Below are 68,929 nucleotides of genomic sequence, written 5' to 3' on the forward strand. Positions count from 1 at the left end.
AACACTCCAGATAAAGGTTTTGTCTGCCATTATTATCTAAGGACAGCAGTTCTCAAGGCAGCAGCTATATATGGAGGACAACTTGGAGATACATCTGCCCAAACCTGGTTATATCTTACAGTGAGGCCCAGCAGCCTGAGACTACACCTCTCCTGAAGGGTGACCAGAGAAATATATTGGTGGATTTGCCTGTGGTATTTCCCAATGATATTTGGTCAGGACCAAAGCGAGACACAAAAAGGCATGTTCTCAGTAACTTACCAGTTGCATGTTTTTTCCACATTGACAGAGAGGGATGCTGCCACCGCCTGACTGGCCTATGGGTACAGAAATATCCTGCACAGAGTGGAGTCTTCTGCAAAGTGGTACAATGGATTTTACAGTGATGACAACATGTCATCGATTGACAGTGTATCTCGAATAGGATTGGTCTCAGAACACGACCTTTAAAGACACCGGCCTCTTGAGTTACCTACCGCACGTGGTTAAAATTCTGTCAAAAGCAAGCATCTACTTACAAATAAAATCTGATAGTTTGGGAATCAAGATGGGGTGCTAAACAGAATCAAATGCATGGGAGATATCCAGTGAGATGACTCTCATCACTTATTTAAGAGTGAGGGCATCAATCCATTGCTGACAGAGGCAGCACTATGTCCAAGGTGGAATGACCTGAGTAAAAGCTAAACTGGTTATTGAAGATCAGGGAGTTGCAGAGAAAAGATCTGAAGGTTGCTACAATTATGGTTCGAAAAATTGGTTGGTGTGGAAGAGATGTTGGAATGTAGGTCAGATCATTGTGCCTGATTAAACTCATGATCAAGACAAGCAGAGGTTCGCCACCAGCAGGGAATATATGGGTTGGAAATCCAACAATTTGGGCAACACAAGAAGTGTCACAAAAGGTCTTGGTTGCAATAGCATGAACAGTGATGTGACGAGCAACACCAAGCCAACTGGAATGGGGTGTTGAAATCGCTGCAGATTAGGAAGAAAGAGTTGGAATGCAAGGATAGGAGGTGAAGTTGGCCAAGACAGCCTCATGCATGGAGGGGAAGTAGACCACAGTGTGACCACTCATTTTCATAAATGCCAAGGTGAGCCAATGAAAAAAGCCAAGAATTCACAAGGTTTCGGAAAAGCGATGATGATAGAAAACCTATACGCCAAGAAAACCTATAGAAAACCAAGACGCCAAGGTGAACAACGAATAGCCAAGATCTTGTGAAAAAAGCCAAGGAGTGGTCACACTGGTAGACCATGCACGTAATCAAGACTATCCTACAGAATTGCCAAGCACATAAACAAGACATTGATAGTCGTATGTTTCCCTGGCTTTGTGGTGAAAGTGGTTCCATGAATTTGGTTGTAAATCTGTGTTGCAGAGAAACTGCCTTTCAAGGTGGATGAACAGATCAAAGTTGCCTTCACCCCAAAGTGCTTTGGCCTGGAATGCAATCCTCTGTCCGTGTTGCTCATTATCTACTCTCTGTTCTGGGTCGCTAGTGAGTGTCAGTTCATTTCAGGTGTGCATCAGCCGAATGCATGGCCACACGGTTAGTTTTCTGTTGCTTTCACCAGTCAAGCTGATACTTGAAGATCATGCGGGACACTTTTACAAGTCTTTCGCATGTGGGTGGTGCTTTTTTTTTGGATGTTAACTCTGAAGTCTTGTATGATTAGCTTCCTGCAAAGCCTGATGGTCCAATTTATGAATGTGGCGTGTAAGATAATTGTTATGAATTGCTCCTCTGTTCTTCCTGCTTTCCAAAAGCTATAATATCATGCAGGACTCATTGGGATACTCTTACTACCTTCCAGGTATTGTGTTTGTTCATCGAGTCCTTTGTGTTCTTTTGTGTAGGCGATTCGAAAGCAGCTAACCCATGTTCTCCGTCATGTATAGACCTTACCAAGATTATTGTTCTGTTTCAAAACCTGTTCATATTAGCCGTATTCATTGTAAGAAGATTTATTTTTATTTGCTCATTTTGTTATGATGAATCTTTGGTATTTTTCATGCTTATATTTGATACTCAAGCTTAAAAAACACTTTGTTTTCTCTATTAGATTAATTGCAATAGATTTTAATGCACAGTTTTATTGGGGGGAGGGGAGATTGAGGAATTCAATGGTGCGGGACCTTGAGCATGGTGTTATTGAAAAATAATTTACAAATATGCTTATTTTTTTTTTTTTTAGAGTAACTGCAACAAAAACGATTTTACATTAGTTGTACAGCAGACCCGGTCGGTGCAGTGGACAGATGTGCAGACTGATGTTTTGTCTGTAAATGGCATAGCCATGGGGAAATTTTGCTTATTCATCCTTTGGGATGTAAATGATGAGCACTTTCTGCCTGCCCATTGTGGTCGGGCTGCACGGTACCAGCGTATACTTGATCGCATTGTGCCACAAAGATTACTGGTGGTCTGTGCACATCCAACAATTTGCTTTCATCTAAACAAAAGTTTTAAATTAACATTTTGAAAAGTAGAGGTTAATGTCTTGAAATTCATATTTTCAACCTCAACATCGCTCCATTCACTTTTAGTGATGTGTTGTCATGTCATGGTCACCTCATGCTTTTTGTGTTTGTTTTGCATCAGTTGGGTGAGGAGTCGGGGAAGAGGGTGCGGATGAGGGAGTGTTGACCACACTGGCCTGTAAAATACCCCCCACACTTTCACCTGCAACTAATTTTGTGCTTTCACACCATCAGATTTGTTTCTTCAGGCAAATTACAGTTCCTTTCTAATTGGATTGTATTTTAAAGATTATTTTACATTTTTAAGACACTATATCAGTTGTATTTTGGATAATGCCAAAATCAATGCAACACTAAACCTTGTTCAATTGTAATATTGCTTTACAAGTCATCTCTGGATAATACAAAAGTAAATTATGTGGAAAGCAATTTAATTTTACATCATTTTCAGTTAAAATTTCATCTTGCATGCTTAAAAGGCTAAGTATGGCAATTTGTCATTTTTAGCCTCGTTTGAAATTGAAATTTTGAAGCAAGAATGCTGTTTTGATGCACTTTGCATACGACAGCCAGACAATCACTGTCCGTTGGAATGGCGAACACCTTTTCATTGATTTTGAATGAAAAGTAAAATTCAGAATATATATTTCTTGTGATAGTGTCATTGTAAAACAAGGATGCTAAAAAAACACTTGCAGAGCTTTGTATCTAGTTATATATGTATGTATATATATATATATATATATATATATATATATATATATATATATATATATATATATATATATATATATATATATATATATATATATATATATATATATATATATATATATATATATATATATATATATATATATATATATATATATATATATATATATATATATATATATATATATATATATATATATATATATATGTATATATATATATATATATATATATATATATATATATATATATATATATATATATATATATATATATATATATATATATATATATATATATATATATATATATATATATATATATATATATATATATATATATATATATTGTATATGTATATATATGTATATATATATATATATGTATATATATATATATATATATATATATATATATATATATTGTATATGTATATATATGTATATGTATATGTATGTATATATATATATATATATATATATATATATGTATATGTATATGTATGTATATATATATATATATATACTGTATATATTTATAATTCGTTTTAATGATAATTTGCGATTGATTGAAATCACCCAGTAATTTGACCGCTTGTTACGCACTTAGTGCTAAGTCTGCGGCATTACCACAGTCTATTGACAATTTTTTTTTTTTTTGGTGTGCATCATTTCGGTCAAAGCAATGACTCCACTGTTTAAAGTATCTCCGAGACACTCCCATTTACACAAACATTATTTCCCCCACAAGACCGGCCAGAAGCACCTGGCACATCGTTACATGTGGAAAAAATACTTGATTGGTATTTGCAAAAATATCAGTACATGCAAACATGGGTCTGTTTGTGGTGAATAACTGACAACAATCGGCAGTAATGTAAAAAGAAAATACTCACTATTGTTTTACAGCATTTGCAAAAAGAAAATCGAATTTCTTTCATTCTCAAATGCAGCAATGACTAGTCTGCAATGTCAATCATGTGAGCAAAATATTTTGTTCTTTTGTGGGTAACTCAATCCATCTCCCTGTTTTTGTTATTTTTCAAAGAAGCAAGCACTATTATATTCCAAGTTATGAAGCAGCTGCTTTTCTTTGTTTGTTTGTACTGTACTTGCTTAGGTGAGGTAGAGGTGGAATTGAGGTTATGGGAGGTGGAAGTGATTATCTCACCAAATGTTGTGAATTTTGGCAAAAAAATCTTACTTGAACAGCATGTGGTGATGTTATTAAGGAATTTGAAAGAAACAAACATTTTTACTGACATTCATCACTAAAACATTTTTCTTTTCATTTTTGTATTTTTCCTTTTTGGGGGTTCCCAACAGCCCCAGTTGCTGTTGAAGCAGATTTAAGAAAATCATTTCATGACATTTTTTTCACTTTCATGTCAGTGCATCATCATAAAAACATTTCTTGTAGGACTTGACAGAAAATGTGGTCAAAGAATCTTTACAATGCATTAGAGACGTGAAATAATCCCAAATACAACAAACTTGGCCACACCAGATAAATTGCCGCATTTCAACAAATTTTGTGACTCTTTATTTTTCCACAAATGTTGCTTTGCAGAATCATGAGTTGAGTATCAATTTTATTTTTCCACCATTGATTCTCTGTGTAAAATAAGTGACGACCCCTTTTCTCGACAAAATTGTGCACTTTGTAAATGTCAAGTTGTTCTTCTTTTTAAACTCCTAACGCCTCCATGTGTTGCATTTGCGGTTGTCCAAGGAATTTGCTGTCAAGCTCTTGTTTTGCAGCAGAACTTCTTGGGCAAAAGCTGAGCTCAAACTGGCTGGATGACAAAGTGAGGCTTCCCCGCTGGCTAACCATGGGCCCCACTTATGTGTGCATCATGCGGGTTGCTTTGAGGTGGTGTAGCATGATAAGACATGTAAAAGGTGCTGATTTGTGCTGCTATCATTGGCAAGAACGAACTGGACATAAGCAATCGTAAATTCTTGACGATAACGTTTACGTTTGCTCAACTTCTGAGCCAATGTTTTGATGAAATTGATTTTCTGCTCTCCCATGTTGGTCTTTCAAGTCTTTCATTTCCATGAGTCGAGGCTCATGATCGCTAGGGTGTGAGATTGAGTCACACGTGTAGGGTATGAAAGTGTTGTTTTTTTTATCCTTTTAAAAGTGCTGTAAATGTTGTTTGTTTGTTTTTCTTTCATGGTGTTATTGTTACTTGCAAAGGGCATTTTGACCATGTTTATCTTGGACTGTAACAGGAGAGTTCACAGTCATAAAACTTACGAACAACATTCACCACAATTCCATGTCCACTGCCGCAGACTTGTGGCTAGTTTTCAACTTTGAGGCCAGTTGCGTGCATATTCTATAATCGCGGAACGATGGAGCAATACGCCACTGCACCATTACCAGGGTCATTTTTGTACATAAAACAACATTGTCTGTGTTACAAACACGGCTGTACAGTTCAACAGTTTAATTTATGAGAGGCCTTTTGTACAGTTTTAGGAAGTTTTGAAAAGCATGTGTGATCCGTCTTTGTTGTTGGTACAATTTTTTTTTAATGAATAACTGCCGGTAATTTTTGTTTGGTCTGCTCTTTGGATGTTGAACGATTGGCCGGCCAGTGCTAACGGCAGAATGCCTTTGCCATGAAATTTAATTTGAAATGATGTTTGTGCACAGTTACTTGCTCTGTGCACTTTTTCAATAAAAGTTCTTTTACAACACTTCTTTCAAATGTTTGTTTCTTTTCTTGGCAGTGAAATGTTGGAAGATGAAATGCCCTAAAACAATTGCTACAAAATTGTGATGTGGTTATGACAACCCCACTTGCATGACAAGAGATCTGCAATTTTCAACATGCAGCTCTCCAAATTTGTCCCAGTAATTCTGAAAAATTCAGGGTGAAACCACACAAATGTTCCCCAAGCCTTGGAGATATTAGGGTGTTCACAAATATGTAATTGGTCGCATGGTCTGTCAGCGTAGGTCATGATATAGCAGATGGTTTTTTTTTTTGAAGAATAAACCTTTAAAAATCTCCTCCAAAACGGCTGAACAGATCAAGGGGAAACTTCACACGTTCCACAAACCATGGGAATACCAGGTTGTTCACAAATAAGTCATAGGTCACATAGTCTGGCAGCTATGATTTTTTTGAAGAATCATGAAACCATCAAGAAATATGAAGCAAAACCACACATTTTGTACAAGAAAACGTATTCATGCAAGAAATATCTTATTTGCCTAACAAGTGTTTTTCACACATTAGCTTGTTCTGACACCGCTTTTTGTTCTCTATTACAATTCTAATGAGAAACGTTTTTCATCAAATAGCTTGTATTTTAGCTTGTTCTAAGCAAAACAACAAATCTTAGACAACAAAAATTGTTCATGCAAAAACAGTCTTATTTGCTTAAAATAAGGATTTTTCTCAACACGTTACATTGTTGTGACCCCGTTTTTTGTTTTATATCACCATTCAGAAATGCATCTTTTTCATCAAGGAGTGTGTTTCTTAGCTGTTCCAAGCATAACAACACATTTTACACAAGAAACTTTATTCATGCAAAACAGTCTTATTTATGTAAATAGAGCGTATTTAACAACACATTAGCTTGTTCTGACCCCTTTTTTTTGTTCTAAATCACTATTCTGATACAGAAACGTGTCTTTTTCATCAAATGGTGTGCATTTCAGCTTGTTCAAATCAAATCAAAATATTTTCTATAACAAAAGCTTATTCATGCAAAACGGCCTTATTTACCTAAAAGGGGCGTATTTAACAACATATTAGCTCAGTGTTTCTCAAACGGGGTTCCCCGGAACCCGAGGGTTCCGCAAGAGGTCGCTAGGGTTCCGCGAGAAGCAGTAATAAATTGGCTAATGTATTTTTCAGTAGTTTTTGTTTGATTTAAGATTCGTAATTTTACTATACACGTATGGCATCTTATTGGAAACTCCTTGGTTATTATAATAGAGGCTTCAACCTCTTATATTATTTACAATTATAACAACCATAGGGAATGTATTTTACGATGTCTATATGGCGCCAGTGTGAAACCGCCCTCACTGGTTAGTGGACGTCCTGCACGCGGCGGATTCGTGGATCATTGAGTGACTGACTCAAGTACGGGACGCATGCACGGTGTCCATCTATCTTCTCTGTGCTTCCTAGCGCGAAGTCTCTCTCTCAAGGTTAGTTCTTCTGTTTACCTTTATTGCTTCAGCTTTATTTGTTTAAGTTTTGTTTTTCAAGTTACATGAGGTGTGTTTTTTTTATTTTTTTTTGATTTAAAAAAGATTTTTTTTGTGTGTGTGAATTAAAACCTCGGTGTGAGGTCTCAGTAGACCGAGCAGTATGTTTTTACATAAACATACATAAACGAGCAGCATGTTTTTTTTTTCATTGCCATTAAATTTTACAAAAAGTCTGTCATTTTTTCCTTAAACCAGGTATCCGAAAAAAAATATTATATTTGCCACGTGAACGACAATAAAAATATTAAAGAGCTAGATATTAATAATGGTATATAATAATTTTTATGCAGGGGTTCCCTGAGACATGAAAACTATTTCAAGGGTTCCACAAGGGTAAAAAGGTTGAGAAACGCTGCATTAGCTTGTTACCCTCGCCAAAGGATTTGGAGAGGGTATTGCATTTGGGTCCGTTTGTTTGCTTGTCTGTTTATTAATCTTTGTCCGCACAGAACTTTCATGTTTTTCTCTGCAACCGCTTATTGGAGTGAGAGATTTTCACCATTGGTGCGACTTCGCATGTAGAATGTTTTTTTATGATAATTATGATATCATAGGTCACATGGTGTGGCAGCCATATTGGAAAAACGGAAAAACGTTGGACCTCCATCTCAGAAACTGCACCAAGGAAAAAATTGAAACGGCACATAGCAAGTACTCATCATGGGGAATGAGTGTGATTTTTATGACATCATAGGTCCCTCGTTATGACGTCATAAATGCACATGTAGAACGCCACATCCAATCAGTATGAAAATTTTTGAGGGTCATCTCGGGATAAAATAGTCCACAGAAAAAAAAATTCATGACATTATGGGTCACGTCATTCGGCAGCCATATTGTTAAAAATATATATATATATATCCTTCAAAAATCTTCCACTCTGAAGTGGCTGAACAGATCGAGACAAAACTACATGTATGTATGACTGTCCATGAGGAACAAAAGGTTCACACATATGATGTCATTGGTCACATGGTTTGAAAGCCATGTTGGATTTACCTAGAAACCTGTGAAAATGCACCACTCAAAAGAAGTCCCAGTGAGGGTTTACAATCTCTGATTGCTCTTTTTCTTGTTCTGTATATGTTGTTGTTCTATATCAAAAAAACTAATGCAGAAACGTAAGTTTTTCAAAAAATAGTGTGTATTTTAACTTGTTCAAAGCAAAACAATACATTTTACAGAAGATAACTTAGTCACACAAAAGCAGTCTTATTTGCCGAAAACAAGCATTTTTAAAAACACATGAGGCTGCATTGACCCCAACTTTTGTTCCAAAGAACTATTCTGATGCAGAAACGCATCTTTTTCATCGAAGAGTGTACATTTTAGTTTGTTTGAAGGAAAGCATATGCCTGGTATTGGCTTAATGGCAAGGGTGGTGGGTTTGGGATTCTATGATCCTGAGTTCAAATACCACTCGGCTGTGGAATTAATACCAGGTGGGGTTGACTGCCTATTATCCTTCAGAGGTCGGCAAAATGAGTGCCAGCATGCTGGTATCTATCCTGTGTCGGAGTGGCGACCCGTCCAGCATTGTGTCCAATAGCCAAGAAGACTGTTGAGGCAGCACCAACGCTCTGCACAGAGGGTGGTCCCAATGGATGGTTTTTCACAAAACAAAACCATTGTCTGACTCAATTTTTTGTTCAAAATCACTATTCTGAAGCGGAAACACGTGATTTTCTTGAAATAATGTGTATTTTAGCTTCAACTTCGCAAAACGATATATTTCACAGAGAAAACTTATACATGCAAAAATGGTCAAATTAGCCTAAAACAAGCGTTCTTCACAAAACAAAAGCATTGTCACACTCAATTTTTTGTTCTAAATCATTCTTCTGAAGCGGAAACAGGTGATTATCTTGAAATAATGTGTGTTTTAGCTTCAACTTCGCAACACAATATATTTCACAGATAAAACGTGTAAACGCAAAAATGGTCAAATTAGCCTAAAACAAGTGTCTTTCACAAAACAAAAGCATTGTGTGTCTCAATTTTTTGTTCCAAATCACGATTCTGAAGCGGAAACGCATGAAATTCTTGACATGTCGTGTATTTTCGCTTCAACTTCGCAACACAATATATTTCACAGATAAAACTTATAAACGCAAAAATTGTCAAATTAGCTGAAAACAGGCGTCTTTCACAAAACAAAAGCTTTGTCTGACTCCATTTTTTTTGCTCGAAATCAATATTCTGAAGCGTAAACACGTTATTTTCTTGAAATTGTGTGTTTTTTCGCTTCAAATTTGCAAAACGATACTTTCCTAAATCAATATTCTGAGGCGGAAATGCATGATTTTCTTGAAAGTGTGAATTTTTCCTTCAACTTCGGAACACGATATATTTCATAGATAAAACTTATAAACGCAAAAATGTACAAATTAGCCTCAAACAAGCCTTTTTCTCAAAACAAAAGCATTGTCTGACTCAATTTTTTGTTCTAAATCAATATTCTGCAGCCGAAACGGACGGTTTTCTTGAAAGAGTGTATTTTAGCTTCAACTTCGCAAAACGATACATTTCACAGGAAAAAAAACTTTCAAAACAAAAGTGGTCAAATTCGCCCAGAACAAGCGTCTTTCACAAAACAAAAGCATAGTCTGACTCAATCTTTTGTTCTAAATCACTATTCTGAAGCGGAAATGTGTGATTTTCTTGAAATAGTGTGTATTTTATCTTCAACTTCGCAAAACGATACATTTCACAGAAAAAAACTTATAAATGCAAAAATGGTCAAATTAGCTGAAAACAAGCGTCTTTCGCAAAACAGAAGCATTGTCTGACTCCATTTTTGTTCTAAATCACTACTCTGAAGCAGTAACAGGTGATTTTTTTGAAATAATGTATATTTTTGCTTCAACTTCGCAACACGATACATTTCACAGAAAAAACTTATAAACACAAAAATGGTCAAATTTGCCTAAAACAAGCGTCTTTCAGAAAACAAAAGCATTGTCTGACTCCATTTTTTGTTCTTATTCATAATTCTTCAGCAGAAACGCGTGAAATTCTTGAAATCGTGTGTATTTTATCTTTAATGTCACAACACGATATATTTCACAGACAAAACTTTTAAACGCAAAAATAGTCAAATTAGCCTAAAACGAGCCTTCTTCACAAAACAAAAGCATTGTCTAACTCAATTTTTTGTTCTAAATCACAATTCTGAAGCGGAAACACGTGATTTTCTTGAAATAATGTGTATTTTATCTTAAGATATGCAAAACAATACTTTATTTCAGAAAAAAACCTTATTCACACAAATATGGTCAAATTTGTCTAAAACAAGTGTTTTTCACAAAACAAAAGCTTTGGCTCCAATCTTTGTTCTAAATCACTATTCTGAAACAGAAACGCAGAACTTTCTTGAAATGGTGTGTATTTTCGCTTCAACTTCGCAAAACAATGCATTATTTCAGAAAAATTCTTATTCACACTGAAATGGTCTAACTTTCCTAACACAAGCGTTTTTCACAAAAACAATCACAAAAAAACATTTGCCTGAAATGCGTTTTTCACAAAACAAAAGCTTTGCCCGACTCAAATTTTTGTTCTAAATCACTATTCTGAAGCAGAAACGTGTGATTTTCTTGAAATAGTGTGTATTTTAGCTTCAACTCTGCAAAACAATACATTTTATAGAAGAAAAAAACGTATTCAAGCAAAAATGGTCTAATTTGCCAAAAACAAGCGTTTTTCATGAAACAAAAGCATTGTCTGACTCAAATTTTGATTCTAAATCACTTTTCTGAAGTGGAAACATGTTTTTCTTGAAATCCATCCATCCATCCATTGGGACCATCCTCTGTACAGAGCATTGGTGCTTATTCAGCAGATCTCCTTGGCTATTGGGCACAATCCTGGACAGATCACTCCAACACAGGATAACAGCAACATTTGGCTGACCTCAAAAGTATGACAGGCAGAATCAATCCCACCAGGTATTAATTCAACAGCAAAGCAGGATTTGAACTTAGGATCTCTCGATCCCAGGATCCCAAGCCCACCAACCGAACCATTTAGCCAACACCAAGCATATTTTCACTCACCCTCCCCAACACACTTATTTATGGGAGCAAGTGTTTATAGTACTTACAAGCAGAAGCCTAAATCAGATCTAAAGCCCACCACCCTATCCATTAAGCCAACACCAGGCATTTTTTTTGAAATCGTGTGTATTTTAGCTTGAACTACACAAAACAATACATTTTACAGAAAAACCTTCTTCACACAAAAATGGTCTAATTTGCAGAAAGCGATTTTCAGAAAACAAGAGCTTTTCCTGACTCCAATTTTTGTTCTAAATCACTATTCTGAAGTGGAAACACTTATTTTTCTTGAAATAGTGTGACTTTTAGCTTGAACTATGCAAAATCATACATTTTACACAAGAAACCTAATTCATCCAAAAACGGTCTTGTTTTAAAATACAGACTGTTGCGTAGTTCAAGTTAAATACACACTATTTCAGGAAAAGCACACGTTTCTGCTTTAGATTAGTGATTTAGAACAAAAATTGGGGTCAGAACAAGCTAATGTTTTGTTCTAAAAGGTGCCACTAATATTGTCCGGGCCAGTTTCGGGTTTCTTTGTGGAATAAGCTAAAATTTAGCAATTTTTTCCAGCTTTTTTTTGTTTTGTTACACAGCAAACCAAAGAAATACATATGTGGATACCAAAAGATTTCTTAATTTCAACAATTTTCTGGAAGAAATGATGCGTTATTTTAAAGAAGTGCAAGGGTGGCAATATTTTTGGCCATGACATGCTCTTCCCAGCTCTTACTCCTCATGTTCTGCTCTCAACACTTTCCTGTCAGGCCTGAATTGGTGTTTGTTTGTTTTTCTTCGTCATTTAGTCTTTCCACCTCCATATTAATTTTATACCTTTCCCTTGCAATTCGTTTCCAACGCTGGCTCATTCCCAAAGGTGTGTGACAATATTAAAAGTCACAAGTCTGGAGATGGCGATGGTTCACGAGCAATGTACACGGTTCGCCTTTTTTATTTTTTGACCTTCGAGGGGACGCCACGGGCAAACTTGTGGGAATCGGGAAAAACATAAATGATGAAAGTTGTAGTACTCGAAGAGCACGACTTGCATACCAACTTTCATTCGAAACAGTTTAAAACCCTAGGAACTCGATGCCCAATTTATTGATTTTCTTGACATTTTCTAAGTTCGTGACCTTGTGACCTTGACCTTGGGATGAAAATGAAAATCGAGCTCCGTGGGGCTATGCAGGTGCCATTGGGCTAACCAAATACCGAAATCCCTGCCAGATTCGACAAACCCCCTCGGAGAAGATTTATCTTGAAATCGGCTACCCCCTAAAAACACGTTTTTTGGGCGTGGCTCCGCCCATAATGGGCGCAGCATGCCCATTCTCAGGAAAACACAACTAGATCATAATATAAACCTCCCACCCAAATTTTATCAGGATCGGATCAAAACCCACGGAGCTATGCTCGGAACAGACAGACAGACACACACCCATAACGAATATAGTGGTCACTTACTGACTCGTGAACCAATAATTATGTTGAATTATGCACTATAGAATACTGCACATCATTTGTGCATCACTGTGTGCCTCCAGAGTTCGCAGACTTTCCCTTTCCTTCATCTTTTTCCTTTCACTATTATCTCTAATCTATTTTTCTCATTTATTTCTTTCACTGTAAGACCTCCCTCTTCCCACCTTCCCCATGTGTTTTTACATGTTTAATTAACAGATAATTTCATCGATTTCAGACTCCAACACAGTATTTATGAAACTCCATTTATGCAAAATCACTGGAATTTTATGTAATTTCTAAGTTGTATTACCTGGCAATGAATTGAGTGTTTTGCTTCTCCTGATATGCACCTCCAAGGAGTTTCACAAAGAAAGATAGATAATTGAGAGCCAGAATAACATATATCTACACCAAGTATTTATGACAACTTGGCAGTGATGTGGAATGCTACAAATAAGTCAAAAAAGAAAATAAAAACATTGAAAAGCCTTGGTCAAATTGGCTCCACTCCTGCCAGAGAGCATCCACATCCCCAAGGAGCTCGACCTGACATTATGATTCAATTTGTGGGTTCAATGATATTCGGGTTCGGTACAACCCTGGACAATCCATACTGACAGTGATTTTAAGAAACTCCTGGACTACTCTAAAAACATGAAGTGAAACATCATCATCCATCAGGACGAAGTTCAATCACAAAGGCAAAAGGACAAACAAAACCATCCTTGAACTCGTCAATGGGTAACATGGGTTCCCTCACAAGGAAATGAAACACAGGGAGAGACCATTTGGCCCATCAAAGCCTGCACTCGTATTATCAACATGTGTTTTTTCTCAGTGCTCTGTCCTTTTAAAATTCTGAGCATCAAGCAAGTAAGTAGCAGGGGTGTGACTCGGCCAAGGTTCAAACCTTTGACCTCCCAGAGTAAACACAAAAACCATTACACCACCAAGTCTGGTGTCAATTATTTCTTCTAAATTCCTCATTGTTATGCCATGTACTGAAGTTTAATCTCAGCTATTCACGTTTGTTCTGATGTATATGGACTTGTATTTGATGTCATATTGCTCAATTAAATTTAATTCATGCAGACATCCTCCTACGGTTGGGTTACTTTTTATAAGGAGGTTGGTGGCTGGATTTGCACTCTGGCCACCGTAAAACCCTTCATTCTGCAAAACATTCTAAAAGCATTTTTTAAAATCTGAAAACCCGCTCAGCGGGAGTACGTCCTGTGCAGCTGCCCTTCACAGGGCAGTTCACCAGATGATGGGATTGGGGGCAAAGCCTTCAGGACCCCCAATCTTTGATAGGAGGGAAACCACGGGGTAAACTTCCCGGGTCAGATTGTGTAGTGTGTGTCGGTGTGGTGCTGAGGTGTCGTCCACCAGACAGCGGTCTCCTTTGGTTAACCTGAGGCGGTCCCTTCGGGTAGGTGCCTGGAATGTCCTATCCCTAAGAGTGGATGATCACCTGTCTGTTATCATCTGAGCTCAAGTGTTTGGACATCGCTATTGCAGCACTCTCTGAGGTTCGGAGATCGGATAGTGGTGAGTGGTTACACTTACTATTGGTCTGGTCACTCTGATGGTTACCTTGCCCAAGGAGTATTCGTCACTCCTTGGGTGTCATTTCCCTGGTCTCTGTATATGCTCCGACTGAGGTGAGCGATCTCACTATGAAGGACGCATTCTATGCCACGCTCAAGTCTGTGGATGATCAGTGCCCCAGGCGAGATACTCTTCTCGTCTTGGGGCATTCCAATGCATCGACTGGAATTGATAGGGATGGTTATGAGACATGTGTTTGGCCCCATGTGTCTGGAACTGTGAACCAGAATATCACCAAGTTCCTTGACTTTGAAAGAAGTCAAGGACTTAGCGTGGCTGGTTCATGGTTTCAGCGCCCACAGGCTCATCGCTGGACTTGGTATTCCAATGCTGGCGGTGGGGCAAAGGAGATTGACCATGTGCTCGTTGATGGTCGCTGGAGGACAATCCAGAACTGCAGAGTCTACCGGAGTGCTCAGTTCCTCAAAACTGACCACAGGCTTATTGTAGCAACTCTGAAGTTTCAGATTAAATCCGGGAGAATGGTGCCATCCCAGCTGAAGCTGGATGTTGGCAAGCTCAAGGATGAGAGGGTAGCTGAGGAGTTTGCGAAGAGGCTGAGTGGAGACTTGAGGGCACTGGGTGCTTTGGGGGATCCTGCAGAGTTGTGGAGTGCCTTCAAGACCACCATCCTTGATGTTGCCGGGAGATGTCTTGGAACTTACCGAAGGGCAAAGAAGAATTTTGTCTCTCATGGGACACTGGATACCATTGACCAGAGTTGCAATGCCAGGCTGAATGGCAGAACTAAGGTGTTCAGGGAGCTGAGGCGAAAAACTGTACGTGCACTCAGTGTGGACAAGGAGGCCTATGTGCGAGGAATCTGTGAAGGGGTAGAGCATTACCTGTGGTCAAGTGATTCTTGTCCTGCTTTCAGGGGAATTTGCGCATTGGGTTCCCCCAAGACAATCCCTTGGTGTACTGCAGTTAGAGCAGTGGGTGGTGGGCTCTTGACAGAGCATTCTGAAGTGAAGGCCTGCTGGGCCGGTTACTTTGAGCAGCTGTACCAGGCTGATCCACCAGCTGTTGAGTTGGATGTCAATGGTGTTACAATCCCTATTGCTGACCCTACAATCAACTGTCGTCCACCTTCATTTGTGGAAACACAGGCTGTTCCGAATCGGTTGAAATGGGGTGAAGCTCCTGGGATCTGTGGCATCCATTCTGAACTTATCAAGGCTGGTGAAAATGCTGTACTCATGTCGTTGCATGCTGTTCTGTGTTCTGCCTGGAACACAGACATCATCCAAACTGACTATAAGAGAGGCTTTGTTGTCCCTCTCTGGAAAGGGAAGGGTGATCGCCAAGACTGAAACTACCAAGGAGCGACACTGCTCTCAGTGCAGGGCAATATCTTTGCTCGGATAATTCTTGATCGGGTTCACCACCATCTGCTTGAGCATCAACATCCAGAACAGCCAGGCTTTACACCAAAGAGGTCAACAATTGACCGTATCCTTGCTCTTTCAGTGTTCACCGAACGCAGACGAGAGTTTTGGCAGGGGCTGCTTGCAGCCTATGTTGATCTCTGTGAAGTGTGATTCCATGAATCAGGATGCCCTCTGGAAGATTCTTGGTCTTTGTTGGGTGCCACCAAAACTGATCAATCTGATGTCTGAACAATACTCTTGTAGTGAGAGTGCTGTGAGATGTGGTGAATACCGAAGGGTTTGGGGATTGTGGAAAACCATCTCTGACTTCTTTCCATTTGTTACTGGAATTGTCAGGGGTGTGTACTGGCCCCCACACTTTTCAACACTTGTACAGACTATATTCTGGGGAGGCTGTCAGAGAGATCAAGCTGCAGTGCATCGTTTGGGAATGTCAAGCACTCTGACCTTGATTTCGCAGATGATGCAGTCATCTTTGTGGAGACTCCAGATATCAAAACGAAGATCCAGGCTTTCAATGACATGTTGCATACTGCTGTCCTGTCTGTGTCTGTTTGTGGTGAGGATGTTGAGGTCGTGGAGAGATTCTCTTACCTTGGTAGTGATATTCATGTCTCTGCTGGCTGTGAGCCAGAGGTCAACAGACGTCTGGGTCGGGCCTGGGGAGTCATGGATTCACTGGATAATGGGGTGTGGTGCTGCCGGTACCTGTGCGGGAGGACAGAAGTCTGAGGCTTCAGGTCCTTGGTGCTCCCAGTGTTCCTCTATGGATGTGAGACTTGGACTCTGACCAGGGATCTGAGATGGAGACTTAATTACTTTGGTACCAGATCTCTTCAGAGAATCCTTGGCTATCGCTGGTTTGACTTTGTGTCCAACGAGCGGTTGCTGAGAGAGACTCGGATGAGATTTGTTACCTGCATAGCCCGTGAGCGCCAGCTGCTGCTGTATGGACATGTGGCTCGTTTTCCTGATACTGATCCTGCTCACCAGATTCTCTCAGCAAGGGAGCTTCGTGAGTGGAGGAGGCCAATGGGACGACCACATTCCTAGAGTTTGCAGCAGGTTGATCAGCATCTCAGGGAGATGGGGATGGGCCAGGCCTCTGGCTGGGGGACGGGACAGGTATCTCCCTGGGAGATGGCCAGACAGAGGCCCTTGGAGTACTGGCAGAAAGTGGACGCAGCAACGTGCTCTCTGGCACATGCTCCCCTTCCTGACCTGATCCATTGGGACCATACTCTGTGCAGAGCGTCCGTGCTGCGTCAGCAGTCTCCTTGACTATTTGGCACAATTCTGGACGGGTCGCCACTCTGACACAGGATACCAGCAAGCTGGTGAACCTGGTGTTGGCTCAGTGGTTGGCGTGGTGGTTTGGGATCCTAGGGTCCTGAGTGCAAGCCCCGTTGGCCACTGAATTAATACACCAGGGGTTGATTCAGCCTGTCATCCTTCCGAGGTCGGCAAAATGAGTACCATTTCCAGTGTGTGTACTGGTAAAGGGGCACTGCATCAGCGACATAGTCACGCTTCAAGAAATGATAGCTACCCCGGCAGCTAAGCTGCCATACAACCACACACACAGCAATCTGGCACTCATTTTGCCGACCTAGGAAGGATGACAGGCAGAGTCAATCCCACCAGGTATTAATTCAACAGCGGAGTGGGATTTGAACTCAGGATCTTAGGATCCCAGGATCCCAAGCCCACCAACCGAACCATTTAGCCAACACCAAGCATATTTTCACTCACCCCTCCCCAACACACTTATTTATGGGAACAAGTGTTTGTAGTACTTACTAGCAGAAGCCTGTGGTAAAAAATACCACGATAGAAAAAAAAGAAAAGAGAAAAAGGAATCCTTTTCTTGCACTGGTTGAAAGAGCTCAAAAATGGGAGGTTGAAAGAGCACTTAAACAAAAGGAGAGAGTAAAATGAGTTGAACTTATTAATTTGGCCAAGGCGAGCAGATCAAAGTGAGGCAGTTTTTTTTCCTGCTTTGTGAAACATTGCAACCCATGCCTGCAGAAAATGGATTTTTGGAATGCCGGCAACAGTTTCCATTCCTTCCTCATGTAACTTTGTATGAACTTTTACCATTACACACATTTCTTATTGAGTCAACTTAGTTGTGGAATGGCTTTGAAGACCATAAAATGCAAGTTGTTGAGTCATTCCTCATGTTAGGAAAGGAGGTGCACAGAGAAAATTGCACAAGCGCAAACTATATGCTCGGGTTACTGACTTCCTCTACTCTTGTCATCACTGAGTGGCACTCAACGGAATCCTTCCATCTCCTCACCCTGTCAAGCCTGGAGTACCCAAGGACAGTGTTTTGGGCCCAGTCCTATTCTTGATCTTCCTCATTGATCTCTCTGACTCTCGAGAAAATCCTCTTCATCTCTATGTTGATGACTCCACCCTTTGCTGTGACATCCCTCATCCTTCAGACAGGAAGGCTGCAACCTCTTCCCTCTCTTCAGACCTTGAAAAAAATCTCAATGTGGTCAAACACTTGGAATATGTCTTTCAATCCTGATAAATCTCACACTCTCCAAAAGGACCATCTGGCAAATCCCCCGACCTACTTTCTTAACAATCCTCTTGTGGAAGTTCAGTCATTCAAACACCTGGGTCTCAATATCAGTCTTGATCATTGTTGAACAAACCACCTTTGAAAATTGGCCTCCAAAGCCAGCCGACAATTGGGCATCCTCCGTCATCCAGTCCTTCCTTGGCACGTCTGAACTCCGATCCACCTACAAGGCCTTCATCCACAGTTTGATGGAGAACTGCTATCTCCTCTGGGTTGGCTCCCCTGCTTCACATCTTGCTTAGCTTTAAGATCATTGGATTCTCCTGCGATGAAGATGAGTCTATGGGCCTATCACTTCGCCATCGCCGACAGGTCGGTAGTCTTTCTGCCTTCTGCTGCCTCCTTTCTTGTCTTGCAATCTCTACTCTTTTTGTGCATTGTCTCCCCAGGTTTCTACAGGGTGCACGCAGTCCACAATCAACACCTTCTTGTGAAACTACCTAAACCCACGATCACTGCTCACCTCCACTCATTCTTTATTTATTTCTCCCACATGTGGAACCAACTTCCACATTCTCTTCAATCTCATTCTTCCCTCCAGTTCTTCAATAAAGCAGTTCACCACTATCTCAGATGATCACCCCAATCCAAAACCATGTTCTTTTCAATCTGCTTTAACCCCCACCCCAATGTCTCCTCCTTCCAAATTTCCAGTTTTCCCTCCTGAGAGTTTCCTTCTGTATCCATCTTGTTCACCACACACATTCTTTCCTGCTCACTATTCCTCCCCACACCCATTGTTTGTCCAAACCTCCCTCTATCTTGGCCTTCAACTCTCCTTTCTCTCGACTGCTCCTTTTGTAATGTTGCGTCCTGATCCATTCAGTGTACTCACTCTTACACGAGCCTCAACTATGTATACAAAAAAATAATTTCGAAGAAAACAACCTCTGAATGGAGGGTTCTTTCATTTATATTTGAAAGAAAATTAGAATTGGATTCAATATTTATTTTTGCAAAAAATAATACCTTGTTGGCATGCTCAACTCTTTTCCTTTTGTTTAAAAAAAAACAACAAATAAATCATGAATATCATGCTACATGTCCCTGAACATTTGGGAAGACACCCAGTTTTAATTTCACCCTTCAACTTTTAATTGCTGTTTCCTGATATTTTCTTTATTCGGCTTCCCCAAGCAACTCGACCAAACAATGCCTCAAAATACACTCCAATATGATCCCCCGCTATTTGGGATCCTGGTGTTCAGATAACGAATGTAGGAAAGTGATCTCAGGAATCCAGCAAATTATGGCATGTAAGGTGTAAAGTTACAATTCCTTGGCCAGTGTACTTTTCCACTAGATGGCAACATCACCAAACTCTCATGCACAACGAGCATTTATTCATCTCAACCACTTCGCACATCTTCCCTAGCTTTTGATCAATCCCAAGATTTTACCATGCAGCATATTTTGAAAAGATTCCTCAATATCTATCCTCTCGAGTCCCACATCTAATTTCAACACCAAATGTGTTGGTATCCTATCGATTATCGCATACCTCATGCAGCTATACAAATCTTCATCATTGTGCTTGACTGCTGCCTGTTTGTATGAATAAATTATATCTAATCTGCAACTGTGTACCGGCAGAGTGCATTTCGGGATACATCCAGGAGTGTTTCAGCTGCTGGAGTGAGGATCGGATGAGCGCAAAAAAATGAGGATTTGGATGGTTGTTGCATGCTTGAACGACCAACTACCTCACTAAGGAAGAAAATTACTTTAATCTCCACACAGGTGGCACCAAGTTTTTCCCAGCTCAGCCATAATTAAGGAACATCAAATTGTATATTGGGAAATTACATCCATTCTGTCTTTCATTCAATGCAATTTACTGGATTTGTTGCTCAAATGAATGTAAGGCAACACAGGTCATTACCTTCAGTTATTTCAGTTACTTCAGTCTGGAGCAGTCATGTCAATTCCGTAATGGAGATCGATCATTCTGCAGTGTACCAAAAAGATGGTGAGAATAGCCATGTTTGCTCCAATGAATGACTGACACATGATGAGCTTTTCCCCCTGTGTCTCTGCCTGTGTCTCTGCCTGTCTCTCTGCCTGTCTCTCTGCCTGTCTCTCTGCCTGTCTCTCTGCCTGTCTCTCTCTCTCTCTCTCTCTCTCTCTCTCTCTCTCTCTCTCTCTCTCTCTCTCTCTCTCTCTCTCTCTCTCTCTCTCTCTCTCTCTCTCTCTCTCTCTCTCTCTCTCTCTCTCTCTCTCTCTCTAATAAATGGCAACATTATTTACAAATGGGAATTGCACTTTGCCATCAACGTTCCAGCTAATTAGCGACAGCTTGATCTGCCTACAGCTCAGAAATCCGACTTCATGAAGGAAATGGTGGCTGGTAACCTTTGTGTTCCAAACTATATTCGTCCAGCATGTAATTTGGTAAGGATGCTTGAAACATGAATCATCGTGAAAGATCCGTTTTGTCTATTTGAAATTTGATTTTTTTTTTTTTTATGAACAGTAAATGCGAACCAACATGCTTGTTCATTATGATTGATGCACATTTAAACCAAGGTGGCTAACAGACAGACAAATATAAGTAGTATCAAAAGGGAGGCTTTGACGCGGTAATGTGTACCATTTCTCAAAGTCGCAATATTCGCTCGCTTAAGCTCACTCATATTTCTCCTTTTTAGTCGAGATTCCAAACAGCCATTTCAGGGCAAAACGTACTTTAGCGTCATTATGAAGTTTTTGGTTGATTCATCATCTCTGAGCTATCTTGAATCAGAACCAGCCGGGTGCCAGACTCGCACCCTTGAGGAATTTTTTTTAGAGGCGAAAAACAAAATGGCCACCACCGACTTTTGATAAATTCTGTTTTGGGCTATATCTTCAATTAGAATGCACTTACACACACAGTTTTGGTATCTACTACTATGTTTCATGCGACAGACAAGGTAAACGTTGATGATTCTCTCAAGATTGGACGACAACAGATGGCGGAATTTGAATCTGGATGGCCAACAAGCTTCAACAAGACACGAACCAAGAAAGTGACCCTGATGTCTTCGACCAAAAAGAGCATCAAGCTGGATGGAAGGCCAGTATATGATACCGAATTGATCGACACCTGAGTCATATGTCTCCAACAATACAAGGATATTGATATCAAGGATGTCCTCCCTTACAAACTGTCCACTGTCCCAGCCTCCTTGTTTGATGAGAGCGGTGAGATGCAGGCTCAGTTGAAAGCAATCCTGAAGACGAAACTCCAAGTTGAGCAATCAAGTCGAATCCAAGGTGTTCCAGATGCTGTCATCATCGATGGATGCGCCATGTTATGGACTGTACATTGGCCCACAAATGGTACAATTGAGGATTATGTGATCAACTTCATGGGAACCATCAAATACCACCTGGAGTGCTGACATATACCTGATTTTCGACAGGTACATCAAAATCAGCACGAAACAAATGATGAGATCCAGTCGCCCCAGGTCATGATTCAAGTCGAAAACATCAACTCAACTTACACACAACACTTCCAGTGCAAAACGTGGTCCTAATGTTGCCTACAACAAAGTACAACTGATCGATTTGATATGTCAGTATCTGATGACCCACATTGTAGACAACCAGACCAAACCGGTGATCACCGGAAAAGATCCTACACCAGTACAAGTACTGTATGGAACAATTCCACTCTCCAGAGAGACGATCTGAAAACACACCATGAAGAAGCAGATGTCATCATCATCCATCACTTAGTTAGAATTGTGTCAGATGTCAGTGGTGACTCACATCAAAGTGGTCTGCGACGATACAGATGTCTTTTTCCTGTTGATTCATTTCTACCTCGAGGAAAAGATGACTGTGGATGTCAGCATGGAGAGTCAGTGTGCTGGGAGGGCGAACATAGACATTCGCTAAAAAGCACTGAAACACAAAAGCATTGACAAATATCTGCCTGCTGTACATGCTCTGACCGGATGTGATACTGTGTCGTATTTGTTTGGCATTGGAAAGGCCACAGCGCTGAAGGTACTCATGGGTGGAAATCATCCCATCTTACTTGGTCAGCTGGAAGCAGATGAGGAAAAGATGATATCTGAGGCAACTACCTTCATTGCTGCCTGTTATGGTTCCAAAGTCGAAGCTGATATATCCACACACCGGTATCAGTTGTGGAAGTCGAAGATGGACAACTCCAAGATTGCCTCTGCTCCGAAATTGAAGTCGTTGCCCCCATCGCATGATGCCTTTGTTCAACATGAACATCACGCTCATCATCAAGTCATTATATGGAAATCGGCCACTCAGTCAGACCCTCCGAACTTGGATCCCATCAAGTATGGATGGCAAGAATGTGAGGACGGTGCGATGTTGTTTCCAACCACACTTCCACCTGATGTGTCTGCTGCACCAGTCACCATTCTGCAGCTGATCAAGTGTGGATGCTCCACCAACTGGCCATGTTCCACTGGGAGGTGTGGTTGTGTGGCAGCACAGATGTCGTGTTCGATGTTTTGCAGTTGTAATGCTGGATCAGACTGTTGTAACGAACAGACAAGGGAAGTTGCTGCTAATCACGACGACGATGATGAAGATTGAACATAATGTAGAACATTGCATCCTTAACAAAGTTAATATTTGTTTGCCTAAAAATAAAAGGTAATTTCAAAATCATATACATGTACATACTTACTTTAAGACATGACCCAAAGTCATAGTCAACTATCCACATGTATCCGGATATGTTTGTGTGAAAATCGTATTCCAATATAATCATCAATTCATTGATCATTTCAAGTAAGTTACTTCAGCTGTCATTGACTGTTATTGTACGTAGTGTTAATATTTGAGGGTTCATCAAATTCAATTTCTTACTCGAAGTGATCAGTGGAACTGCAAAATAGCCATTTTTCATGTTGAAATAGTGGCCATCTTGAAAATATGAGACAGGTCTTATATATACACCTTCAATTTTATCATCGGATTCCTTCACCATGAAAACATAGTAGTAGACGCCAAAATTGTGTTTGTAAGTGCATTATAAGTGAAGATATAGCCCAAAACAATTTATCGAAGTCGGTGGCGGATATTTTGTTTATCGCCTCGAAAAAAAATTCCTCAAGGGTGCGAGTCTGGTACCTGGCTGATTCTGATTCAGGATAGCTGAGAGATGATGAATCAACCAAAAAACTTCATAATGATGCCACAACATGCTTTTTCACGTTTCCGCTGGACTATTTCGAACTGGAACACATTACTTCGTCATGGCCCTCCCTTTGGATACCACTCCCCTGCCGAAGGCCGGGCTTCAGTGTGTGTGTACATATGTGTGTGTGTGTGTGTGTATATGTATATGTATGTATATATATATATATATATATATATATATATATATATATATATATATATATATATATATATATATATATTCTTACGGCTGTGGAAATTCGCAGAACACCATAAAGGTTCCTTAGATGAGCTATGCGGTAAGTGAGTGTTCAGATAGCTTTCCCCACCGTTGTTTAGAGGGGTTTCTTCGCATTCACCGGGCTGCGACCCTTTGAAATAGCCGTTTTTCTTTATCTATTGTTATTTTGAGCCACCATTGCAACAAACCTCCACACCAACAACCGTCACCACCAACTACGCCACAACGCCAACCACGCTCACACCACCCCCACAACAACCACCAACATGTTCGCCACTTACGAACGCCCGCTTACGAACGCCATCCTCCACGGACCACGTTACGATGGTTTCCGCGTGGGAAACCGTTGAGAATGCAAGGAAGGAAACAACAAGGAAGTGGCTCGATGAATGCACGGATTTTTCTTCCGCCTGAATCCCCCGCACTTTGTATGAAGGAAAGGGGTGGGGCAGCTCGCTCCCGATTGGTGGATGCACGGCGTGAGGCGGTCAGGAGTGAGGAACGCCCCTTTTCGGGAAGCTTCTCGAAGGGAGGTGGAGCCAGAAGTGGGGTGGGGCGAAGGGCGGAGCCTCGCGTTATTAAGGGCGGACGCGCACGAGGCTTGGGGGGCTCTCGTTCTTGGTCTCGTGGCGCTGGTCACCCCTTGGGGCTTCACTCTGCCTCTCTTCTTGGTTCATGCTCTTGCCCTGTGATCCATTACGCTTCTTCTTGGTTCATGCTCGAGGCTCGCCTTTCTCTCTTCTCTTTTGGTTCCTGCGCTCGTGGCCCTGTGAGCGGCCAGTTGGTGGAGACACGGTCGGAAGGCGCAGCAGAGCCGGCTGTGTGGTGGACCTGCGCGTCCGGACGAGGGGTGCTGGAGAGGGTTCGCCGGCCGAGTGGGAGGCCCGGAATCAGGCGCAACCACGCTGACGGTCGTGGGAAAGGGACTTGCCGACCACTAAACAGGGGACAGGTAACCTGCACGGTCTCGTGGGCCTTTTCGGGCATCCACGGCCCACGACCATAAAGGTCTACGGACCCCGTCTACCCCCCTTGCCCTTGAGGGGGGTTTTCTTTTGTTTTGGTATGCATGCTGTGGTGCCGTGTCCCCTAAGTTAAAACCTGTGTAAGTGACTGTGCTTGTAAATAATAATTGTAGTCGGTCGTATTGCTTTTGCATTCTATTTGTTGCTTGTATATTGCATGACTGCCCTTGCTTGTGTTGTGTGTGTAATACGTGCTTGCGTGAATAAATGTCCTTGTGTGCAATGTACCCCATTCGTCGTGTCCTATTTCCCTTTTGAAAAGCCATCTTGCATCGTTGAATGAGTAGTGGGTTTTGAATGCCCGGTAAAGAGAATCGGATCCATCGAGGTCGGCGATAACACTGCTCGGTTATCACTAGTACGGAACGGACCGCTTAAGCAGTTCGTGTCCTAAGCCGACCTGTGGCGAGGTACAGCCCCTCGGTAGGTTACCCGCGTGAGTACTTAGGTATATCGACATTCGGCGATTCACCCTATCTTGCACGGGTAGAATGTGGACTGGGCTGTAGTGAGGTTAAACCCCCACCCGTGACTGGTTTCTGGCGGTAGTTCCAGGAGGGTCACGACTGAATTGTCCGTCCGGTGGGCGACGCGGTTGCGATTATAGTTATGCGGCATATATGTAATATATATATATATATATATATATATATATATATATATATATATATATATATATATATATATGTATATGTATATATGTATATATATATATATATATATATATATATATATATATATATATCTGTATATATATATATATATATATGTATATATATCTATATGTATATATATACATACATACATATATATATATATATATATATATATATATATATATATATATATATATATATATATATATATGTATATATATCTATATGTATATATGTATATTTGTATATATATGTATATATATGTATATATATCTATATGTATATATGTATATTTGTATATGTATATATGTATACATGTATATATATATATGTATATATGTATATATATATATATATATGTATATATATATATATATATATATATATATATATATATATATATATATATATATATATATTTGCGGAAATGGCCCTTAGTGTGTTATTAAATATAGGATTAGCCCAGATCCCCCATGAAATGCATGTTTAGCCAGGTTGTTCGGTAATTGGACGTTACATGTGTGTCGGGAGGTGTAGGAGGCTGTTGATTTGTTCGTGCAGTGGTGGTATACCGAGAGGTTCTTCTTCTTCCTTCCCTTCTCTGGACGAGTCCCCACGCAGCACTCTGAGAGGGTGAGCGCCGGGAAGGGAAGGTGGGGCTGAGAGCGCCGAGGTGGCACGATCGGCTGGACAAGGGACGGCTGTGTCTGTTTGCGATCGGCTTTCGTGAGGAGCGAGCCGAAAGAAAGGCAGGGAAGAGACTGCATGAGGTCTGTCTGCCATCTGCTGTGGGAGTAACTGAACCTGAGTGTTTGTCGGCCATCTGCTGCGGGAGTAACTCACGGTGCGTGTGGTCGGCGATCTGTAAAGGCCCTGTCAACCTTGACGATTTAGCCAGCGTATGCCTGACGTATGAAAAATTTGGCTAAAATGCTGGCACATGTCAAATACGTTATGGGTAAGTTTGTATACGTTAAGAGCACGCTGGCATACGTCGTAGTACGCCGAGCTGTTAGACAAATTTTCCGTGCTTGAAATTTTTCGACGTATGCCAGCGTATGACTCACACGTTCCGCATAACGCTGGCCATAAGTTCTAGGCACGTTACGCCATCGTTGACACACATCGACACACGTTACTTGTAAGTTACTCATAAGTCGAAACACATCGAGGTAAACGTAGGGTCCAACTGCAACATCATAATATAACGGACACCGTCTCAACCTCACAGCACCAGTTACCCACTTGTGGTACTGATGGTAGTCACGCACAAGAACAGGCTGTCCTACCATAATTTCACACATGTTGCCTTTCCCTCCACCAAGGGCCTGTTAAAAAGTCTATTGTTGACCCTTTTTCTGATATCAGGTTTCACCGCATCAAATATTGCACACAGTGGTCTGCCAAGAAACATCTTTGCAGGACTCTCTCCGATTGTTGCGTGAGGAGCCGGTAGGATATCAGGAAACGGGCTATCTTTGCTTCATTGGTATCCTCCTCTTCCCTCGCAGATTGAAAAGCCTGTTTGAAAGTTTGGACAAAACGTTCAGCCAGTTCATTTGTGGCTGGATGGTAAGGAGCAGATCGAATGTGTTTGTTTCCATTTCATTTCATGAAAAGGTTAAATTCATCCGATGTGAACTGCGGACCATTATCAGATACTAGCTGTTCAAGTACGCCATTCCTAACAAAAATCTCATGCAGTTTGATGTGATGGTCTGTTGTGACGTAGTTGACTTCATGACATAAATTTCTGACCATTTGGAATGTGCATCAACCACCACCAGAAACAGTGTCAAGAAACCACCCAGCATAATCCATGTGTATCCTCTGCCATGGGGCCGAGGGCCACTCCCATTGATGCAAAGGTGACACCTGTGGCATGTTCTGATGTAGCTGACACCCATCACAGCACTTAGCTATATGTTTGATGTCCTTACCAATTGAGGGCCACCATACATAGCTACGTGCTAATGCCTTCATCTTTACTACCCCAATGTGTCCTTCATGGAGCTGTCCCAGCACACGACTGTACAATGATTGGGGTACAATAATGTGTGTGCCCCACAACAGACACCCACAATGGGCTAACAGTTCATCCTTCCGGTTGTAGTGACGTTGAATCTGTTTCACTTCTGTAAGCCAACCCTGAATGACAGACTCTTAACACTCGAGCCAACTCCATGTCACGTTGCGTTTCCCATCTGATCTGATCACTTGTAACTGGAAGTAATTCAATCTGTGACATGTGAAACACATCAACTGCATCAATATCCTCATCTGGAGATGGCTGGATGATCTCAAGTGGAAGCCGTGATGGGCATCTACATTACCGTGATCAGTCGTACTCTTGATATTCAATGTTGTAGTCATGACCAGCTAAAAACAATGCAAATTGTTGCAGACGTATGGCTGTCATCACTGGTATGCTTTTGTGAGGGTGGAGGATGGATAGCAGGGGGTTTGTTGTCCGTGACTATGGTAAATGTCCTGCCAGAAACATAATGGTGAAATTTTTTTACTCCCCAGATAAGAGCCAATGCCTCCTTATCTATCTGCAAGTAATTTTTCTCTGATGAGGTTAATGACCTGGACGCAAAGGCGTCCTTCCATGACATATTGGTCATTCCTCACCATCTTCCATGACATGAGAGGGTTCACTCCCGAGACCATATGGTGACGCATCACTGGCAAGTCATAGAGATCGGTTCGGATCATAATGCAGAAGTATAACATCAGAAGCGATCAACGTACTTACCTTCGTAAATGCCTTCTCACAAGCCTTTGTCCAATTACACGTGTGTCCTTTCTGTAGTAGCTGGTGCAACGGATGGAGATATGTTGGCAAATTTGGAAGGAAATTATGATAATAGTTTACCAACCTGAGAAAGGAGCGAAGTTGTGGGATATCATTAGGCTTTGGTGCTTCGGCCATTGCCTTTACTTTGTCAGATGTCCTACTTAACCGTTCCGCAGTAATTTCTTGTTCACAATAGGTTAGCTTTTCTTTGAAAAACAGACATTTGTCTGTGTTTACCCAAAGGCTGTGCCGTTTTAACCCCTGCAAAACCAGTCCCAAAATTTCTAAATGTTCTCAGTCTGAATTCCCGGTGATGATTATATCATTGATGAGACATTGTACCTTACGTATTCCTGCCAATACCCGATCCATTATATTGTTACGGTTCTCGGAACCATATGCATACAACATACAGGTCTCCCAAGTCAGTTATTCCATTAGTATACGTGCAGAGAGATCCCTTCCTTGTGTGTAGTGGGCAGACACGGGGGTGGGGGGGGTATGCGTTGCGATGGGATTTATGTAGGATTATAAATCATTTCCCCCCTTTTATTTTATCTCCCCTTTTATGTGAACTACAGCACCTTCATCTCGTTTGCCTCGCACCCTCACCTCGCTTACCACAGCGTGACGAGCGCTTACCCAGAGACTCGTTTTCCAAGTCAGAATCCTGACGTTCGCTGTGGCAGTTCCATCTCGGCTTCCACCTTCCCAAACCCAGACACGTGGTGTGGGCGGGCCTTGCCAGCCTCTGGCGAGACCCCGCCCAGGAAGGCGGACTGCATGAAGGCCTGGTCCAATCAGGATGAACGATGACGTCGGCTTCGCCATGGCTTCACCCCCTTGCTCCGTGATCTATAAAATACGAAGCAATCCTCAGAGTAGTGTTGTATGGGATGAAAAGGAGTTCGTTGGAGTGGGAGAAGGATTGGAAGGTTGCAGTTGTTATTGACGGGGTCGTTGTGAAGGTGTTCCGCTGCTTGGCTCTGACCACGTCCCGCCTCGACGGCCCGACTGCTGGTCCACGCACACCCGACCTCGACCGGGTCTCTTGCCTGGTCCTGTCGACTGCTCCATTTCTTGCCTCGGACTCCGTTCTCTCCACTCAAGCTCCTTGACAGACACGATCTCCACACATGTGGCTGTGGACCGAACCGCACGACCTTTGTCAGGTACCGCACCACGGAGCACCCTTTCCCCCGAAACACTCAGGTACCAGAAACTGTGACCTCAACTCTCTCCCTTCCTGGCTGCAAAAGGTCCCCTTTTCTTTTCATTGGGTATATTTTGTCTGAGTGTGTGTCTGAGTGTGTTGGCGCCTGTCCGTTAGATAAGCCTGTTTAAGATTTTTATTGTTGTAATTGTTGCTTTTATTATTCTCGCCTCAGGTCTGCACTGTGTCTGCTTTTGTAAGTTGCTTGTAAATTGTCACACCACACCTCTCTCATCTTCCCCTGTGTAACACACCCAATAAACCTTTTTCCTGTGCCACATGCTTTTCCCCGCTTTAGTGTAAATAAATAATTGTAGAAATGTTCCCAGCTCGTCTTTGTCTTTTCCTCTATTGGTCCAGCATGGTTCGGATCTGAGTTTAGCCGGGTCTTTATTCCCGATAATCCGTTCCTTCCAGCCGGTACATCCTGGGCAGTGCCGCTCGACTGAATCCGATTCGAAAAGGTAGTCGGTAGTTGGTAGAGTGATCCGGTTCAGGCAAGGCGTACTGAGGGCGTGGTTCCCCGGTAGTTGAAACCGCGTGGTTAATTAGGTAACTTGATTCTAGACAGGAGGACCCTACGCCACGCGGGTGAGGTATTGGCGTCCACGGTCGGTTAAATGACCCGCTGCATCACGGAATTATCCATGTGCGACAGCCTACAATTCTGGGGAGTCTGGTGGGAATCGACGTAACTTCCCCCACCTAGTGGTCGTTCTCTCTACCAGACCCCGGCCTGCAACAATATGTTGCCACACTGCAGGGACTGATGCAACCCCAAACATCAGCCTTTTACACTGGAACAGACCCTTGTGTGTATTGATTGTTAGGTACTTCTTGGAGTCTTCTTCCATTTACATCTGAAGATAATCTTGGCGTAATTCAAGCTTGGACAACTTCTTTCCTCCTGCCAATGTTGCCAGTATATCCTCCACAGATGGTAGTGGATATCGATCCATCTGAAGTAAGGAATTTATCAATACCTTGAAATCCCCACAAAGCCAAATATCTCCATTTCGCTTCACAATAGGAACTTTACAGGCAAGGCCCATTCACTCCATTCTACGTTGGAGATAATACCTGCCTGTTCCGATTGTTGAAGCTCACCGTCTATTTTTGGATGTAATGCATATGGAGCTGGCCTAGCCTTGTGAAACACTGGCTTACTGTTCGTCTTTAAGCTCAACCCTGCTTTAGCGCCTCTCAGAGTTCCAATTTCATCCTTGAAGACCTTGGAGTGCTGGTTGAGCAAGTGTTTCAATTAAGCATCAGTTGATCCGGAAAAGGTTGAGTCGATATGTATTGACTTGACATTGTGCCAGTCGAGCTTGATCTTCCACAACAAGGCTGGGCCCTGAGTCTCCACAACATACAAATCCAGCATGTAAGATTGCTGATTGTACTGTACCAGCACACACAGCTTGCCTTTTGGTTTCATTTGCTCACCGGTGAAAGTATGAAGTATAGCTGTAGTGTTCTTTAATCTGAGATGTTTGTACAGTTTAGAGTACTCACACAATGAAATGACGGAGCCAGTGTCCAACTCCATACGTAGATTTCTCCCTACCACCTTCAGGTGAATCCAGATGACATCCAGCTTGTTGACATGGTTGGTTCCATTGTTAACTACAAGCGAGTCTCGCTGGTCACTGTTACTGTTGCTACAACTCACAGTATGGACGTTTGTGTTCGTTTTCGTACCAGGATTCCGGCATCTTCTTGCAGCATGGCCTTTTAAGTGACAGTTATAATGTTATGAATCTGGAAGCCATGAGCACACAACATACAGGTCCTATAACTCAGTTATATCGGTAAGAAGGTGTTTTCAGTTAGGGTCCCTTTCACTTGTTTAATGGGTAATTGAATGTACATGCACTGCGAAGTTATTTTGATAGTCAGGGTTTTCTTTTATTTTTACACCACCAACATCAACTACAACAACGCCAGCATCACCCTCACCTTCACCTCGCTCTGGCCGACGCTATGGTGGGCGGAGTTCAAGGAGGAGCCTCACGGCGGCCCTCGACCACTCAGCGTGCTACGAGTGAGGTGGCCACCGCTCAGCCAATCAGACCCCACGGCGGTGAGAAAGGCGGTCCGCGTGACGTCACCACGCCCCCGGGCCAATCGACGGACTTGCCGCCCGTTTTGGCCAATGACTGGGTGACGAGCGATTCTGCGTGCCAAAACTGTCCAGTGAGGGAGAGCGGGGAGGGCGGAGGCGTCCCCCCCCCCCCCGAAGAAGGGTGAATAAGGGCGCGGCGCGTTGGGACCGGGAAATCAATCCCTCCTCCACAAGAACCGCAAGTCGGTTGCGCGCCATCTCTCTGTCGGTGAACAGGAGAGCTTTTGGATATAGTTGATGACCATCGAGCAGGCAAGGTTGTGATCAATCTGACGGGCAGGTTGAACGAGTGTAGAGTTATCAGCCCTCGCTTGGACGTTCAACTCAAAGACTTGGAGAAGTGGCAGAGAAACCTCCTGCCTTCTCAACAGTTTGGGAAACAGAGGAGAGTTTTGGTTGCCGGGACGAGCGCTGAAGGGAGCTCTGGATTCGACCATCGCATCTCGACGCTGGCCTGGTTCACCCGTGTCAGCCAAACCACACGAGGTGGGCAGGTCCATGTCCGTGTGTGTGTGTGTGTGTGTGTGTGTGTGTGTGTGTGTGTGTGTGTGTGTGTGTGTGTGTGTGTGTGTGTGTGTGTGTCTGTTGGTGGGCCCGTCTGTAAGTAGGAATTGTTTCAGTGCTCTTTGCTGTTTTTTTGCTGCAAGTTATTTCCTTTCTAATGTTTTTATCCACCACAGTATTTTTTAATGATTACAATATACAAATACATATATTGCTTTAAAATTATTTGGATCAGACTTCCCTGCAATGCTTTATATTAAAAAAATATTATTAGACTAGTCTTTTAAAAACGATAAATGTATAAACAGGTGAGCATTGGGTGGCTTTGACACCAACTCTCTGGTTTGTATTGTTGCGGGCCAGGGGTCGGTGGCGAGAACGACCATAAGGTGGGGAAAGCTACGTAATCTCCAACAGACTCCCCGGAATTGTAGGCCGTCGCTCCGGATAATTCCGTGATGCGGCGGGTCGCTGAACCGACCGTGGTCACCAATATTTCAACTGCGTAGCGTAGGGTCTATTTGTCCATAACCAATTTACCCAATTAACTACGCGATTTCGACTTCTGGGGAAACCACGCCCTCGGCATGTCTTGCTCGAACCGGGTCACTCTACCGACTGCGGTAGAGTTCCAACTACCGACTACCAACTCCGGTTCGGGTGCAGTCGAGCGGAAACTGCCAAAGCCGTGCCGGCTGGAATGAACGGATTATCGGGTATAAAAACCCGGATAAACTCAGATCCGAACCATGCTGGACCAATTCAAGAAGGGACGGAAACGGACTGGGAACATTTCTAACAATTTTTATTTACAGTAAAAGACAAAGGCAAGACTTAACGCGAATATGCAAGCAAGGAATATTTACAATGATCCAAAAACACTTATTCAGTTCTTCTTAAAAGACGGGCCCATACGCAGACACACACAAAATGAAAATAAACCCAGAGTTCTTTATTGGACCCTCGCAGCCGAGGAGAGAGACGAGCTGGGGGTCAGAGTCTGGCTGGGTACCTAACCATCGGAGTAAGGGGGTGCTCCGCGATGCGGCACCTGCCAATGGTCGCTGGTTTGGTCCCCAGTCACACGTGTGGGACTCGAGGTTCGTGGCGGAGCTCGGGTGGTGAATGGCCGGGGTCCACGGAGGGGGGTCGGGGTCGCTCTTTCCTTCCTTGTAGAGGGCCAGCAGAGACACGTTTGCCGCCTCGACGACCTTCTGCTCAACCCCCGTGACAGCCCTCGTAACAACCACTGTTACCACCCCTTCGTAACAGCCTCTGTAAACCCTTCGTAACAGCAAAAACCCCTTTCGTGATGGCAAAAACCCACCAAAACTCCGCTCTCAGAGAGTGCTCGAGGATTTTTTTAACCTCCCCCCGTGGGGAGGCACCCTTTGTGAAACACACCTCGCTGTCCGCCTTTGATTAGACAGGGTCCTACGGCCCACCCTTCCGGGGCGGGGCCTCGGCCCCTGCTGTGAAACCCCAGTCACTCTTCCACGCGGGTTCATACTTGACGAGCAACAGTATCAATGTTGCAAAGGTCGTTGTGAAAGAGTTACAAGAGTTGTGTGGCCGAGGAGAGTTGTGGGAGCCGAGAAACCGGAACTGTGAGATCTTGCCTTGGCACGTCACGGTGCGAGAAGGCGGCTGGTTGGTGGTGGATCATGATGGGCCGAGGGGTCATGCAGATGGGATGGTTGTTAGATGGCTTGTTGGATGTAATAACCAAACTGAAAGAAATCGCAACGCACGCCTTTGATTCTCCCACTAGACAAAAGGAAGGGGATCTGACTACACACATACTTAACGACATAACTGACTTTTGGGACATCTGTATGTTGAATGTTTATGGTTTCCAGATCCGTAACAGTGTTTAATGTCAGGTGATGGTGCTTGCATTAACCATAGTGGCTGTTTGTCTGGCTTTTGTCTGTCATGTGCGGTGGAGTGTGGTTGCCGGCATCCTTGCATGCCTGGAAGTAATCCTCATGCTGGTTGTGGGTCGGCTGGTTGTGGCCTTGTTCCACCCTCGGCCTGGCACACCCAGGAGGTACAGTTTTGGCTGGGTCTGTTGAGCCATGGCAATGTCTGAGTGGATTTTGACTGTGGCCACAGTTCATCCTCGAGGAGGATGTTGGCTTCTGGGAACGAATGAGAGAACTTTGGCCTACCAGATCCAGGAGGAGGATGTTGGCATCGATTGAGAGTGGATGAGAGAAATCTGTGTCTACCAGATCCCGGAGGGGGATACAGGTATCGATTATCGATTATCCATCGATTAGGAATGATAAGGAATGGACCTGAGAACTGTAGATCTACCAGATCCCGGAGGAGGATGTAGGCTTCTGCGAATGAATGAGAGAGATTTGGGTCCACCAGATCCTGGAGAGGGGTGCAGGCATCGATCCTGCTGCCTCTTGCAAGAATGTTTGGAGACACTGTTTCTGTGGCTGATCTGATTCTTTGACATCTCCTCATTGAGGGTGTGCTTGAAGTCGACAATTCCACCCAACCTTTAGCCAGGATGCTCCACAAGATTTTGGAATAATTGGCATATTTACAAAAAAAAAAACAAAAAAACTTGGAATCCAGGGAGATTGAAAGCAACGAATCCACAGGGGTGGATTGAAGGGTGTGAAGAAAATTTAGAAGGGGTGGATGACACTTTGAGATCCGACCAACCTGCAACGACTTACACTTAGGCTAAGGTGCGTTGTAAGTTGGACGACTTATTTTTGGACCGCGGACACCACAACCGGTGCCCCCACCATTTTTGTTGTACGGTACCTCTCCGCTGCCGAGTTGAGAATCACACGTGTGTAATAACAGTGAAGCCATGGTCTTGCAGGGTTGGAATGAATGATTGATATTGGATTTATATGTGTGAGTAAGTGAGGAAAGGTTAAATGGATCCACATCACTAACCTGAACCACAGAGATAGAGCTCACAGATTTTTGAAAGAGGTAAATTTGGATGGCTCCGCAGTAACGTTGGGTATTGTGGCATCCACCGGGGATCGCAGTCTTTAGAAGGGGTTTATGTAGACGTTAAGGTTTTATCCAACAGTAGATTTTTGTGTGGTTTCTGACATTTCCTCCCTGCCCCAGGAGTTGGGAGCGAGGAACCAAGAGATTTGCAAATGTTGTAATTGTTGTATTTAAGGGGTGTAGAACGTTAAGGAGAATAGGTAAGTTAGCTACGGCTCGCCTCCAACAGCCCTCCTAATTTATTTCATTGGCTAATTAGGTGTGAGCAGCAGTGGAAAGGCTGGAATGGTAATGCCTGCATTGAACCTTGCAGTAGCTACGGTTCTGGGGGGGGGGGGGTGGGGTGGGCTGTGTTATAGTTGTGGGGGTTGATGCAGGAATAGTAAATCTACCTGTATAAACATCAAGGGTAGTAATTCTACCTGGATGAACATCAAAGGTAGTAAATCTACATGTATGAACATCAAAGGTAGTAAATCTACATGTATGAACATCAAAGGTAGTAAATCTACATGTATGAACCTCAAAGGTAGTAAATCTACATGTATGAACGTCAAAGGTAGTAAATCTACATGTATGAACATCAAAGGTAGTAAATCTACATGTATGAACGTCAAAGGTAGTAAATCTTCCTATATGAACATCAAATGTAGTAAATCTACCCGAATGAACATCAAATGTAGTAAATCTTCCTATATGAACATCAAATGTAGTAAATCTTCCTATATGAATATCAAATGTAGTAAATCTACCCGAATGAACATCAAATGTAGTAAATCTTCCTATATGAACATCAAATGTAGTAAATATACCTGAATGAACATCTTCTTCTTCTTCTTTCGGCTGCTCCCGTGAGGGGTCGCCACAGCAGATCATCCGTATGATCCGCATAGTGATTTGGCACATGTTTTACGCCGGATGCCCTTCCTGACGCAACCCTGGTCGCCTCTTACAACACAGGGATATGGTACACCTATTTTAACCAGGGTATACACCGGCCCAGTACACTGGTACTCATTTCGCCGACCTCGGAAGGATGACAGGCTGAGTCAACCCCCTGGTGTATTAATTCAGTGGCCCAACGGGGCTTGAACTCAGGACCTTTTGGATCCCAAGCCGCTGCCCTAACCACTGCGCCAACACCAGGATAAAAATGACCGTTTTTACAGCCATTTTTCCCTGCTGTGCAGGGGTTTGGCTTTTTCTTGAGGCAATGTTTTACGTCGGATGCCCTTCCTGACGCCAACCCTGGTCGCCTCTTGCGACACACAGGGATATGGTACACCTATTCTAACCGGGGCATACACCGGGACCAGTACACTGGCGCTCATTTCGCCGACCTCGGAAGGATGACAGGCTGAGTCAACCCCCTGGTGTTAATTCAGCAGCCAACGGGGCTTGAACTCAGGACCCTGGGATCCCAAGCCACCACCCTAACCACTAAGCCAACACCAGGCATACCTGAATGAACATCAAATGTAGTAAATCTTCCTATATGAACATCAAATGTAGTAAATATACCTCTCATCATAAATCAATGAACATGAAGGGTTGTAAATCTACCGACATGAGCATCAAAAGCATCAGTAGTAAATTTATAATTAAAATCAGAGAAGTGATTCGATTTACACGTCGGTAAGCCTCATTTCAAATTACAAGCACAAGACGCACAGTGGACAGATATTTATAATTGAAGCCACTTGTAATTAGTGTTTTCTTCTCTCCAGTTGTATCCTGAAATAGTAGTTTGGCTTTGATGCTCAACAGAAGCATGATATCAGGGTGGTGACTACTGATACGACAAGCACCACATGCCGTATTTACACAGACGATATCACACTTCAAGCTTTATTCCCAAACTGTGGAAGCAGATTGTCTGAGCCTGGCTAAGAGGCTTTTTAACGACAAATAAACAACGCATGGATCTAGACGGCATTATCTAGGAATGAAGTCTTTAATATTGTTTGTAGATCCTCGTGGAGGATCTCCAAGTCTTACTCACGTTGTTGTTCTTCATCTTCTTCTTGTGGACTTTTTTGTTTCACAGCCGACAGTTTTCATCGAAACTTCCTGAAACTTGGTGTATATATGTAAAAATACCCCGCGCAGACAGTAACGATCTCCGATTTTGAAAATTCCTCCTGGAAAAAAAGTTATGACGTCAAAATATCTCCGCTAATGGAAATCGCCTAAAAAAATTATCTCCGAAACTCGGCAAGCTTTTTGAATTCTGTTTGCGGGAATCGAACAGGGAATGAGCAGAGATGAATTACCGCACATATGATACATCACTATGACGTCATATCAATTTTTATGACGTCATTCCTATTTTTTGACATTTTTTGTTTCACAACCCAGAGTTTTCATCGGATCTTCGTGAAACTTGCCATGTAAATGCAGAAAGCCCACGTGTAGGTAGTAACCATCTCCGATTTTGGAAATTCTTCCAAGAAAAAAAAAGTTGACGTCATAATATCGCCGCTAATGGAAATCGCCTATACCATTATCTCCGAAACTAGGCAAGTTGTTTGAAGTTTGTTTGCGGGAATCAAGCCGGGCGTTAGCACAGATAATTTATCGCAAACCTGATACATCACGATGACGTTATATTCGTTTTTATGACGTCATCATTAAGAGGACGAGGATCTTTGCTCATTTGAGCTTGTTCCTTAAATATGACAGAAAGCATGATATACCTTTCACACGGTATCCACTTTACTGAAGGGAAATTCTGGGGCACACACCGCCGAACGGAATCAGACACAAAAGTCTAAAGGTCACAGTTCTTTACCCTCACGAGCCTGATAAAAATGGGAGCCAGTCGGGGATTCAGACCTCGAGTCCATCAGACTAAGGTTATCGGCACGACGTGAAACAATGTGGAATACGACGGTCGATTAGAAAGCAATGAAACAAAGTGAAATCTTTTTGAGGAATAACGAGTGAAAACAGCCGGATGAAAGGTCACGTGGCACGGTGTGAAAAAGAAACGGGCGGTTGAAAATGTGGGCGTGGCAGATGCGATTTTGAAATGTGGGCGTGGCAGATGCAATTTTGAAATGTGGGCGTGGCAAATGCGATTCATGACGCTGTGGGCGTGGCAGATGCCATTTTGAAATGTGGGCGTGGCAGATGCGATTCATGACGCTGTGGGCGTGGCAGATGCAATTTTGAAATGTGGGCGTGGCAGATGCGATTCATGACGCTGTGGGCGTGGCAGAAGGCGGGACACCGTTAAAGCCGCGTTCGGAGGATGCGTCGTCGATCTGCGGCCTTGTTTGTGGGAACGTGCGCGCAAAGCCGTGTGGACTTCGGCATGTCACGGCCGTGGGAAGATCGATAAGTGAACCTCAAGGTGAGCCATGTTTACCTGGTTTCACTTTACATTAACCGGTCCCTGATTGTGGGGTTAATTTTGCTTTCCTCATGGTTTTTTATTTCAATCATCATTATTTTTTTTTTAAACCCACTGTCTTTAACACCTCAGTTGGTTGTTCTAATTGATGTGCCAACTGGGATTATTATCTGGATAACCCTTACGGACTGACCACCGATATGTCAATACGTTTAAAATCCATCCATTGTTTGTATGTGGTTTCTTAGATCCATCTAACGTTGAATGGAGGACAAATGTGGGGGGTGGGGGGGGGGGGAATACTTTACAGACTCCGGATCGAAGAGGTCGTTTGGCCCGCCACGTTCGTGCCATATCCACATCGTCGGGGTGGTTCAGGTGTGCGAAAGTACAGATGAGCTTTCCACTTGGCATTCTCTACAGCCTGCTATTATCGAACCAGCATAATGTTTCCATTTGTTTTCTTTTTGTTTTTTTTTAAATCAAAATTGGCTGATTCACCGAGTTTTTAAAATGTCAATCATGGGTAGATACATAGTTATAACTTTTTAAATGCGATAAAGGTCAAACCGTTACGAGGTTGTCTAATCACCATTTTAATTATTATAATTATTTTTCATTTCACCATGAGCAGTGATGCTAAGTAATGTACATAAGGAAGGGATTATCTTAAATCCTTCTATTGTGGGCATAAGTACTATCTGCTGCTTGAATCATCAACCAACCAGTGTGACCACTCATTTTCATAAATGCCAAGGTGAGCTAATGAAAAAAAGCCAAGAATTCACAAGGTTTCTGAAAAGCGATAATAATAGAAAACCAAGACGCCAAGGTGAACAACAAATAGCCAAGATATTGTGAAAAAAGCCAAGGAGTGGTCACACTGCAACCAATTTGCTAACTGTTCCACTCTTCCCCTACCCATATGTAACATGTGCAAGAAAAGGTTTCTCTCCCCCCTCCACCACCCCCCCCCCAACCCCCAACCTCCTTGCCTTAAAAAAAAATCTGGTTAAGTTGCCATTATTCTAAACATTCTTGCACATATTTTATTATTAACTTGTAACATGATCAAGATGATGGCAAGACTAGGGAATGACACCGTCGTTGCCGAACATGGTACCATTGAACGTGTCCAGGTGTGCAGCAAAAGGTGGCTAATGCACCGTGCCAGATTAAGTTGCAGTTTTCGTCCCTCCTCCGTCATTTACTGTTCACACGTTCAGTATGCAATGTGCACCTGTTCTGCACATGTATTCAAATCTGAATCCACAGCCAGACCCGCAATGCGTCTCCGAGTTGCTTCTCTCCAACTTTTTTTTTATTGGTTGGTTGGTTGGGAGACGATGTAAAAATAAATGGAGTATGTCTGGATTTCCAAATGGCGATGCTATAATTGAAGACTGCTGCAGGCTCGCTGTGGTGGAATTGGAGTGCAAAGACTGCAGATCATCAGCCGTTGTACCCAGCGTGAAGTTGTGCAGTCTTGTAATCTTGCAGTTTGCATGGTTACTCTGTCATTTTTCCACTGTCATAAAACACCACCACTGGTGGTGGGAGGGAGAGTATTGTATCACTTGAATAAACATTGCGTGGGTTGAACGTACGTGTGTTTTGATAGGGGGCAATGGCCTTGCCTTGTTTACCTCCGAATCATCCAGTCTCTCCCGTCGGTTTTGTCATCCTATTACGGAGGAAATCTGCCCATGAGCGTTGTCATGGATGCACTGTGACCTATCTTCCTGTACCAAATACATTAGCATTACATTTTTGCAGAGCGGTTAAAGGAGACTTACTAATTTGGCATTAATACAATCCTTTGTGGTGAAAAAAGGGGCATATTGCACAACATGTGCTGCATATTGATGGAATGGCCAAAGAAGATTACCTTTTATTTGGCTTATGTGCTGTCACATTGAATTGACTTGATAAGCCAGTGTGACGGGCCTTGTGTTCACCTGTGATGTAAACTCGACTCGTCTGACCATTACCCGGTGCTTGCCATTCATTACAGAGGGTGAAAACAAAATGAGTGTTGCTGTTGTTGATAAAGATTCCTTGTTATCCTTTAAAGAACAAGTAGTTCTCCCTGGAGACGATGCAGCATTTTGTTTCCATGCTCTTTCTCCATCGACGTCGCCTCCTTTATTTTGCTGTCTTGCGTTTGCATTCGGCGAATGTACATCAGGGAGCTGTTGGGTTCCAAATAAGCCACAAAGGCCTCTTCGGTTGGTGTCAACCTTAATTACACGGCCATTGAAGATTCCCGTCCGCATAGATGGGTTGGGTCGCCGTCTCGTGGCGAGGGAGGAAAAATTCCTCATCACGTGTTGCCTGGTGATGGGCACGTGTGATCGTGAAGGCACAAAATGGCTCTGAGGTTCCTTACCCTTTCCGTCAAATGTATATTTATGAACATTCCATTTAAATACCATGTCGTCACCATTTTCAGCCAAACCCAGTTTGCACGTCACACAAAAATCTCATGAGATTACAGTAAGTAATTTACTTGCAATGCGATTCAACGAGCTCATCTGAGCACTTTCTGCATAAACGCTTTTCGGTCGGCTCGGGCGGCCTGATTACCCATCTGGGATCATGTGGCTCGCACGTTATCGCTGTACGATAAACGGACCTGCTGATGTCTTCCTCATCGAAATCTGTTGCATAATGCTGTACATTCCATCGTTTTTTGTTTTTTTTTTTGCATAGTGTCACCGGGTAAATAGCTTGCGAATAAGTATTTGTACTCAATCACGTGGCCTCCGTCGTTATGGAAATAAGCTCAGCACTTTTCATCCTCAAATGATCAGCCCACGTAAGCTCTTCTCACCATGGTCCCCATTGCCAGCTTTTTGAAGGAGTTTGAGATCAGTGTGAGTTTGATTAATCTCATTTACAATAGTGTGAAAGTTGTAAAGTTTCCATACAGTTTGTTTTAAATATAGTCCTGCATTGTAATTTGCCTTGAAGGCAATTCTGTCTTTCTCTCTCTCCACAAGCTAATCTTACTGACTTTAGCAACCTTTTGAGAAACACGTTCCCCTCTGTTATTGCCAGTGCTGCCACCTTTGTCGTCTAAGAGATTTATAGGAAACTCCTGAAATGAGTGGCTACATTTATTTATTTTAAATAGACATTGAAGCAATAATTTGCGCATTGAATGAGTTTGTTTGGGCCTTTATCTTCAACCCTGCAGCCTCGAACGATGGGAAACTGTTTCACTGCTGAGCTGGGTCCCAACTTGTCCAGCCTACCACGCTTCCACAGACTGCACGTTGCTATATTTGGCTTGGACTTTGCCGGTAAGACCTCGCTGCTCTACCGCCTCAAGCTGGGTGAGAACGTACGCACTTTGCCGACCGTCAGCTTCAACACTGAGCGCCTGCAATTACAACTGACTCGCTCGCGTCCGTGCATCCCCTTCCATTTCTGGGATGTTGCCGGGCAGGATAAACTGCGGCCGCTGTGGCGTTCTTATGCACGGGGAGCAGATGCCCTGATTTTCGTCGTCGATGCGGCAGACCCCGAGCGTTTTGAGGAGGCCCGTGCTGAGCTGCTCCGTGTGGTGCGATTACCTCAGGCTCAGGAAGTGCCCCTACTCGTATTTGCCAATAAGCAAGATTTACCTCAGGCTGTAGGAGCTGTTAAGCTTGAGAAAATTTTGGGACTACCTGAATTTGGTGTGGGAATGGTGTGGCATGTGCAGGCCGTCAGTGCCAACACGGGCCGAGGTCTACATGAGGGCCTAGCAAGGCTACACGAAATGATCATGAAGCGGAGGAAAGGTGCTCGAAGGCAACGCCGAAAAAAGTTTCCCTGCTGACCTGCGCCAATAAATTTGCTTTTATATTTAATTCCATCTTCATGAACTTGAGCTGCGACTCCTGTCATTCGACTTCAACATTTTTATTTAATATTTCTTTGTTCACAAAGACAATCCACTTTCAACCAATGCAGCCATTGTCAATGGTGTGGCAATAACCTCGACCATAAAAATATAATCCTGTACGGGCTGTCAGGTTATCACCCACGGGTTGTGTAAACGACCTCACTGCCTCGGCCCCAATTAACACATTGTGTACCAATAACTCTCGAATCAATTTTTTTTTCTCCCCCCCCCCCCATCCCCATGATTAAATAACAGATGGAAATTTAATATTTGAGGGGGCATGAGATGCAAGTGATACGAATCCAATGTTTTCTTTCACGTCAATACTTGAAACTCGTATCAATTCCCTTTGTTCCATTCTGTATTTTCAAAGCATAAATAAATGAACAAGGCCATTCTTGAGCTCTGATTTAAAATCTCTAATGTATACTTAATGCACTATAGATTTCTTTATGCAGAATGATTGTCAGAAATGGATTTGAAAAGCTTTTCCTGGTTCAGCCAAATGCTGGTACGTAAAAGGTGGCAAATTGGGTTAAACACAACGTGCTATTATGTACCTCATCGTTACCGATTGATCTTGCCTATTTGGATCAGCCAAGTAAGGATTATGGCTTAAGATTTTTTTTTTTTTTTTTTTTTTTTTTTTTAATGAACTGGCTGGCCAGGCCTGATGTTTGACTGGACGTGTTGGGAATCTGTTTCGGGTTCTCGCCACAACTTGCCAACTCTTCACAAAAGACACCGTGGGATCTTTAGCACCCACCAATGACCAGTGCCGGCAGCTGACCTCTGGCTTGATGTCCTGCCTACAAAGCACCAGGATGGTGTTTATGGCTGGGTTGAGATTCCAACCCAAAACCAAAGCTCGATTGCTCAGAAGTGTGTCTACATCTTGGTTATTTTGCCAGCCCTTGGGAGGTGGGGGTTGAAGGTTAAATGGTCCATTTATTATTATTATTTTTTTTTTGAAAGAAATTATGAAATTGACACTCATCACTGAGCACAATGGGAAAGGTTGGGCGGAGGGAGGGGAGTGATCCTTTTAATAAATATATATGCCAGCGCAAGGAACCGTAACTTTTTCAGTCAAAGAAACGAATGAACATTGGTTTATTTATTTTGTTTTTTTGTTCCTCAAACTTTGCTAAACCAACATATTCAGTGAGGCTTTCCCAGCAATGTGAGCCATATCCATGTGTTAACGGATATTTTCTTTGTTTCTGCTTTTGCTGGGACTTTGGAATCCAATCGCCCAGCTTCCTTCAAGGAACATGAATGGGGATACATTGTGCTGTGAAGAATTGCATACACAATGCTGTTGCAGTAGAATAATGAACAAATACATTTAAAGTTGTATTTAACACTTAAAAAATGCATCTTATCGAAACCTTGCTATTGTTGTGCACGCCTGTAAATGGTTGCTATTGCATGTTGGCATTTAGCAAGATTTTCTCGTTTTAAAATCCATTTTGATGGAGACTTGAGATGCATTTAACCAGCACTTATGTTTTGTATAATGTGGTTATTGGTTTGAATATTCTAGATAACCACCCAGCCATGGAAATAAATATATTTAAGATTTGTACCTCAATCTGTGTGACTTGTTCAAAGGAGAACTAATGAGCTTTTTATAGCTTCCTGTTCATTTGTTTTCTCTTCAATAAATGCATTTTCATGAAATATTTGCAGTTTGATCTTTAAATTTTGTTGACATTCCTGGAGACATGAGTCTTGCATTCAGAATTTTTGAAAGTATGAATGGAATGGTGAGAGGCAGGTCAGGTGTTGGGTTGAGGTTTTGAAATGCACATTGCCAGTGAAGCCACTTTTTGCTACTGTTTAAACTTGCTTTGTCAGAGACAAACTTTTGAGTAAGAACATCTCTTTTGGTGAAGAAGCCAAATCGTGGAATTTATGTGGGTGGGGGGTTGTGAAGGAAAAAGGTGGTTTGGGTAAGGGAGGGTGGTGGAGGTGTGAATAGATGATCATTCTCTAATTGATGCACTGATTGAAATTACTGTATTTAGAAATATATTTGAAGAATGCCTTTTGGATATTATAATTATTACCTCTGCCACTGAAGGTGAAGGAGGTTGTTTTCACCCCCTTTCTGTGTTTGTGTGCAAGATGTCTCAAAATTGTGGACCGATCCGGATGGAATTTTGTGGACAGGTTGGGTGTGACAAGGGCGAACTGATGCGATTTTGGTGAAGATCCGGATCCAACTTCTTGAAAAAAAATTTCCAAGTCATTCTTCACCATTGAGATGGGGCCAAAAATTATATTTATATATATATATATATATATATATATATATATATATATATATATATATATATATATATATATATATATATATATATATATATATATATATATATAGCATGATATCTGAAGTTGTGGACTGTTTCGTACAAAACTTGGTGGACATGTTGGATGTGACAAATCGATTCAATTTTTTGGTGAACACCTGGATACGACTCCTACAATTTTGTTATTTTTTAAAATGATTCTTCACTATTGAGAGATTAGGACTGAATACGTGCGTGTATACACAAACATACATATACATATACATACGTATAGTACGATATCTCAAAGTTGTGGATGGATTCAGATGAAACTGTCAACAGGTTGTGTGAAGAAAGGACGAAATGATTAGATTTTGGTAAAAATCTGTATTGGGCCAAAATTCCACAAAAAATGTATTGGACCTGATATGTTCTCGTGTATCAGGCACTGCATGGCGGACGTATGTGCTCTACCGAGTGCCCTAGTTGATTACTGTAATGAGCCGTTTTCTTTTTATGACAAATGCTATGATTGTTGCTACCAGCGAGAAGTGTTGTTTAAAAAAAAAAGTCTTAGTTCCCCCCTTCTGTGTTTTATATACACTGGTACGTGCCCATAAAAAAAAAATTTATAAATAAATATTCAAACTGCGAGCAAGAAACAACCACACAGGCCGTTTCTTCGCTCTCACGTGCCTGTACGTGTGGCCCGAAAGTTCGCCTATTATTTGCAGTTGTGATTATTCGCAATATAGTTTTAATACCCAAATATTCAAGAAGCGCCGACGTATTTTGCCTTTTCGCAATGTCATCGCAAGGAAAAACAAAAGGGAAGAGAAAAAAAATTACTTTCTGGTTCGGAGCATACCAGCTCTCTGTTACCGAAATTTATGCACCGTCTAATATGAAAACGATCATAACTTGGGGCATTGTGTTTATCTATAAATGCGCATACGAAATCGAGAAATTATTAGAATACACGAAGTCATATCACTCCGGAAGCCCGTACATTGTAACCCGTAATGGGGAACGCGGCTGAGCTTCCCTTCCCCCATTGGCCTCGCCCACGCAACAACGTGTCTTGTCATTGGTTTGGTAAATAAATGGCCATAACTTGGGAGGCACTTGTCCGATTAATATCAAACCTTGAAAAGGCACATCCTCAGGTCCCCAGCAATATACCTGGCAAGTTTCAATTAGATCAGAAAAGTGGTTGTTGAGAAACAGCACACGCACACGCACACGCACACACACACGAACACTGCTGGAATTATATATATATATATGTATATGTATATGTATATGTATATGCATATATATATATATATATATATATATATATATATATATATATATATATATATATATATATATATATATATTGTTAGGGTGGAGGGCTTTGGATCTTAAAGTCCTGAGTTCAAATCCCATGTGGATGTTGAATTAATACCAGGTGGGGTTAACTCTGCCTGTCATCCCTCCGAGGTCGGCAAAATGAGTGCCAGCATGCTGGTATACTGTGGCGACGTGCCCAGTAGCCAAGGAGATTGCTTAAGCAGCACCTACGCTCTGCACAGATTGTCCCAATCTCCTCCAATATATACATATACTGGAGGATGTATACAGAGCCTGGTGTTGGCGCAGTGGTTAGGGCAGCGGCTTTGGATCCAAAAGGTCCTGAGTTCAAGCCCCGTTGGGCCACTGAATTAATACACCAGGGGGTTGACTCAGCCTGTCATCCTTCCGAGGTCAGCGAAGTGAGTACCAGTATACTGGGCCGGTGCATACCCCGGTTAAAATAGGTGTACCATATCCCTGTGTCGTAAGAGGCGACCAGGGTTGCGTCAGGAAGGGCATCCGGCGTAAAACATGTGCCAAATCACCATGCGGATCATACGGATGATCCGCTGTGGCGACCCTGAACGGGAGCAGCCGAAAGAAGAAGACTGGAGGATGTATACACAGAGACATGACAGAAGTGAATGGACACCTTAAATTTCTTCATGTCATCTGTATAATGCAGTTATTTTCAGTGATTAGTGCTAATATTTGATTATATCTTTGCAGAAAAGAGTTCCCGGGTCTTGTGTGACAATTAACTATGCCTCGAATCCAGGGAGTACACAAACCTAATTTTCAGAGGACGAATTGTTGGCCATTTGGATGATAGAGTTAGCCATCATCAGATAGCTCAGCACAACCTTGGCATTCTGCTTTCTACGGTCAATGTGAATTATGTGATTATGCCATTCACCAGCGAAGGCAAGGAATCCACAGCTTCCCGTTCTGGTCCCTCAAAGGTGTCTTCAAGCTGTCTATTGAGAACTCCCTGTTGCAACGCAGCAGATGTTGCAGAGAAGGTCCAAGTTGGTTCAAGAACTGCCATGCAGTACCTTCATCAACTGGGAGAAAACCTCTCCTTCGACCAGCCAACATTCAAAGAAGGAAGTGGGCTGATGAGGTGCCCAACAGACCCTTGGAGTTTTGGCAAACGAATTTTTTTTTTTTTTCTGACAGTGAACACACATGGGTCTGGAGACTTCCCAGTCAGGAGTTTTCTTTGAACCGATTGTAGCCAACTGTCTTTTTTTTCAGTTATGGTGTGGGGAGCAATCTGGAGCACTGGTCGGTCAGTGCTTGTGTAGTGTGTTGGCAACATCAACTCTACGATATACACGACTGGTCAAAAGTTGACCCATTTTTCCAGTCTTTACTGAAATTTAAGCAGTTCAATGTTCCAATGTACTCTGAAATTAAAGCACAGAACAAATAAACAATTTCAGATAAAAAAAGAATCTTGGAATCGTTTTGTTAAACAAAATTTAATCTAAATTTTTTGACTCGTCAAAGTTGCCACCTTTTGCAGATGTAACAGCCGAACATACTTGTGGCATTCTTTCTACAATGGAAATCAAATATTGTTTTGAAAGTTCTTCCCAACACTGTTGCAGAAGCTCCCAGAAATGTGTTGCACTTATAGGTTGCTTTGCTTTCACCCTTCCGTCCAGTTCATCCCAAACCAACTCTATGGGGTTTAAGTCTGGAGACTGTGCTGGTCATTCCATGATTTGAAGCCTACCATCTTGTTCTTGTCTTCTACGGTAGTGCTGACATAACCTGGAGGTATGTTTTGGGTCGTTATCTTGCTGTAGGATGAACCCCTGACCAATTAGGTGTAGACCAGAGGGTATTGCATGGCACTGCAAAATGCTGTGGTCGCCCTTTTGGTTCAGGGTGCCAGTCACTCTTTGCAAGTCGCCGACTCTGGATCCAGCAAAAGAGCCCCAGATCATCACGCTTCCTCCTCCATGTTTGATAGTTGGTGTCACACACTGAGGGACCATCTTTTCACCTACTCGACGGCGTACAAAATCCTGCGTGATGAACCGAAGATTTCAAATTTTGATTCATCGGTCCATAAGACCTTCCAGTTTTCAGTAGTTCACTGGCGGTGCTTCATGGGCCAGTCAAGCCTCTTTTTCTTATTTTGCCATCTTAGCAATGGCTTTCTTACTGCCACTCGACCTGTCAAACCTGCAGCTCGAAGTCTTCTCTTCACAGTTGAAACTGAGACTTCCTTACTTCAAGCAGTGTTCAGCTGTGCTTGAAGCTCCTGTCCTGTGAGCCGCCCATCACGCAAGCTGTTGATTCTCAGAAACTTGTCTTCTGATTGTGTTGTGTCTTTGGGTCTGCCAGACCTCTTCCTGTCAGTTTCCAAGTGCCTTTTGATGGTGTCGGAAACTGTATTCACTGACACCTTGGCTTTTCTTTGCAATTTATCCAAAGGAAAGACCGACACTTTAAGGGTTATAATAGTCACTCTGTCTTCCTTTGTTAATTGTCTGTCTCATCATTATGACAGCAATATTGTCCAAATAATGCTTTAGAGGGTGTAGCAACAGTCTGTTCCAACACTGCTTTTATACAGACAGAGGGTTTGTAACTAATCAACAAAATTTGGGACACCTGTAGGAATTGTTTGCATCAACTTTCAAGGCTTAATTTACTTCCATTGCTGCAGAACAACTGCAGTTGCTAACCCATACTTGTTCCCTGAAAAGGGCCTTTTTTAACAACTCTGAAATTGACATTTTTCAGTTTTTGGTCACCTAAACTTTTCTTTTTTTAAACCTCTGGCAGTTTACCGCTTAGCTTTGTACCATTTCAGCTTATTCATTGGATTTGAACTGCTTGAATTTCAGTAAAAACTGGAAAAATGGGGTTCTGAAACTTTTGACTGGTCATGTACATTTCTATCCTTGATAATGGACGTCTCCCCGTCTTCTCCACTGCTCAGAAATCTCACAAGAGAAAATTTCAGAACTCGTAAGTTCTCTGCCTGAAAGAGTAAAAGCATTAAAATCTCCAAATGGCAAGTCTACAAAATCTGAGTGTATTAAAATGGATCAAATGTTCAATAAATAAATTCTTTAATCATGGTGTCTTTATTTCTGTCATGTCTCTGGATAGCTACAAATGTTTCAGTTGTACTGCCTGTAAATAGTCTGCATGTACAATCTATTTTGGCTGGACTTTCCAACGACAAATTGCGCTGCAATAATAAATAAACCAATCGCTTATTTTGCTGAGTGGATCCTTAACTTTTGAAGTTGCTGTTTGTGAATAAGAGCAGCTGTTATGTTTGCTTTTGGATATAACATACTGTTCATAAAGGAAACAGCACAATCAAACGCTGTTATAGTTATCTATTCTATTGGTTCACGAGTCAGTAAGTGACCACTATATTCGTTATTTGTGTGTGTCCGTCTGTCTGTCCCGAGCATAGCTCCGTGGGTTTTGATCTGATCCTGATAAAATTTTGGTGGGAGGTTTATATCATGATATAGTTGTGTTTTCCTGAGAATGGGCGTGGTGCACCCATTATGGGCAGGGCCATGCCCAAAAAACGTTTTTAGGGGGTAGCCGATTTAAATTTGCATCTTATCCGAGGTGGGTTGTTGAATCTGGCAGGGGTTTTGGTATTTGCTTAGCCCAATGGCACCCGCATAGCCCCACGGAGCTAGATTTTTCATTTTCGTGTCAAGGTCACAAGGTCACAAGGTCACGAACTTAGAAAATTGCGAATTTTGACAAAATCCATCTTCTCCGAGGGGTTTGTCGAATCTGGCAGGGTTTCGGTATTTGGTTAGCCCAATGGCACCTGCATAGCTCCATGGAGCTCAATTTTTCATTTTCGTCCCAGCGTCACAAACTTAGAAAATTGCGAATTTTGACAAAAAATCATACAACCGCCCTGACTTTGAGAGCTCAGATGACAATATTTTTTTATGTATAATCTTGAGGTCATTCCCCCCCCCCCTAACGTCTTGAAACCATTTTGCTCTATTTCGAACACCTTGCCCGTGGCGCCCCCTTCAAGTTTGTTTTTACGCTGATTTCATCAAAGTATGGATAATCCGAGGAGTGCGAAATGCCATATAGCCTATGTGACGTTATATTGTTCCTGGAATGTTCCAGAGGAAGTTTTGCACCAAAGGTCATAATCCTTGACCTTTAAAGTTCACAAAGGTCAAATTTTCAAAGTTGTGGGAATCGAACCGGGTTTTCGACCTTCGACGAACTAACTCCAATAAGCTATAGCACGTATCCTGTTTCCTTATTTTAATATCCACAACGTTGTTTTGTGACCTTTTAAAGGTTATGCAAAGGTCAAATTTTGAAAGTTGTTGAACGAAACAGTGTTTTCGACATTTTGCAGCTTATAACCTGTCACTCGTACCACATCATGTTGATCATTTTTAGAACTTGGTCAAAAATTATCACATTCTCTCATCCTTGACTTCTGAAACAATCTACATTGTCAAATATGGCTCGTGAACCATTGTCCTATTCAGACTTGTCTTAATATATAATTCTCACCAGTCTGTCCATTCAGGGAGGGGCTTCAAAATCAAATTGCCATTATTTGGGTGCTGTGGTTATGTGAATGGGTGTACATGTGGATATTTAGAGAGATGAGCGTTTCCTGAGAAGAATAAGGTAAGTTGAGTTTGTGGGGTGTCAAGGTCTGATTCTGTTAATGTTAAAATTTCCTGTGCTTTGAGGTCACAAAGTTAAATCCTTTTGGGTTGTGCCCTGATTTTTATTATTTTATTTAAATATGCCAGCTGAGTACCTGCCCGATGGGTGTGATTCTTGTTCCAAGCATGCAATATACCAAGCAAAGATAAAAATGCTCCTATACATTAATTGGGGTCATGCTGGTCTGCTGGAGCAAGTCCGGATATAATTGGTTCAGAACTGTCTGAGGAGCATGATAAACACTAGTTCATGAAGTATACTAAGGATGGTTGATTGGGTAAGGTACATCAACTCGTGCCATCCTTTCCAGTGGTACTCCTAGTTAATGCTAGATATTTGTGTAACAAGTTTGACTTTGAAGCAACTCTTACTATACAACATGACATAATCTCATAACTAACTGAGACATGGTTTTCTTTGAATACACCTTTAGTTTGTAAACCAACTACCCAATTTTCATCCTTATCCACATCAAGACGTGCAAGAGGAGGTGTCTATGTATGTAGTGATATGAGATCCAGCATAGTTGCTGATTCGGTGCTTACTTACCTGGAAATCCTCTGGATTAAGCTGACCTCCTCGGCAGACATCCTCCTTCCAAGGAACATTTTATGCCTGCATTTACACACCTCCTCGTTTGCCCTATCAGCAAGATATGGTTGACCTAGTTAAACTCTACGAAAAGTGCAGCTGTTCCTATTATGGGTGATTCTAATGATTGCTGTGCTGATGACAGAGGTGGTGAAGCAACCTTCAAGAGGAGACTTAACAATCGACAAGATATTTATGAGCTTTCTTGAACACTATGCTGAGCCCGTTGCATGTGCCTCAAATGCTACGGGCGACCACTGTACCGTTGTAGTCCATCTCGTCTAGAAATAGAAAACCGTTTACTCGAAGACCATTTTGTGAGTCATCGGTCAGATCATTTAGACATTGGGTTACGTGGCATCAGTGGCAACAATTTGTCAATTGATTATCCTGATTTGATGGCGGTTGAGCTTCCTAGTTGTGTAACCAGCCACTTCAGACAATTCTTTTCTGAATCTCATGATGTGTCAATCCACATTACGAACTCTATAGCTCAACACCAATCTGTCGCCTGCTAATGAGACGGGTTACAGCACACAAACAACTTCGTGAATTCGTTCAAAGAGAAATAGAAAATGTGTAAAAAAAAAAAAAAAAAAAAAAAAAAAAAAAAATTTTACCTTCTAAGTGGAAGATTGAATACCTGAAACTAGAGGAACCTGGTAAATGGCACAAACAAATTTGAAATCTCATTGGTTTCAAAAGGAAATCTCCCCAGTTCCCACAAGTGGACAAAGACGTCTCATGATTTGGTTGATGAACTTGATGCACATTTTGCTGGTATTTACGCCGAGTTAACAGCTATTCTCCTTTCCAGCTTGTCCTCACATTTACCTCCAACTCCTTTGCTTCCCCCAGTGATTATGGGTGCCACCTGTGCAATTTTCCTGTCGCCACCTCCTTCCTTTCAATGGGGCTTGTGGAAGACTCACAAAACCCAATTTATCTGGTGGCTCCCTCTTCCTGCAAATCTTAAAGAGGCCTTGCAATGCACACACCCTGCAGCATCTTCTTTTAATTCTCCGGGGCCTCCCAATGACCTGGAGGGAGCACGACCTCTTATTTCTAATTATATTAGAGGAGATTGCCTGCATGCATGCATACTTCATCATGTGGCACCCCCTGATTGGTCATCAGCTCATCTGGAGCCAGTTCCATTTCCATTAACTTGGTGAGAAGCCACACCAATCCTATCCTTAATTGGTCTGTCTGTACTGGTAGCTCCCTGGGTGAAGTTCCTTGTCCATGCTAATCTCATTGCCACCATGATCCTTTCTCACACTCGCCTGTGCCCTTACCCACAAGTGATGTGACTTTGACCTCATGTGGTGGTAGTTCAGCTCATGCCAAGGTGCACACTGCTTATGAGTGGTTCAGCATCTGCCGCCCAAACAAATAAGCTGTGCGGCCTCGACCTACATTGGCAGTTCCACAGGTACCAAAGTGTACACTTCGCACACCTGTGGTTTGGCATTGGCTGTGCACATCCGTGATGCACTGTCTGGCTCGGGCACAGTGGCCTCACATGTGGCCTCAGCCTCATAATGCACACATTCCATCCATTGGGACCACACACTGTGCAGAGCGTTAGTGCTGCCTAAGCAGTCTCCTTGGCTATTGGACACAATCCTGGATGCGTCGCCACTCCAACACACGATACCAGCAAGCTGGCACTCATTTTGCTGACCTCGGAAGGATGACAGGCAGAGTCAACCCCACCTGGTATTAATTCAACATCTACATGGGATTTCAACTCAGGATCAAAGGATCCCAAGCCCACCACCCTAACCATTAAGCAAACACCAGGCATGGCACATATCCCAGCACCCAACAAAAGGGACAGAAAGAAGAGTTTTGGGAGTTGGAGTATTTAGGAATCTGAATAGCGCAGCATGGGTTAGTGGAGAGACAAAGTGGAAAAGGTGACATGAGGTTGTCCAGTGGCTGTGGAACTTTATCACTGCTTCCTGTACAGTGCACCACAACTGCATCACCCCCACTTCCAGCAAAGCGCTGAACCGAACTGGTGTGATCTCTGATCTCTCTGTGCACCCAGCTCAACTAGACTCCAATCGCCAATTCTCTACTTTCAACAATTGCTCAACGAGAACAGCCTCTCGTGTATGTAAGCTCTGAATCGTGACATCACGGGGGCTTCCTCTTTGCCCCTACCGATTGATGGCTATGTGGTCTCTACATGACGTCATAACCTGAAGCTCCACATTTTCAGACACCATACATCTGCCAATGAGGCTGGGAAATTAAATGTAAGCACGAATGAAGAACATTAGGTGGGGAAAAACAATGGTTGGGGAAAAAAAACGAGGATTTTTCTGCACATTTAACCCGACTCCATTTGGGGTATTACAAAACCTCTTATTCTGACAACTAATGATCCCCTTTTTAACTTCTCAGCTACTTAGTTTTTTGTTTTTTTTTTTACGTATGTGTCCCTTGCTCTCATTACTGATTTCAACATACCGACATACCTTTCTCCCCCCTCACATATCGTGAGTGTTTGTTGACTTCCTCACCAATTAGGTGAGTGTGGTGTTTTTAGAAGTATACATGTGTGCTCCAAAGTCTTTCAACATACTCAATGACTGACTTCACTTACTTAGAATCCAGATCCTGATTCATCATTTGATCCCCTCAAGAATTTGACTCGTAAGGTAAAGATTCATTTTGCAGCAAGATAACCGTGTATCGACCTGCACGTAATCCAAACATGAAGATTATCGAGGCTGTATATCGGCCTGGATAGTATCAGAACGTCAAATAGTGATTAAACAATTGGAAGGAGTGTGTTGTACTCAGGCATTTGAAAAATGTGTTTTACAATTGTACATTGATAAGCTTTATGGCAATGTGAAAGGTGTAATGCTTGGTTTAAAATAAAGTGTTTGCCCACAAAATAGTGCCTGTTAAAGCTCATTCGCTTTTATCTATTGGCCTCGAATGACTGTACATTTGCTCAGTTAACTTTAAGGCTCTGATTTGTACAATGGAACCCAAAGCCTTCCCATCAAACTTTCATCTGGGTCACTAAAAACTCGGTGTTATTGTGCAAGACCCGACCGTCAAAGGAAAACAAACGTCAAAAACAACAAACGCAACGCCAACTTTTCCGGGTCAGGGTGTGGCGCATTCACGAAGGATATTGGGTCATTCGTTTTAACGTTTGCTTTCCCTCATGGCCTTGGCTGCTATTTGATATTGCTTGGCTCAACATTTTGTAGCGGAAATGTTTGTGCCTCACAAAGCCAGATTAAAAATGCCACTGGAATAAGACGAGCATGATCCATTATTTAGCCGCTCATCTCCATGTTTGGGTCTCGACGGCAAGCCCATCACAAAGTTGTATTGGCGATTTCTTCTTTTGAAATGTCAGAGCGAGTGACTTGTTAAAACGCATGAAGCCATATTTACTGTGATCTGTACTGATGGAGATATTCAGTTTGAGTACATATTTAATGAAAAAGCCATTCGTGATGAGCCTGCTTGGTCATTGAGCCAAAACGCAAAGCTCGCCATTATAAAAACCAGATGTTGGCTTAGTCGAGTGCTTGAAGCATTAAACTCCCCAATCATTCCCCTAACGCTCAACTTTAAAATGATGAAACCATCTCTGTCGTCGTCTGAAATGTTTGTTTACCCCTTGATGCACATAAATGGTTTATTTTGAAACCGAGATGTCTTGGCACAGGCTTTATGAGTTTAAGGCTGAGGGAGCCTTTCTTCATTGAAAAATAATCCTGCTTGGAGAAGTGTGTATAATTAGTGTGAGAATATGAATGTCTGCCAATTTCAGCCTCACTTTGCTGATGCTTTGTAAAACATCAATGTCACTGAAATATTTTCAGTTTTTTTTTTGTTTGTTTATTTTTTTGTGAGAAATGGCACATTTTCGTTTCATACCAAAGTTTTATGAATGCAGAACTGATAGCTGACAACTTCACTGAGGTTAACAAGGTGCTCCATAATGCTGCATCCTGATTAGAATAGAATACGAATTTAAATTTGATTAAAAAAAAATTGATAGCGGAGCGGATTTGAGCTCCACTCATTGACATTATTACCGATGCCACTGAAGGTGGAGGGAGGTTATGTTTTCACCCATGTCTGTTTGTGAGCAGGATATCTCAAAAAGTAATGAGTATTGGAGGATTTGGATGAAACTTGGTGGGCAGGTTGGTTGTGTCACAAGGACAAACTTATTTAATTTTGGTGAAGATCTGAATTGAGATACTATGTTTTTTATCTTGCCAAAACGAAGTTTTTGCAAGATATGTTAGCTTGTATGTTTTTTTTTAATTTTTTTGTTTGTCTGTAATCACGTATAAAAAATTCTGCAGAGCACAGTTATCATTGGAAATTTTTGTAACTTCACATATCAGAGGCCTATAGAGGTCCCTTTCAGCGCACAAAATTTTGAAGGTCAAAGGTCAAGGTCACTTTGTCGCAAATCAGGGGAGTCGATGAAACCCTTATTTTTTGAGTAATTTTGATCGGATCGTCTTCAAACTTCATGGGAATATAGTTCATGGTCTGGTGCTCAGCTGATGAATTTTTGGTGGCGATTGGCCTTGACCTTCATGGTTAGCGCCTCAGGTCAAACATATTTGACCCCAAGGTCAAATTTTCAAGTTTTAGGAACCATATCGTGTAGTACCTCAAATTGAACACCTCGATGAGTGCTTTCTAGATATGTCAAGCTTGAGACATTATGACGTCGTTTGGTGACGTTATGAGGCAAACGCATATTTTTCATGGTTACTCTGTAGAACGATTCTCATCGGAATCTCTCGTAGGCAGATATTCCTCAAGGACTCGCTCCTGGTGGATAGCAGCTCTGTTCAACTCAGTGTGACCTTAAAGAAGTCACGTGGTCACCTTTTGGCAAGGTTTTTTTTAATTTTGTTTGTTTGTTTGTTTTTAAGTGATTCTTCACCATTGAGAAATGGGGCCAAAAACTGATACAGTATAGCACAATATCTCAAAGTTGTTAAAACATTATGACAATTTGTGGATGAGTTGGATAGGTGACAAGGAGAAGCCGATTAGATTTTGGTTCAGATCCGACCTTTCAGTGGAAAACAAAATGTAAACTGTTCCGTCTAGCAGGGGTATGTGCCCTACTGAGTGTCGTTTGAGTTTAATATGCTGCCACATGCCTAACAAAAAACCATGGCACGTAAAGATAGATGTTTCATCAAAATTGTCAAATTACCCTAAACTATGAGGAAGTGTAAACGGCTTGGAAGAAAAGAAAGCGGTGTACAATAGTTTGCATGTTTCAGGAGAATGGGCCATAAAGTGACATGGATTGTAATGTATCCTGGAGGAAAACATTGTTAATGTTGAAAAAAGTGAAACCAAGTAGCATGACGAACAGCACTATGTCCTTTTTAGCACCCAAGCCAATGGGAAGCACGATTTAATAATTATTTAATGGCACCACATTTCCAGCTTGTGGGATCAGCTGGGGTTTGTTTCTGGCCAGCACAACCAACCAACAGAAAGTGGCATGAAATTGTAATTTATTCACAGAGCAGAAAATAACTCGCATACTCTTTTCAAAAGGCTTTTTAGGATCTTCAACATCCACCATGTAGCTTCTTTGTCGTTTGTATGCAGCATCAGGATGTGGGGTTGCATCATTAGCTGATGGCACAGCTGTGCCACTGATGCTGCTTTGGGCAGGAATTTGTAATTTGTTCAGGGTGCCTGTAATAGCTCGCCTACTCTTCGTTAAGAACACCATGCAGTATTAAACGTCCAGCAATGAATGCTCGCAGACTGAACAGCCAGTTTGTGTTGCAACACCATGCCTGCAAAACACCAACCCAACAGTTTATAGTCGGGTTTATGAATCAAACCCAGAGGAGACTCCATGAACAGGCGAGTCAGACCTGATGTTTGATTCAAGGTAGCACAAATTTGTTCATGGTTCTGGTAATGATTTGTCAACTTTCCAACAAAAGATACCGTGAAACTTTAATACGCAACTAATACTAGCACAGAAGATATCCATCTTAACCTCCATCCGGGGGATTGACACTTTGTGATGCAATGCTCTGTTTGTGAAACATCAATCTGACAGTTTATAGTCGGGCCGGGAATCAGACCCAGGCCAGACATCTCAAAGGGACGTGTGCACCATCAGAAAACTGCTGGTATGACCTCGAATGATGTGTAATGTGTCCTTTCTGTTCCCAGAGAGAAAACTGCAAAGGAATGTTGAAAATGTAATGAAGTCATGAGAAAAATGAAGAAACATTTTCTTGAGAAAACAAGTTAGTAACATGTAATGTTTTGATTCTTGATTGGAGTTGCCAATAAATGGTATAAGAACTGCAGCTGAAATCTGATAATTTATGGAATTCATATGACAACCCAAAATGACCATGGCAATTCTTTCATGTTGAAGTAACACAGGAGTTGTGATGCATTAAAACAAATCACTTTCAGGTGTGCCAAAGTATAATGAATGGAATACACTGATAACCAATTCACTTATGAGGAAGCAAAATAAAATTTGATGCTTTGAGATGGGACTAAGCTTTCAAGATCTCTCTCCATAAGTCACGTGACTCAGGACTATGGGCAAGATGATGCAAGTACAGTATTTGCTCAAGCATCAACCACTCTTAATGATAATGTCATGACCTGTGATGTTCCAGTAACATAGTAGATGGACTTAAACTATAATTTCATAGGTTCCTTGAAGGAGTGGGGAGAGTGCTAAATTAATATTGACAGGATTGTATGGGTGTAATGGATTTAATAGCCTCCTGCATTCAGATTCCTTTTGTGATCCTTCTCTGATGAGGATAAAAGCGATGTAAAGAGTGAAATGACAGCTCATTAGCAAAGGTGCTCTTCCAGCCACTGAAGTTAATTTTGAGTTGGACAGGTGAAAAGCTTAGAATGCTTGAGAAAAGAAAACAGTGGAATACTGATAAAGTGGGAGAGTGTGGGGAAGTTAAACAATTGATTATATCTTGTGAAGTCAACCAGAGCATGTGGGAATCAGTTGTGGCTGACATTTTGAGCATCACGACCATACTCTGTGCAGAGCATTGGTGCTGCCTTAGCTGTGTCCTTGGCTATTGAACACAATCCTGGACAGGTCGCCACTCTGACACAGGATACCAGCAAGCTGGCACTCATTTTGCCATTCTCAGAAGGATGACAGGTCGAGTCACCCCCGCCTGGTATTTATTCAACAGCCGAATGCGATTTGAACTCAGGATCTTAGGATCCCAAGCCCACCACCCTAACCATTAAGTCAACCCCAGGCATATTATCCCTTCGTCAGAGCAAAATAAGGACATATGGGTGGAGGGAGGGTTTATTTGTCGCGATTGGAATGGGTCAAGAGTCAAAAATTGTTGGATCGAAGGTCAGTGGTCAAAAATCAGAGACTAAAGTTAACATCCAAATCAGGGGTCAGGAGTCAAAGATCAGATGAACAATGAAAAAAATAGGATTAAATATCCAAAGCAGCTGTACTGCTGTTAAAAGATCTTATACTGATCAGAGAAAAGGAGATAAGAAAGGGGCAGTTAGGGAATAAACAAGAAAAAAAATAAACACTTTGCTTAAATATAGGATGAGTGGTGAAGAATAATTTGCAAACGGGATCCCGATAACAGACGAATTTAAATGAAAAATGTTCATAAATCACATTTGGTGCTAATGTACTGAGTTTGAAAATAAAGTTTTGTTCTTTGCACCTTCGAGTGTCAGCAGTGAAGAGAAAAGCCACAAATCGTCATGTGGTTGGTGAAATGCCTGGGCAGAATGAAGTGTTTGGAAATTGATTTAGATTGATCTCTCCTGTTCGATTTTACGTGAAGTCGGTGATTGAGGAAGCAATTGCTCAGATCTCGAACCCACGATCGACATCTCAAAGGCAATTTTGATATCTATGCACCATTTTGTCAGTCACCCACAAGGTGACAAATCTGTACCCTGTGGAGGATGATTTTGAACTTCCCAATCCATCTCCACTGGAGTCGTAATCACATGTACAACAATTATGATGAGCAATTAATAAAAGTGATAATTATTGCACAAGGAAGGCATGTCCAGAAACAGCATACCTGGATGTTGCCTGCATTTTGCTCATCTCATTTATGTAAACGTGTATTCATTATGTAATAAGTCAACTGTATATTTATGCTTTTCCCATTCCACATTAATTAAACTTTTAGATTCCCAAAACAATGTTGCCAGCAATCTTTCATGCTAAATGCTAAACACTGAAATTATAATTTTGTTGGTGGGGACCAAGAATGCTTCCAGTCTTTGCTGGCATGCTTTGAATGTCGTATCAAAGAAAACATCACTCGGTAGAGCTCATACCTCTGCCAGTCTGAACAGTTTACGGCCGGATCTGCATCTGGACCTTTAAGGGGAACAAACGCTCGGACAACGTCACTGCAAATCTATCGCTTGATTCCCTACAAAATAGATATGATGTGGCTTTTTCAGATTTCCGAATTATAAAGTTGGGAAATTTGTGAGTAAAAGTCTAAGTATGCTTTTTCTTCAGATTAGCCGTGACGTCACACATGGAAGTAGACCACCAGATCCTTACTGTATATGGGTTACATGGCAGAACGATTGAACAGAAAAGTCGATGCGACCTTAGTACTTGTATAGTAATAGAAACCGAGATGGTTTCATGCTGCACCAATGGCTGAAAGACCCTAAGTTTTCCAGAAATTGGACGAGGTTTGTCCGAAATACCCAAGCGTGGATCGGGCCTACAAAATGTTCACTTTTGTGCTTCAAGCATTTTACAGAGTACTGTTATGAAACAACAGAGATGGCTAGATATTGTGGTTATCCACCACAATTAAGAGGGGATGCCATCTCCACGATCAAGCAGAAAAAAAATGTAAAGGTAACACCATCTCTACCCAGCTACCAGTACATATACATGGGTAATTTGAGTCATGAATCAAACACCTGTTGCCAATGCCCAGCAGTTACCACAAGAGAACCTGAAAATAATTATCTATTATCAACACATATTTCTACAAATCGAATGAACCAGCATCGATTTACAGTGGAGAGAAAGTATTACAGTGCCTGTAGAAAGTGTACACCCCCTTTCAAAATTTTCACCTTTTGTTGCCTTGTAGCCTGGAATTAAATTGCATTAAATCAGACTTTTTCCACCTTTATTTACACATTGTAATCCACAACTTCCAAGTGAAAAACAAATTCTACAACTTTCAGAAAATTAATTAAAAATAGAAAACTAGAATATCTTGGTTGGATAAGTGTCCACCCCCCTTATGATAGCAATTTTAAATTTGCTCAGGTGTAACCAATCACCGTCAAAATCAGACACCAAGTTAATTGGACTCCACCTGTGTTAAAGTGTAGTGATTCTGATTATTTCAGAATAAAATCAGCTGTTCCTGTAGGTTTCCTCTGCTGGGTAGTGTATTTCACAGCAAAGACTCAACCATTAGCACCAACGAGCTTTCAAAAGACCTCCGGAATAAAGTTGTGGAAAGGCACAGATCAGCAGATGGGTGTAAAAATATTTCAAAGGCCTTGAATATCCCTTGGAGCACAGTCAAGACAATCATTAAGAAGTGGAAGCTGTATGGTCCCATGAAAACCCTGCCTCGATCAGACCGTCCCTCCAAACTGGATGACCAACCAAGGAGGACTGATCGGAGAAGCCACCAAGAGACCAATGGCAAGTTTGAAAGAGCTACATGCCTTTATGACAAAGACTGGTCACTGTGTGCATGTGACAACAATATCCCAAGCATTGCACAAGTCTGGCCTGTACGGGATGGGAGCAAGAAGAAAGCTATTACTCAAAAAAGCACCCACCTTGAGTCCAGTTTGAGGTATGCAAAAAAACACTCCAGAGATTCTGAAGCCATGTGGCAAAAAGCTTTGTGGTTTGACAAAACCAAAATGGAACTTTTTGGCTGAAAAGCAAAACGTTACGTTTGGCACAAACAAAATACAGCACATAAACCAAAGAACACCATCCCAACTATGAAGCATGGTGGTGGCAGCATCATGCAATGGGGATGCTTCTCATCAGCAGGGGTTTGTGGCATTTGTTAGGATAGAAGGGAAAATGGATGGAGCAAAATACAGAAAAATCGAAGAGGAAAACCTGCTGCCCTCTGTCAGAAAGCTGAAATTGGGACGGAATTTCACCTTTCAGCATGACAACGACCCGAAGCATACATCCAAAGCTACACTGGAGTGGCTAAGGAACAAAAAGATAAATGTCCATGAGTGCCCACCCAGTCAGAGCCCTGACCTAAATCCAATCCAAATTTTGTGGCATGACCTGACGATTGCTAGCCATCAACACTCCCCACACAACTTGATTGAGCTTGAACAGTTTTGTGTCGAAGAATGAGCAAATATTACCCAATCAAGGTGAGTAGGGTGGATATGCTGATTCTGGCTCACTTTCCCCCATGTTAATGAATGGGGGATTCTCAGCGATTCATTTTTTTCCCCCTAAAGAATAAACCTCCTTTTTATCCCAATCTGTTGAATTCTCTGCTGTTGAAATATCTAAAACATGTAAGTGAAGGGAGATTTTAATAGCCTCCCCTTTTAGCCTAGGAGCACTTTTTTTCAAATAACCAATGCATATTGTTAAGCTCACTCATTGAACCTATAAAGATTTGTTCATTCTCAAATTCCTTCAATAGCTTAACTTTCTTTGCACAATAATCCCCATCTAAAATATTTAAAAATAAAAGATTTGAATCTTTATATTTTTCAAGCTACTCCTTTTGTGTCATAGAATGATGTACTTCTCTCATTGATCTCATCTGACCACCTCCTGAGTTGCATATCATTTTGAGATTGCAGTAAATTATTTTTCCATTGGTCAATTGATAACCATCAAAGTTTTCAGTCCATTCAAGGATATTTTTTTTCTTTACATCCTCGAACTTACTAGTTTTTAAATTGATTCGCTTATTTGTTTTATTTACCTTTGTTTTAGTTATTTTTTCAATAAGACTTATTTGATATTTTTCACATTCATTATGTTTTCCATTTATATACCAAGACTGAGATTTTCTCCACTCTTTAGTTTGATTAATACTTGGTTCGACCATTTATATATTGTGAAAAAGGTGGCGGTAGCCCTTAAAAATCCTAACCCATATTCTATTTAGTTAAAACTTGTATCCATATGGAACACAATCTATTCTATGTACTCTATGATTAAATATTCACTCTATCGTACAATATCCATATGGAACACAATCTTTTCCATTATCTAAAATAAATCTCTTATCATCAAAGGCTCCTAATGCCTTTTTATTTACTTCTTCACTACATATCTTATGTTTATAACTTCTTATTGTATTCATTTTCCCATATTCTTCTTTCTTATTCATCAAACAATTATAGTAATTTCTAAAAGTTATTGATTTCTTTATTACATATTTCTTTATTCCCTTTAACCTTTTATCAATCTGATCACCATACTTATAAGCATATGCCTTTGCTCTCAATCCAATAAACTCACTCATTACTTTTCCACCAAACTCATCTTTAAACTTACCAATAAACTTTTCATTCTTTTTTGAAAATAACACTCTTCTTACTAAAATTACTTGTATCATATACTGCAATATTTTTCTTCATATCTTTATAAACATCATCAGTTTTTATATCTAGAATAAACCTATCAGTGTCCATATACAACAATGAAACATTTTCACCATACTCTTTCTTTAAGTCATTATACAAATAATCATACATCAATATCTTTGATAAATCAAGAACTGCTGTTCCAATATAAATTGGTTTATCCATTACAATACTTTCCTTTTCCATATGAAGAGCAGAAAAGTTCTCTGAAAAAATCCTCTTCTCTCTCAAAACTTGGTTTATTTATCAATCTCGAAGCTTCTTTCCAAGATGTTGCAAATCTAATGTTTTGCCTGTTTCTAACATTCTCCATTGTCTTTCCAAAGACAGCATTATTCATCAATTTATAGAATTCCCCTTCAAATTTTACTTTTGTATTTGTTCTCAGATCTGTATTAAATTTAATATACTTTTTCATCCAAGGACTTTGTTTAAATTTTAAAACTCTATGAATTTTAGCTACTCTCAATCCTTCTCTCAAAAACTGTTTCAAGCTTCTCTGATGCAAAACATATCCCTCTTTATCATAGAATGTTGTTAATAACTTTTCTATTGATTTACCTTTAATATTAAAACTTTTATGATAATCACTTAACCATTCTTTCTTTGGGGTTTCTTTCTCACATGCAAAAGGAAGTTCTTTATGCTTATTATGAAGATCACTTGGGTACCTCAAATAAACTTCAATATAATAACCTTCTTCTTCCTCATTCAATTCCTCTTGAGAAGAAATAACAATATTCATCAAAACCTTTTCATAATCCTTTTCTTCCACCCACTCTAGTTTACCATAAGGCAGAGATTGAGACAATGCCCATCCATACAAATTATTAGCATAAAATAATTACTATCTTTTTCACTATCATAATTTGGAAGATATTTATTATTTGCTTTAGCATATCTTTTTGAACATACTTGTGATATTCCACCTCTCTTAGGCTTCTCAATCATCATCAAAAGATATCTACATCACTGATTAAATCTTTATCTTGTTCTGTCATTTTCAACATTGCACTCCAAGCTAAACCAGGAGCTGTGAAATAGTGGGCAGGATCTAATCCATAACAATTTTTATTATGACAGAGCGATCTAAAAGCTTCAAACACATCAGCTGACAATAAAACATCTGTTTTTAGATACAAATCATGATATTCTCCAAGGTTTTTTATCTTAAATATTTTCCAAATTTCTTGTGCGTGTTTATATTCCTTATCACTTATCTCTTCTTCACAAAGGTTATTGTAGAAACTTTCTTTTGAAGGAAGTTGTGTATCTTTAAATCTCATAAATGAATCCATATAATCGTAAGGATAAATTCCCTTACTTGTAAGAATTTTCTCTTTACTTTGAATTTAATTCCTTGTTTGAATTTCCTCTCTAGTAAGAATTCCCTCTTTAATCAGAATTTCATCGTTAATCAGAATTTCCTCTTTAGTTAGAATTTCCTCTTTAGTTAGAATTTCCTCTTTTGGAAAGAATGAATTAAGATTTGGAAAAGAGCCTGTGGAGCTTAGATTTGATGCGAGGTAGGCAAGAAGTGTTCCCATAAACTTGAAAGAATCTAGAAACCGAATATGAGTTAAAGGTTTTGTGAAAATCATTTTTGTAAATGAAATATACTTTTGACTTGTGTTTGTTATGGCAGAAATATTCCCTGGTGTTTTTGAAAGTTAATTTATAAATAGATGTGTATCACCAGGGAATGATAAAGAAGAACCGTACGGAGATCTTAAAAACCAACATGAAAAATATTGCCACAAAGAAACGACAACTGTCAGAGTTCTCTGGGGTTCAGTGACAATACTGAAAAGAACCGTCAGATCAAAAAATTAAGAACACCAATGCTTCATATTTTTGGTCTGTGGAAACATAGTTCATGAAATGTCATCCGTCACTGAAATGGAGCTGGAAACCTTGAGTCCTGGGAGGACTCCACTCCACCTTCTGAAACCCACAAATGCAGGTCATAACTAATGGGGAAGTTATTCCAAAAGTGAGTGAAAAGAGGTACAATAGTGGCAAAGGTCAGAATGGGTTACTGGAAGAGAATGTGAAGCCTCAGAGTTCTTTGGAGGGATGGTGGCAGAGAAAGAATGAAAAAGGAAATATGGGGAGAGGGATTCATTTTCAGTGAAAGTGAAGATGGCAGGCATGGATATACTGTTTAAGGATATGTCTGACAAAGTAAAGTGAGGACAATATAACAATATATAACCGATCAGACGTACCATACTCTGTGTTACAGAGCAATGGTTCTGCTGAAGCAGTTTCTAGGCCAGGGTTATACTGGGTGGTTTGCCATTGCCTTCCCAGTAGTAGTTCGGGCAGAAATTTGGAATTTGGCCATTGTGATGGCAATAGCTTGCCAACTCTCATGAAGGACACTGAGGAATCTTGAACGTCTGCCAACTAACACCGGAAGATGGGACACCATGTTTAATGTTCATCCAAGGGACGAGAAGGTTCACACATTGATGAATCACCCTGCCTTTGAAGCACTGGGATCACAAGTTTAGAGCTCGGTCAGGATTTAAACCCAGCTAGACTACTGAGAGGTGAGTGTGCGTACCTCTCCACCATCTTGCCTGCCAAAATACAGTTGAGAGATGTGATTTGGTCATGATATTATAATGATGACTGCTATTTGCATTGCATGTGGAACATGTTTGGAGCCTCAGTGGTGCACATTTATATGTATGCTTTTGCTGATTACTTACGAAGAAGTGATGAAACCAATCCAATGGCTGATGGGGTCATGTAGCATAAGGATTCTCATAGACGTTCCACTTCTGAATTCTGGCAGCTGTGGAGGAACTATGATCAAGTTTGAAACAGCAAAGGACTGACCTTGCATAGCTTTTATTGGTTGCTTTAAGCAGCCTTCTTTGGCCAGAAGAGCAGGTGGACTATAAATATATACATATATACACGTACATATTGTTACGTTTGAGGGGGGGGGTATGCATTCAAAGGGTAATTAGGATGTTTAATTAGGTATGCCATGCTGTTCGAGTTTACCAGGATCTCGATGTAATAAGTAGCAATTCAGTGGTGATAAGTTGTCTCGTAAATGTTCATTTCTTCAAGGGGGTAAATGATAATTGTCACGTAATTAGATAGGGACACGGGATAGGGTAAGTGTGTCTGCGTAAACCCCTTTTGGTATTCTCTGGAGACTGGCCGTGACGTCACAGGACAGTGCAGCGGATGGCTCTGCCCCGTGATCACGATTGGCAGAAGGCGACGGCGGTGGGCCAATAAACGGCTCGATTGGAAGTGACGAGGACAGGAGGATAAAAAGGTTCTGTTCGGAGTCGAAAAGGAAGAGGAAGAAGATCGGGACAAAACGATCGTGTTTTTTTGGTGTGGAGGCTGTTGCGCGGAGAGCGTCCTTGTTGTTGTGCTGATTCGATCGTGTTCTTCATCGTGTCTTGGAGCCTTGCTGAGCCTCGTGCCTCACCTTGGTTGGCTCTGGGGTTTTGCTGACTCGGAGTACGGGGTCAAACGGCGGGCAGACCTGCCTCCCTCTCCTGCTCGCAACTTGGCGCCAGAACTGGTTCCCTGGCGGCTGTGAGCGGACTTGGGCCAAGACCAGGAGGTCGACATCACCACGGTTTCTCCTGCCCCCCTGACGAGAGCAAGGCCAGCTCGTCCGACGCCGATCCAGGGACAGTTGCGTCCACACCACGGTCCAGCCTGACCACCAGAAATAGCTACGTTTTGTGTGTGTGTGTGTGTGTGTGTGTGTGTGTGTGTGTGTGTGTGTGTGTGTGTGTGTGTGTGTGTGTGTGTGTGTGTGTGTGTGTGTGTGTGCTTGGTGCCTTAGAGGGTTTGAGATCTGTATATTCATTGGAATTGTCTGTGTTCTTCCCCACGCCCGATCCCACACCATCCCGTCGAATCGCCCCGGATCCCTTTTCTTGCCGAGTCTTGTTATTTCTGGTTAATAGTAAAAACAAATAAACATCATCAACTCAGTGAAAAGTGACTCGTGCCACCTTCCTCGTCCCGTTTGCGGTAGAGCGATTAGAACCGCCATGTTTGGGTTATAAATAAATAAACCGCCTCCATCGTTTCGGCTCATTCTACGTTGGCGGGACTATTCAAGTCCCGTGGACGTCACAATATGAAGACTACAAGGGGAAAACCAGAGATGTCACTTTTTATAAATTTCAGGGTTATTGCACCTGCCATGAGTTGGCAACATAAGGTTTCCTCTCACAATATTACTTTAACAAATAACCAGGGGTGTCACATAATTTATATGGAATAAAGTTTAGCCGTGCAATGAAAAAACAAGTGTTGTCAAAGCTGAACAAGTAGAAACCCAGAGTTGTCAGTACTTTACTCCTGGTTATCTCCCTTTCATTCATGTTATCTGTTCCACCATAATATTCGGAGTTGAGAAACTAAAAAATGAAAGGTTGTCACACTTTCACAGCATAAACTTTGAGCACTACAATGGCCGATTTGGTCATATCATGGGCTCCGTAGTTGGTGCATATCGTGGTTCAAGCCTGGTCAAACCTTTATTGTGACTTTTATGGGACCCACGCCGTGGCTTAATGGTTAGCATGTCTGAGTACCCATCCTCATTCGATGTACCCACCGCCCAATCAACCTGCTTAGGTATATGAGGGAGTCACATGAGGTGACTTCGGCTATCGCGGGGGTGGTTTATTCTTGGTTTCCTCCCGGTTTTCCATCATATTAAGTAGTACGGAGTAAGAAATGGAGAATCCGTCGTCATATAAGCGAAATACCCTTGAGTATGCCATTGAACACCAATCAAACAAAAAAACAATGACCGTTTAATGTTGAAAAAAATAATGTGTGATCACCAAAGTCATGTAATGTATGCTAATAACCAACAAGCATGAATTTGCTACACATCCTGGGTTAAAATTGCATGGCAATTATTAAACAAGGGAATAACCAGTGATGTCAGTTTGCAACATTTATTCATTCTTTGCTTTTAAATTAAATAACACAGAAGCTTGGCAAATGCTACATGCTTAATTTGATCGGCCAATGATCACTCTTCCTTTTATTGGAAAATAAATCTAAATGACAGTTATTAAACAGTCTACCAAAGTCTTGAAACTTTGTTTTTCAGTTTCTTCAAAATTGACTTATCCTGACATCTCTGGTTTTCCCCTTGTGGTCCATATATATATATATATATATATATATATATATATATATATATATATATATATATATATATATATATATATATATATATCCCTGTGTCGTAACAGGTGACCATGGTTGCGTCAGGAAGGGCATCCAGCGTAAAACCTGTGCCAAATCATAATGGAGGATCCGCTGTGGCAACCCCTAACTGGAGCAGCCAAAAGAAGAATATATATATATATATATATATATATATATATATATATATATATATATATATATATATATATATATATATATATATATATATATATATATAGATATGTGCATGGCTCACAAAGTGGGTATGCTGTGGTATGTTTATGGGAAATTCCACATAAAACTATGAGGTACTTAGACAAACCATCAATGGTCAGAAATGAAAGTGGACATCTTGGGGAACCTGAAGAAACCGGCAATATCATACTCTCCATTTCCCTGTTTTATTAAGGATGAATTAAAGCAACTGAATATGGGTATTGTAACCTTAGAAATGTTACAGTTTGATTGGTAAAAATTTTATTTTACTGTACGTTTCTTTTGTGACAGTTATTTTGAAGGTAGTGACTCAGAATGTGAACTTTGGTGTCTCTCTTATGTTTTGATGATGTTCTGTCTCCCTATTCGGGTTTTCTGGAAT

General features: G+C 41.5%; 2 protein-coding genes across 10 annotated transcripts in view; both read left to right on the forward strand.

Moving 5' to 3' along the window:
- Window positions 1-3,211, forward strand: part of LOC147029431 (RNA-binding motif, single-stranded-interacting protein 3-like) — a 371,659-nt gene extending 368,448 nt beyond the window's left edge. For all 6 annotated transcript variants that reach the window (XM_085872471.1, XM_085872473.1, XM_085872474.1 and 3 more), the window contains one exon: window positions 1,386-3,211. The gene's annotated coding sequence lies outside the window, so the exon portion shown is untranslated. The remainder of the gene's footprint in view (window positions 1-1,385) is intronic.
- A 34,873-nt stretch (window positions 3,212-38,084) lies between these two features.
- On the forward strand, window positions 38,085-59,669 carry LOC147029433 (ADP-ribosylation factor-like protein 4D). Of its 4 annotated transcripts, XM_085872482.1 has the most exons (3): window positions 38,507-38,628; window positions 38,939-39,006; window positions 41,828-44,203. In XM_085872482.1, the coding sequence occupies exon 3, from the start codon at window positions 41,837-41,839 to the stop codon at window positions 42,452-42,454; it is 618 nt and encodes a 205-aa protein (XP_085728608.1). In that variant the 5' UTR covers window positions 38,507-38,628; window positions 38,939-39,006; window positions 41,828-41,836; the 3' UTR covers window positions 42,455-44,203. The 4 variants fall into 4 exon arrangements, 3 of the variants coding, with proteins under 3 accessions (XP_085728607.1, XP_085728608.1, XP_085728606.1); XR_015055905.1 differs by lacking the exons at window positions 38,939-39,006; window positions 41,828-44,203 and adding an exon at window positions 57,667-59,669 and having other exon boundaries at window positions 38,085-38,628; XM_085872481.1 differs by lacking the exon at window positions 38,939-39,006 and having other exon boundaries at window positions 38,440-38,628.
- Window positions 59,670-68,929: the final 9,260 nt, after the last annotated feature.

This window comes from Eptatretus burgeri, chromosome 3, assembly GCF_056783735.1.
Source record: "Eptatretus burgeri isolate ZD-2024b chromosome 3, Ebu_testis_v1, whole genome shotgun sequence".
Taxonomy (NCBI): Eukaryota; Metazoa; Chordata; class Myxini; order Myxiniformes; family Myxinidae; genus Eptatretus; species Eptatretus burgeri.

Excerpts from the sequence above, each read along its gene's own strand:
- LOC147029433 (XM_085872480.1), top strand. The coding sequence starts at position 41,463 with ATGGTCCCCATTGCCAGCTTTTTGAAGGAGTTTGAGATCAGT. Across the intron at positions 41,505-41,827 it reads TGAAGGAGTTTGAGATCAGT|CCTCGAACGATGGGAAACTG; the intron begins GTGAGTTTGATT and ends TCAACCCTGCAG.